Here is a 57,207-nt window from a genome sequence, read left to right on the forward strand (position 1 = left end):
TGATTTAACTGCTTTATTAGTTGATTAGGGCCTAACTTTACAAAGTCATCTTCAAATGCATTACTATTTATCTGTTTAATATCCGTGAGCTGCCTCATGCAAATAAATAATGCCCACGGTCAATGGTAATGGTCCAATGCAATCCTTTAACCCGATGTGTTCTGCTCGGACTGTGTACACTGGACAAGTTGCAACATAAAATATAGTTTGTATTAATACTACCAGTCCCAAAATTCATTATTTGTTTACTGACAAATGTTTTTTTATTTTAAGTTTTCATCCAAAAAGTGATTTTGAAAACCATGGTCGACATGTGGAAGTTTGATATGTGAGTCTTGTGGACAAGTTTCACAGGGCAGTCGTGTGCGGATCGCAGGGATTCCGGAAAATTTCAGTAACTCTTTTCAGATGTCGATGTATTTTAAAGGTATTATAGCTAATCATCGACATACACTCTACTTGCCCAAGATATTGCAAGACAAGGTTTCATATAGCAGCTGTACTTTTGTTTTGTTTTAAGCAACTGTAACCACGAAAAATACTTCTCACTTCCAAGCAATCATAACAATTAATATAAGGCTCACATAGGGTAAAGACACCGTGAAATGCAAAAAAGGAACAGTGACTCAAATTGTAGTTTGCCTCAAACAAAAAACAAGAAACAAATTTATTGATAAATCGATCAACAAATGCAAACCAGTGGTTGAAATAAATAAATTAAATTGAGCAATAAACAATGAAAATACCTTCAGACTAATGGATATTGATGGTAGAAACTGTAAATAAAGAAAATGTGGAGTGTTTCCCTTGCACTTCCAGGTTGCTATATAAACATAGTGAGTAGTTGACTTTTGCAAAACCTGTTCATTACAAAACACTTTAAACAATTTACAAACTAGGCGAGTGCTAGAAGGGTTACAGCTCGATGGCCGAAGGTTCAATAGTCTGAATGTTCGATAGTCCAAATTGACAATAAGGTCCGATAGTCCGAATTGACAATAAGGTCCGATAGTCCGAATTGACAATAAGGTTTGATCGTCGATTCGGACTATCGGACCTTATTTGGACCAGTGAACCTTCAGATCAATGAACCTTCGGACTATCGTATCAAATGTACGGGTTAATGAAACCTTATTCATTTTGGGACTAATGAACCCCCTGTTATGGGAAATTTGTGCGTTCGGACAATCAAACCTTCGGACTAACGGACCTTTGGGTGGACACCGCTAGAAGACCGTACAGAAATGTAAACAGTGGTGGATATGGGAAAACTAACTTGAATGAACATTTTAAATGGGTCTTCTACCTATTTTGCACAACCGCCTAGCCTTTATACATTATCAAACCCTCTCAGTCTGTGCTTTGGATATTTAAGTATTTGGATTGGAAAGAATAAATTTTAACTAAAATGAGCAAAATAATTGTTGGTAATTGCACAGTATAAATGTCATTCTTACATTTGGAACCATTCAGAATGCACCATCCACATCAGTCAAGAACTTTGGTGCATATTTTGATTGAATTGTCTATGACTGATCAAATAGACCTGCTTTCGTTTACACCAAACTCTTTCCAACTTGTGTCAATCTTACGACTTGAGTTGAGTCCCAGCCTTGCAACGTAACATGCAAACCCTAAGATTAACGTTTCGTGAAAACGGCTCCAGCTTTGCAAGTCTGTTCGATTTCATGTGTCACAGATTAGGAAGTATGTATCTGACGATTCATAACATCATGTGATTCGCAGCCATGTTCTTTCTCGGTTAGATTGTTGTAATGGGCTGCTTACAGAAAACCCACATGCATATTTTAAAAGAGACATCACAGTTTGCAGAACTGGGCTGCTCGTGTTATATTTAGGTTAAATCGTCGTCGTGATGCCATGCTCCTTCTAAGATCGCTTCATTGGTTACTTTTTATTTATATTTAGGTTAAATCGTCGTCGTGATGCCATGCTCCTTCTAAGATCGCTTCATTGGTTACCAATTAAACAGAGGATTGCAATTAAGATTATTTTATTTGTATGAACATTTCTTTATAAATCAGGCACCAGAGTAATTTAATGAGTGTCTAGAGTTGTATCAGTTTTTGCGTACACATCTTCACTCCAATGCAGATCCATCTCGGCTAACTTTTCCCATGACTCGCAGTAAGGCAGGAGATCAAACTTTCACAGTTTTTACAGCAGCTTAGGGGTAGGGGTGGAACGAACTTCCTTCTTAAACGAGGAGTGTTTCCCTTGCACTGTCAGGCTGCCATGTGACCCTGTGGAGAAAAGAAAGAAACACACAATGTTGACCTGAACATATGTTGATTGTGTAATACTATCCGTAGTATGATAGGCTAATACTTATTGCAAGCAAATAAGTTAACGTAAATGTCAGAAAATTGTGTTGTTAAAATCACACATGAAGATACCATTTTTCACGTCAGGTACCTCTCTGTGCAGACGTCTTACGTGAGCATGAATTAAGCCCAAAGTGGTGACGTCACCTAACAACACAATGTTTTGACCTTCACGTTCACGTGTTTGCTGGCATAACATGCAGCTCATAAAACCTACCTAATACTTACGGGCTAAAGTGAGGTTCGAGGCAACACCATCACAAATAAAGACTCTCATGTAATTTCAAATCTTATTTAAGTTTTAGTGTTTAAATTTTTTAAACATTTTGTTATTATGTTTTATTATTGTTTCTAAAAAAAACAACAATTATGTTTAATTATAAAAACCAACAACAACAAAAACAGTGAATTTGGTACTTTTTGCATTGCTTGAGACTCTACTCTCTAGATACAAAAGTTCCAACAACAATGCAAAACAAGTAACCTTGTGTAGAACTAGAACTTTAGAAGTAGGGGCTCAATTTTAATAACCTGTGTGTGTCGGTGCAACCGCCACTGACGACAGTGCTTTTTGTGGAACCATGGAGGTAGAAACTACCTCCATGGTGGAACCAGTGAGTTATATGAATAATAACACATGTTTTGTTAAGTTTTACTTCAAAACAAAACTTGTTCTTTTAAGTAAGAAGCCCCAAACCAAGTTACCGGTAACTCCATGGAGGTAGATTTTTGCAATATTATTTGTCAACGCAAATTTATGAGTAGTTTAATTAAGAAACTTAACAGCAAGCTCACCTGTTTTGATTTCATGATGCCAACACAGTATGCACCAACCATCACCACTGCCTTGAGCAAGGCTACTGATTTCATCGAATATTCGGCCGGTGCAAATCATTTGTTTACAAAAGTGTCATTGCCTTTCATCAATCAATACACGCTGTGTGCAGTGTGTGTGTGTTGGCATGATGCATATAAATGGCGGCTTCTTCTTCTTTTTCCTTGCGACCTGTCGTCGACGTGAGCAGATCTCTTGCATGTTGCATGCCTTGAGAAAACTGGCTACTTGACAGCTGCTTCTATATCTTGTTCTTCAAGTTTATCAACCAAGTCAGACCAAGTTAAGACGAAGTTATTTATTTAATATGCACGTCAAAGTTCCCGATGAAAATCCGTACTCAAAAGTACAACCATACACACACGACGTCTAGTGTGTAGGCATAATAAATACACGCTGACAGGTTTGTTGATCGTTCATTCATACATGTGACTTCCCGAACCCATCCAATACAGGGTGTACTGTTTGATAGCATATACATGTTGAATATTCATTGATTTAACGACATTGACCAATCAGATGCGTCCGTACGATTTCGGCTGAAGTGCCCATAGGCTGTGCACAAACTGATGACAACTTGTACAAGTCGTTAATGAGGAGTCAAAATCGGGGAGCCATCAGTTCGCGCGAGAGCAGTGAGTTCGCGCGAGAGCAGTGTTGTCGGGGGAGCACTATCTCAGCACGTGGGGCCGATTTAACGACTTGTCCACAAGTCTAGTCACCAACCCATGGGAAACGCAGACGAGGTTGCCCCAGGACAACATGGCAAAATGAAATCTATGAGAGGTACCTCCTCTCCAGACTTGGCACTGGGTGGTCTGTGGAGGAGGCATGCAGAAGCGGCAGTTCAACCAGTCAGGCAGCGGTTCAGAAATGAATGATGCTAACTGATGATGATGATGATGTTGATGACGAATATTTTGGTGAATTTTACGGAACGTGCCCATGCGCGCGCATACTCAAAAAACCGATTACAATGCAAGCGCAAAAAAGGAAACCCTTGTGTATAGGCCTACACCTTGCGTGACAAACACAAACAACTCCTCATTTGAAGCTACATTGAAGGTAGAAGATCATGGACAAGTATGCATCAAACCTGTCGCCCGTGGGTGGAGTGCTGTTGGGCTTCTTCATTTCTATTGCCAGTAAGTATTGTTGTTCGGTGCGTGTCATGCTACTGTTTTTCTGTTTTATTTAAATCTTAGGCCTAATCTTTGAAGAGACACATTGCCTTGGATCGGGCGAGTTGGTCTATGACAAGCGTGTGAAACCGTTTGTATAGAATACAACGAACCACAGAAGTACGCCATTTTGTGTCGTCAAGTTTTGACTTCATAAAATGGCCGACCGTGTTAGTTCGCAAAGTAAAAGGAAAACCACACAATAAGTGGCATGTTTGTGTATAGATCATTATATTCTACTTGTTGAACATCTTTCTTACCATGTAAACCTTATAAGATGCTAATACATGTAATTGGGTCTCAGAATTCGTCACTGCAATAACCTAGGTCTTTCTGAAAGCTTGTATATAAGTCACACTCAGCGCCTTGAACACTTTGTTTCGTGCGCTATAAGACTTCGATATTATGATTATTATTATTATTAATTAAAAATGCGGTAGGATATTGAGATATCGCCGTAAATCCAGCGGGCGCCTATGACTGGATACAGGAAAAATATTGGTAATACAGAGTCATGTGTACACAATCTGAAAAACGCTTCTGGTAATGTTTCGCAGATTCATTTGTTTGGGGAAAACGAATGATATGTTTTCCATTGTTCTATACTTCGAAGTAAATAATGATTAGCATAAAACCTGTCTTGATTACGAGTAATGGGGAGAGGTTGATAGTATAAAACATTGTGAGAAACAGCTCCCTCCGAGGTGACGAAGTTTTCGAGAAAGAATTAATTTTCCACGAATTTGATTTAGAGACCTCAGATTTAGAATTTGAGGTCTCGAAATCAAGCATCTGAAAGCACATAACTTCGTGTGTGACCATGGTGCGACAAAGGTATTTTTTCCCCATTAATATCTCGCAACTTCGACGCCCGATTTAATTCAAATTTTCACAGGTTTGTTATTTTATGCAAATGTTGAGATACACCAGCTGTGAAGACTAGTCTTTGACACTTACAAATAGTGTCCAGTGTCTTTAAATATTCTATCGAAATTACCAAACGTACCTTCTCTTTGAAAACTAGCTCATTACATTGGGAAAAACAACGCGTAAGCTTTCTTAGCAACAACTATTAATTTTCATCAGATGTAATGAAAGGACAGACGCAGATAGTTAAGAAAGTAATGGGTGAATAACAAAGGTAGAGTCTATGGGTTTTGAGATCAACATCATGCCTGTGTTGCCAGGTACATGTATATGTTTTTCTTAAGATAATTGTCTTAAGAGCATCTGTTCCTGGTAGTGGGACGGGAAACCATGGTCTCTATTAACCGGAGTCGGACACTTCGTACCTTTGCCACTTCGTACCTTCGGGACACTTCGTACCGTACCCAAATTGGTCACTTCGTACCGTGGGCGGGGTACGAAGTGACCATCAGATAAGTCACTTCGTACCGTCAGCCGAGTCACTTCGTACCTTCAGTAAAATTATAAAAGTATATAACTGACTACCTCATGAATTGTTATTAATGTCTAAAATGTGAAAGTCCTTGTCAGTGTGAAGTTTAAAATATCATCATTTAATTTTGTAACATTCGTGCGGATCAGCCATTCGTTCCAGTCAGCCATAGAGGGCGCCGCTCCGCTGGAAGTTTTTGAGGCCCGGTGTACATTACGTCATCCGATGTTTCCGGATATATAGGAAAAGATGGAATACCAGTTTTTAAGTTAAAAGTATTTATTTTTAAAACGTGTTTTACTGTGATTTTTATTATGATTTATTTATTTGATATGGACTGTAAAGTGAAGTTCATTAAAAATAATGATTACTGTTAAAAATATTTCACAGCTACATGTGGAAACACGTAATATTATTATTAAGTAATTAATGCACAGCGACCTCAATCGGTGCAATAAGTCTATTGGCGACACTAGCAATGTGACCCTTTTCAGTTGATGCAGAAATTCAGAAACTATGCAGAAATCCTGAAGGTACGAAGTGTCTCGTCTGAAGGTACGAAGTGTCTCGTGAGAAGGTACGAAGTGTCTCACGGGAAGGTACGAAGTGTCTCAAGGGAAAGTACGAAGTGTCAAAGGTACGAAGTGTCCAAAGACACTTCGTACCTTCAAAAGGTACGAAGTGTCCAGGGTACGAAGTGGCAAAGGTACGAAGTGTCCTGACACCTATTAGTGTCTCGTGAAAAGGTACGAAGTGTCTCACGGGAAGGTACGAAGTGTCTCAAGGGAAAGTACGAAGTGTCCAAGGTACGAAGTGTCCAAAGACACTTCGTACCTTCAAAAGGTACGAAGTGTCCAGGGTACGAAGTGGCAAAGGTACGAAGTGTCCTGACACCTATTAACCACATGATTAATACAGTTCAGGTTCGTGGGTCTTTTGTCCAGCAGCTTCCCCTTTCAGATCTGTCTCTCAGAAAACTCTGCTGAACAATGGTTACCTTGCATAAGTGCATTGGGGAATGCCCGACGCGTGTGGTGCTCAGCTACTGCTTTCTGTCCTTGTTCGTTAGCTGTCGTATGCGACAGTCATGTGTCATTGATGAGGGACAACACTAAGAGATGGCATATTGTTGGTAGGGTTACAAGTTGACCTACATGTACATATAGCCTTTGATGGCAAGTGATGAATATTGTTCGGTCCAATGATTTGTTGCTAGGGTTTATGTGGGGCAAACTAAATGTATATGGGTCTTATGGGATTTGAGGCATTGTGAGAGTAAATGGTCTCTGACAATTTGCCAAAGGATATCCAGTGCCTTTAACACAATTTGGATAACACTTTTTTTTGTTTACAAATAAATATTATTCTCTAATTACAAAGGGCGACAACCCCTTATTACAGAATCGGGCACATAAAATTCAACATTGGAACCAAAGTATTCAAGGAAGTCTAGGAGGGGCTTAAGTCCGATTTCACGAAACGCTATATGATTAATCCTTACTCGAGTTAGGACGGGTTATGGGTTCAATCCGTCCTACGTATTTGGATAAACTGAACCCGTCCTAAGTCCCAAGATTAATCCTAAGTTAGGAAAAGTTTGGTGAAATCGACTGGTGATGGAGTATTAAATATGGACCTTATAATTTTAGTCTCTATCTAAAAAAGACCAATGACTTTATATGCATTGACGTCATACAGCCGCCATCTTAGATGTAAACCGATGATGACAGTGGGAAATCGCACATTAGGCCCCTTATATTTCCGCCACAGTCAAGAGCAGCGCGTACATCAACGATGGTGGAAAATGACGTCATGTGTAATCCATCTACCACAGCACACAGGATTGGCCAACGAACTAAGTCATTTTGACCACTAGGCGAGGTCGCCCTAGACTCAAAATGACGCCATATTTATAAGGTAAAGTAGTTGCCTAGCGTTTCGACCATCTATATGTAGCAGAGTCTTTCTTGAAGGCTGTATACTGTGCAGCCTCCGAGAAAGACTGTGCCTAGAGTCGAAACGTCATGACGCGCCAGGCCTGTTGGCTGTTGGCATGACGCGCCAGGTCAACTACTAAAATTGTATACCCTTTGATGGCGTTCGTCCAAACAAGTGTCATTGAATGTTATGAACGAGTTCGAACTAATTGGCTGGCATAACCAAAATTAGTCATCCAATCAATCAATAGATCGATCGTATTTAACTTTACTAGAAATTTACCTTCCAGATATCTGTGGAAATAATTATTGGTTCGAAACACAATGGCGCTCGAACGAGGTAAAGGTGTGTGGAATCAGACTTTAAGGTCTTATGCATAAATGAAAGCTCCATCAGGCTGACTGTTAGCATAGTAACCCATTTAGCTAATTCTATGCCCGAATTCAAACGACCTCTAGCGGTTCATTACAGTCTTCTTCATTCACTAATGAGGATGGTTGTTGCTACGCACTAATTAACCGCGTTCGCCATTGTTCGCGTACTATTTTTAACTCGTTTTTACTGTGTGGAAAACAATATTGTGCTGCTGACAACCGAAAACTTCCCGTGATTATGGTTTGATTTAATGCCATTCAACCTTAGTTACGGATAGGCAAATACAAATTGTAACTAGAATAGAATATGCATATAATGAAATATTGACAAACTCCTAAGGAAACAATAATATGAAAATTCGAACTTAAAGGGTGTATGTACTTTTTGTAGAACAAAAAAAACAATGTCCAAAGATTTACACTAAACTTACATAGTTTGAAGATATTAAATGATAGTAGAAAGCTTCCCTGAAAATATTACGTGCTGAGGTGCTGTAGTTTTGGGGTAATGAGTAAAACGATGTCATGAAAATAATGTTGAAAAGCATTTACAAACGTATTTTCGTTACATTGTTTTACTCATTTAAAAAACTACAGCACCTCAGTAAATAATATTTAAAGGGAAGCTTTCCACTATCATTATCTTCAAACAATGTAAGTTTAATGTAAATCTATGGACATTTTGAAAAAGTACCCAAATCCTTTAATGCACTATTGGTAATAACTCAAAATACTTGTTAGCAGAAAATGGAGCACTGGGGAGCTGTTGATAGTATAAACATTGTGAGAAACGACTCCCATTTAACTTGTGTTCTAATTCTCTATAATTGTCAAGTTTGATATTTAATGCACATGTTGAGACTGGTCTTTGACAGTTACTTGAAGTGTACAGTGTCTTTATAATACAATTAGATGACTAGGGTGACGATTGGAGATGTACAAGAAACTATGAAGGTTTAAGTTGGTTAATTTCAACACGCCACGTATACAGTAACACACACGGGGAAGCCGCAAGATCATTAATCGGTGCATTGCCGACTATACCATAGAGCAAGGACCTTGCTATATGAATACACAAAGTAAAGATATTTATACATTAGGAAAGTTTCAAGCTCACAGTTATAAACAAGATAATGTTACTTACGGACAATGTTATAGGAGCAGAACTAAAATAAAACTCGAACTGAACTCAACGGACACAGGAACAGAAATCACCCTACGGTCCTCGCTACATGAATCTGCTAAGCAGCCAACGCCCACTACGTTGGTACCCGGTGCTTATTGGACATTCCTAAGGCACTCAATACAAAGTAAATACCGGAAATGCCATCATTGTATAAATAAAGGGGAAGGCGGGCGCGGGATAATACTGGGAATACCTTAGGATAATACAATACAATACAACAAAAACACTTATCGATGTAGATAACGCTATCCTACCACCCCCCTCCTCTCTGACCGTCCGTCACGTAGCGACGTAGTTTGTATTTTTTTTTTCAATAAAATTGGCTCAATTTAAACTTGAACACTATAAACCATGTGCCCGCAATGGTAATGATAGCTACTGGTTTGTGTATTTACACATGTACCCGGAGTCTAAAATGTATGTGTCTTCTTATGATTCCTAATAATTTGTATTTTTATCTATCTATCCCCCTCCGTTTCCTAGTAATTATTTCCTGCGTCGGGAATGGAGCTGTACTGATCACCTCACTGCGCAAGCGCAAGAATCTAAAGCCGATTGACCTGTTGACGGTGAACTTGGCTGTGTGTGATTTATTGGTGTGTCTGATTGGCTACCCATTACCAGTAGTGTCTGGCTTTGGCAATAGGGTAAGATTAACACTCTCAAGATTAGGTCCCTATTTCATAGAGCTGCTTAAGCAGAAAAAGTTGCTTATTAGCTCAACAACATTTTGCTGTTACCAAAATAAGTTTGCCAGCCAATCTACTTTGTCACGTGTTTTTCTTTTTCTTCCAACCCTCGATATGGTTACACTTTTCGGATTGGAGAAAATCAAGATTGACACGCATGGTATTGGACAGGTGTAGTTCTTTTGTCACCCTCCTTTTTTTGTGAGCTAAAATAGCCGACACGAACAAGCAAGCCATCTTAACATCGTAACGCAATACTTCGTGTGAAACAGTGGACAAAATCAATCAAACTACCAATATGCCATGTTGTGAGAAACGGCTCCCTCTGAAGTGATGTAGTTTTCGAGAAAGAAGTGATTTTCCACGAATTTGATTTCGAGACCTCAGGTTTAGAATTTTGGGTCTCGAAATTAAGCATCCGAAAGCACACAATTTCGCGTGACTAGGGTTTTCTTTCTTTCATTATTATCTTGCAACTTCGACGACCGATTGAGCTCAAATTTCCACACGTTTGTTATTTTATGCATATGTTGAGATGCACCAAATGAGAAGAATCGTCTTTGACAATTACGTGTCCACTGTCTTTAAATTTCCGTTTGATGGAGGTACAAAAACGCAAATATGCAGCGAGTAATCCTTGTGAAAGCTAAATATTTTTTTCAACTAAGGTAGTCTTATGATGCATAATCATTGTTGGCCTCGCATTTCAGGAGGTGAGCATAAACAGACGTATAGCCTTGGGAGTGTTGGAGACAATGTGCAACTGCATGTAATTATAATAATATCGAAGCCTTATCTAGCGCACGTAAAGGTACTCAAGGCGCTCATATACATTTTTACAGAAGGGTTATTGAAGTTATGAATTATGAAACCCAATATTATGTAGCACCTTATAAGGGTTTACAAGGTGCTACGGCGCACTCAGCAACCACAGTCAGGAACACCGGGGCGAACCCCTTCTCTTTTCGATAAGTGCATGCCTCTCGGCTATTTAACGTGCGATACACAACACATGGGACCAACGGCTTTACGTCCCACCCGAAGGACGAAGCAATTGTTAAATGTCTTGCTTAAGGATGCAATAACGACTGTGACTCGAACCCACACTCTGCTGATCAGAAACACCAGAGTTTGAATTCGGTGCACTTAACCGCTCGGCCGGCCATAAACACAGTTTTAAAAACACTATTCCTGGTGACTTGTCGTGGCCTAGAACAATCAACCCCATCTGTACATGGTTCTATATCAATCGAATATGAGTATAGGGTAGATGGCCTTAACTTTTAATCCAAACCGGACCTTCTTCGAATATTATTATCTGTTATTGCTGCCTCCTTCCGATAAAGCCGTTAGTCCCGTGAGTTATGTAATGTACGTAAAATAGCCCGGTGCACTTAGCGTGCCTCACCCAAGTGTTCCGGTGTCGCATGAAATTATGTCGTCTGCAATACTTTCCGGAGGACATTATTGCATAATGCAATTGTGTCCGCCCGGACACATTTGCATATACAGTTGTGTCCGCCCTCGTGCAAAACCGTCCTTACAGTAAATTAAACGCCCTTTGTCGACGGAACGTGGACGCCATTTCTTTTACAAGCTAAGTGCATGTCATGAATGACAAGGGAAATGTTCGGCCGTTGGGTATTCGCTGCAATAATAAAATACGTGAATATTCATGCTGCATTACGTAGGTTCAGTGCATGCACGCTCGCTTACGCGCGCACATACATGTGTACAGTCATGTACATGTCCGCCGGACGGTTTTTGCATAGGCCCGGACACGAGTGCATATGCCAAAGTGTCCGGAGCGGACAGTATTGCATGGCGGACACAATTGCATCTGACACCGGCAGCATTTTGCGCCATAGCACCTAAGTAAGCCATTTCATTGTGCTGTTGATATAAAGGAATACGTCTCATACTCCAATGCATTTACCAAAGTTAGCTCCACATACCTTGCAGGAAAGAATACTAAGCGCTTTGATGTGTCCCTTCTAAAGGGGTGTGAAAGAAGTAAGAACCGCGTATTGTTATTGTTACTTGTAAAACTATTTCTGTGACGTCACTCGAGTGCACTCTATTGATACAAGTACATGTAGTGGGTGTTTTTTAACGCAAAGAATTCCTATATATTCTTTGCAAAAATGTGACCAGCCGTCGTTTTGACAAAGTACACAAATGAGTACAATTAAATTGAATTGGTTACTTAATCAATGATGGGGGAATAGCTTAGGTCAGAGATTTATCATAGACTCTAAAGTGTAGATTCGTGACCACAATGTACTTGCCTTCGGCTCACGAATCTATACACATTCTTATTAGGCGTAATTGCATCTTGCTCAGTGTGCTGTGTTTCTGTGTTCGCAGTGGTCGTTTGGAGATGCTGGATGTACTTGGTACGGTTTTTGTGGTTTCTTTTTCCCGCTGAATTCCATGATGACGCAGATGGCAATGTCTATATGTCGATACCTCAAGCTCTGCAGAAAGCAATTCGGTAATTATGAAGTAAATAATAATATCATTAAAGGCAGTGGACACTATGGGAGACTTTTGAACACTTTGTGGCAGCAGACTTACCAAGGTAAATTTCCATCAAATCCTATTAAATTTCCATCGTTAATATAGTTCTGAGCCGATTACCGAGAACAATGAATTTTACCTGGTAAGTCTGCTGCCACAAAGCGTCCCAAAAGTCTCCCATTGGGAACGGCTCTTTACCAAGTACGGTTTTATGCTATAACTATTTTGAGTAATATTACCCAAAGTGTCCAGTGACTAAATCCGGTGTTCGGTGATCGTCTCTCAAAAGTCGAACTTGTCCCGCTTTTGACTCAACCTCAAGCAGCAAAATACATACAAATATTTAAAATATAAAAAATATATATATATTATAACAAAATTATGGAAGACAGATTTCTCAACCTGCCCTGTGCAATTAAAGGTTATAATCGCAGTTTCCGGCGATATGATCAAATTACGTTAAAGAAAAATGCATATGTAAAGGCTTATAAATTAGAAAAACAAAATTTCCATCCCAAATTAATTTATTTCCTCAAAAACGGATAAGTTTTTGCGGGTTTTTTTGCCAATCACTTCCGTTTGAGACTATTGCTAAAAACTACCAGGGACATCCAACATTTGAAGTAAAAATGCACATACGACCTAAATATAGTCCTGACCCGAAGATATGCGCTATAGCTTTTTTGATTAAATACAATGTTCAAACTTTCATCTCTTTTTTTCTTCTTCGTATATATATACATAGTGTCATTGATTTTGAACTTCTGGTGATTGAAGCTTGCAATGGTGATGACACACACCGCAAGAATAGAGAATCACACTGGATTCACCAACTCAAGACAGTCAAACCCTTTGGACTTAACATAAACACTGGTGTTAAATAACTTCTCATTACCCTCCACTTCACTTCTGCCTAAGAACTTATATGTTGTATATATTCTGTACATAAAGTATAAATTAATCCAGTTTAAAGTTGTTTTTATAAATTCATCACTGTAACTATAAAATCATCATACCTTTGATCTTGCTATTCTTATTAATTGACCATTTTTAGTTGCATCTTGATGCAACTTGCTCTCTAATCCTACCCTTTCATGGTCCAGTAACCCATCCTTTCATTCTAAACATCCTTTGTCCTCGCCACTTCACTCCTGTTGGTTCATAGCCACCAATATTGTCTCTGAAATAGAAACTTTGATTGGCTGTTATTTTCCCGCTTCTTTCTGGATCCTTTCCTTAATCCCTTTCCCCCTCTCTTTTTCTATCAATGGATATGTATTTGTTTGTACTTGTTTTATGCCTCTGAAGAAGGTCCGGATTGGATCGAAAGCTAAGGCCATCTACCCTATTCATTATATATACACTATATATTTTTGCGCAGATGACCGACTGCTTGGGGAACAGATGCCAAAGATAATCGTCTCGTTATGGGTTTATACGTTACTATGGACAGTTCCTCCTCTGATTGGCTGGAACAGGTTTGTTTATAACTAAATGTTCAAAAACATGTTGTTTTTTTACATTCAGATAATAATATAGTCGTTTAATGTTTGATTGAAAAATAACCTCTTTGTCAAAAATTATGTCACTTTAGAGGGAGCCGTTACTCCCAAGGTTTTTTATTATGACTATCAACAGCTCTTCATTGCTAGTTGCCAAAGTAAATTCTATGCTCTTACAACTATTTTGATGATTACCAATAGTGCCCACTGCCTTTAAAGGCACTGGGCACTATTGGTAAATTACTCATATAATTTTGTTTAGCATACAAACTACCTTGTTAGCGATCAATTGAGAGTTGTTGCTTGTATAACACATTGTGGGAGAAACGGCTCCCTCTGAAGTAACGTAGTTTTCGACAAAGAAGAAATAATTTGATTTCGAGACCTCACAATTAGATTTTGAGGTCAACTTTGTGTGACAAGGGTGGTTTTTTTTCTCCATTATCATCTCGCAAATTAAACTGTGCTTGAGATGCACAAAGTGAGAAGACTGGTCATTGATAATTACCAAAAATGTCCAGTGTCTTTAAGCAGCTCTTGGGGCCCTTCCTGGAAACAGATTATGATAAGTGCTTTGAGAGGCATAGACAAAAGCGCTATACACTGTATATTTAAATGGTGATGTTGTAGGGCTTTTGACGGTCACTGTATACTTAGAGAATCAATGTGTGGCGAAGAGGTTTTCAACTAGTGGTTAAAACCCAACGAGGCCCGGCCTGGTTCTTGATAATTTTACCGAGACGAAGTCGACGGTAAATTAGCATTAACCAGGCCTCGGCGGGTTTAAACCACTAAAGTTGAAAACCGACTCAACACACTTTGATTCCCATTCATAAATACATTTACGGTAAAAAAAAACATCAACACTTTTGGTCAAGAAGTAAGATAAATGCAAAAAATATAATTGTTCAATTATTTCTTTCAACACAACACCACTCCAGCTATGAAATGGTAAGGCCCTCGGGTAAACAACTCCTTATAACATGTATAAGGCAGATTATAGAACATAGTACCTAGATCGGCCGCGCGTACATACGCGCCATAAACCGTATACAAACATTTCTATTTCCGATAGGAATGAAGAAACTGTCTTATAAGCACAGGTGCTAGCTCGCGTGTCACGCCCATGTTTCAACACTTGTTACTTATATCATCGGTTCAACCCCCCCCCACGTAATGCCCTCTCGACCAACCAGAATGGATAAACCGACTTTTAGCTATTTATGAATGTGTGTTTGTTCCCTTTGCTGTCTTAGCTACGTCCCCGAGAGGTTTAAATTGTCGTGTACTGTCGATTGGGCAAGCCAGGATCGAGTGGACAGGAGTTACATCATTTGCATATTCGTGTTCTGTTACCTGGTACCACTGGCCGGACTTTTAGGTAGTTACATCGCCATTGCGAGAAAGATATTCAACCATCGAAGCTTGATCCTGAAACAACACACATCTCATTTTACCCATTTTTGGACGGAGGTTCGCTTAATCAAGGTGATTTTATTAGCTTTAGGGCCCATTTATGATCGAAATGAGCTTTTATTAAAAAGAAAAATTCAATTTTTACAATTTGCTCTCATTTGCAATGTTGATTTCATATTTTGTTCAAAGCTAATTACCTTTCCAGACGTTAATTGTAGAGATATAATTTGACAACACAACCAAATAAATATTAATTATTGTGAAACCACAATCTTTTCACTAAGCTTGGAAGCAGTGGGTTTTTTAAGTGGAGATTCCGAGTCCAGGATTCAAAGTGCTGTAAGGACCATACAATTGGTAGCAGGCCTGTCTGATGATAGATTTCGAAGGGTTTTAGCAGGTTTTGCAAGGCAGAGGACACTATTGATAATTACTCAAATACTTATTAGCATAAAACCTCACTTGGTAACGAGTAATGGGGTGAGGTTGATAGTTGAAACATTGTGAGAAACGGCTCCCTCTGAAGTGACGTATAGTTTTCGAGACAGAAGTTGTTTCCGCGAATTTGATTTTGAGACCTCAAGTTTTGAATTTGAGGTTTCAAAATCAAGCATCTGAAAGCACACGACTTCGTGTGACAAGGGTGTTTTTTCTGACATAGTTATCACGCAACTCCGATGACGAATCGAGCTTAAAATATCAGACTCACAGGTTTGTTATTTTATGCATATGTTGAGATACACCTAGTGAGCAGACTGGTCTCAGACAATTACCTAAGTGTCCAATGTCTTTAAAACCGATAGAATAGTAAAGTTGTGGACTAAAATGTGTTTTCGGTCTACTAACTGCAGAGAACTAATCTGAAAGCACTAACACATCTGAGGCCCTACTATATTTCATTTCAATCATTTCATTTTATTGACTTCACATGTAAAAAACACAAAGTAAAACAAAAATAACGATAAAGAAAACATACATAGTACGGGAGAGAAGAGGAAAAAAGAAACACCACTCTTAACTTTTTTTACATAAAAGTATCAAGTGAATCTCCTGATGCCACAATTTAAAAAAAAAACAAGCCATAAAAATGGCATTATGGACATGAATTACACATGGCAAACAGTATTAAAAAAAAACATGAGATCGTGCAAGTGACTAAAACTATAAAAGCGTTACGTGCATCATAAAAAACACAAACTTGGTTGAAGAGAAATTCTGGTATTTACAAAGTAAAAAGCACTATAAATATTATTTGGATGCACTGAAATGCTTCAAACATAATTTTGTTTATTCAACTTCTCTTCTTTTTCCCCTTCACTTTGATTTTAACTCATTTCAGTCTTCACTGGCCGTCACTGTAGCTTTTACAATAGCATGGACTCCATACGCCGTGGTATCTTTTTTAGCAATGATGATGGACGTGTCATATATTCCCCACTCAGTCTACGCCATTCCCACCGTCATGGCCAAATCGGCAGCTTGCTACAACCCCGTAATCTACGTTATGTTCAACAAGAAGTTCAAAGAAGAGTTGCAACGATTGTGCTGTTGTTGTGGCTGCATGTGCTTCAAGGTTTCTATAAATATAAACACCCACAAAAACATCGCTAAGTTTGGAGAAGTCGGGTGTGTTACATGGACAAACCCCTTTTCCCGCCAGTTTGTCCACTTGCCACATTCCCCCGCTATTGGGGACCAGCGACGGTTGTTTATATCCTCTAAAAAGAACAGGCAAAGCTTGGAACCCCGTCATCCTTTGGGGATGGTTATCCACGAGACGAACTGCGACCCGATGATGGTCGTAGCAGAGGAGGACGTCCCGGGGCCCTCTACCGGCAATACTGTTGTACACCCGTTCAGTAACCCCACAGGCTCTACCGCTCTGCCTCTTGTATTAAGTCTACCGCATGTACCGGTGCCGTACATTGAAGCCACCATTCAGGAATTCACGTCAACATCCAGGCAGCGCGAAAGTGTGGCTGGTTCAGCAAGTCGTGTATCTGTTGCAGTTGTCTATGCAGAGTCACAAATGTGATCAGCTTTCTGTAGACCCCTTTACAGATAGGAAAAAACAATGTATTCTGGGATAGGATGCGATGTTTTGGGATGTTCGTCACGCATAAAACGTGCATAGCTTACTCCCAAAAAGCATCATAATCTGTAAAGGGGTCTCTGGTGGCTGATCTCCGCCAACATGGAAACGTTGTAGCATCCGCTCAATTCGAGTTGCGTGCATAGAACAATGAGCGTTTTTTCATAGAAAAATTAAGTTTTCTAAAAGTTGTGTTTCTTTCCCAGTATGGGGGTGCCCGGTTTTCAATCGGGTAACCTTTCCTAAAGTATAACATAACCAAAAAAATAAAGTACCCTTTCTGTACTTTTGTCGGAAAAACCATAATAACCCAGCACAATCCATCATCTTTTGCGTTGGGGAAGAGCAAAATAGCGAGTTTCAATTGCACGTCGGCGATCCTCGCAAGCCCTCACTCGATCCATTGTGGTCAGGCTGCTTTGGGGTGAGCGGCTTATGAATATTCAGATTGTTAGCTTTCTTCTGGTATAAAACTTTTTCTGATTGGTTGTATATTGTTGTCGGAACAAAGGAAACATAAACGCTTGACCAATAACCTTCAGCGTCTGAATTGACATTTTGACCCGGAGGCCCCGGATGCACGCGCACTGTAACATGTTACAATGACATCGTTCTCGCTAAATCGGCGTATTTTATAACAAAACCCAATGATTACACATCTTTTTTAATTATTGGTAAGGTACAACTTCATTTTGTCTAATACCACTGAAGTTTTGGGTTTGATTCAATGAGTAATTTTAAATACAGAGCAATTTTAATGGTTTTTTTTTACTGGATCGTACCATTAAAGTGGCAGGGTAGAAAGATGCATTTTTCAACCGGGCCAAATTTCATGTATCTTGTCGCGTTCTGCCAGGAGTGTTCGTGTTGTTAATCGAGAATCTAATGCTTTCTGTTTCACTAAATGATCATTAAAAGGGCCAAAATATATGAGTTAAGATCACTATTTTTCTTCATTGATCGCAAATCGTCTACAAGAACGCGCTAAAACCATCATACAACCAGTTTGATCAAAACAATCAGCTTTGTATTTTTTTATTAACTTATAATGTGACCATTTGAATATTTATCGTGTGGTTTATAGTTTCATTCAGTAAGTAAGTCTATAAGTACTTGTTCTGCACATCAAAAAACAATGTTCGTCTCCGTAGTATGGTAGGTACTGTGCCTATCCCCCTCATTGTGTCTAAGTTAATGTACCCATTCAAATAATGGAACTACCCGCGCAAAGAAGTCAGTGGCCCGTGACCGCTGCACACAGCGTGGTGTGGGAGTTCGTTTGTGGTCAATTCTTTTATGAAAAAGCCCTTATTCTGTAATAGGGCGACTAGACTATGTCCTAATAGGGGGTTATACTGCTGTAATTAGGTCGTTATACTGCCGTAAACTTAGGGCGTTATAACGCCGTAAAAATAGGGCGCCGTATAACGCCGTATAAGGCCGTTATAACGCCGTATAGGGCGTTATAACACCATACTGAAAAAGTGTTCAGTTGTTGGCGGAGATCAGCCACCGTAGCTTTCAGATAGATACTTCCGCAAGAAGGACTTTTATTTTCTCAGGGCCCTATGAGTACCGTAATTCAGTGGTTCCCAGGAATTGAATTATATTGAATGAGATAATTTCAATATTTTCAATTTGTGCACAAAATCACCGGCAAGACGTTGGTCTATACTTTATGTTGTTTGACCAAGTGAGTTAAAATTGCATAAGTTGTGTTTATATAGGCGTGTTTATTGAAAACTAGAGACAGTCAATGAATAAGTTAAAACGAGTACACCATTGTCACTATATGGATAGCGCATCGTCATCGATTGCCATTTGATGATACACAAATGGAAAAGTGCACACGTGAACGCGTTGCACACACTATTACTCTCGGGCAATGAAAGCCCTTCACGTGTGTAGGTTTAATACAAAATGATTAGGCCTAGGTAATTATCTATGGCCTAGGTAAATAATGTGCGTGCACAAACAGAACGTGGTATTGCATGCAGTAAGAAACAGTATATATTTTCATATAATTTATTATACATACAAAAGGGGATTGGGACGAAAATGCACGGCGATCCGAATAGTTTACCAAACGTACATGGTTTATGACGTTAGGGCATGTAATAGCTTATTACTGTCGCGTGACATACAATCCTCCAATCAAATGACAAGGATCTAAGTGATGTTTGAAGCTTTGCGAAGTGTAAATAATACAAATAGCACTTTAAATAATTTAAAAAGTAGACTAGTGTTGGCTCTGAAACGTCAAGGCCAAAACCAACTCTTTTCAGAGCCAAAAGAATTGTTGAGCGAGAGGTTGACTTTAGATGGACGCCATCCTCAGGAACGTCTGATGGTCGCCTAGACTTGTGGACAAGCCATTTATGGTCCCACGCGGTGAGATAGTCAAAATTGCAGCGGTGCATGCTCTCCGCGCGAACTGCTGGTTGCGCGACTACGGAGTGCTGCCCGACTTCCTATTGGGAGTAGAAGTATGCAACCAGTTCGCGCGAGAGCAGTGGCAACTCGACTGCATGGACCATTAACGACTTGACCACAAGTCTATTGGTCGCCTTCCACGCATCGTATCCCAGTCCAACATCGGCGTCCATAATATCTAAGTGGTAGTTTATTGTTGTGTTGCGTCCTTCTTCAGAGCCAACTCAACACTCGATTGTACCCGCAAGTTTACTATTATTATTTTATAGTTTACTCTGAAAAGGAATTTACTTGGGTCATGACTTGGGTGCAGTATGTTATTTTTAAGAAAGTAGAGAGGTTTCGCAAGCGTACGGATACAGATACAGGTACGGATATGATAACCGATATCCGTTCATGTCAGCCGCGTACATGTATTAGATTTTGTTAAACTTGAGGTATGTTTCACTTGAGTGCGCTCGCATTCATCATGAGTGTTTTTCTGAAAGACCGAAAGAGACCCCGTGTTTTTCACTGCATTTTCTCATCGTTTGGCTTGCAAAATGACCCTAAAAAAAGTTTCTATCCATATCAAGCACGATACCAGTGAAAGCAATTCCATGGGAAATGTTATTGATCTTGGACAAAAAATACCACTAAAAGTCTGCAAAAAGTATCCGTTTTTGTACGACGTGAGCTCCCGTATCTGTTTTAAGAAGATACCGTAAAATGGACGCCTAGTTATGTACCAAGCACATTCCTTTGTTATGTGCCTGTGAAGTGCATTGATTGATATGGGTCTGGTACGGGGGAGTTGGTTCGGGCTAGATTAATAAAACAGTAAAACTCCGTCGGTGATTTTAAATTGTCTTTTTAACTTATTGCACACTGCGGGACAAAGAATTCCATGTTGTTTACCAATAAATAAACGAATGAAGGGAATGATCGAATGAATGAATGAATGAATGTTTTTCTTCTGGTCTAAAGCTCACTGCATAAGACATCGTGCTGGTGAGATAAATGTTGTCAAGTTCCCCTGTACCTGTATCTGTTATGCGATATAATGTACAGTCGGCTCTCGTTATAAAGAGCAACGTTCAAGGCACTGAGGGGTCGATTTCACTAAGAGTTAGGACTAGTTCTAACTAAGAACTAGTCCTAAGAGATATATAAAACGTGGTTAGTCCGAAGTCCTAACTCGAGATAAGACTTGACTTAACTCTTTGTGATATACTAAAAATAATTGTTAGCATTAAACCTCACTTGTATTAAACGAGCAATGGGGAGCTGTTGATAGTATAACACATTGTGAGAAACGGCTCCCTCTGAAGGGACTTAGGTATGGGATAATGCCCGATCGAGGCGCGTGCCATTCAGCTCGTGGGTTCGAATGGCCTGAGGGCCATATACGTACCCACGAATGAAGCGTTCGCCGAGTATGCGACTTAAACCACACCTGTTACGTCATTGTCTAATCGCTCCATTATTTTGCACGAAGGGCGCGATATTGTTTAAATTTTACGTAGACATGCTCACTCCAGTGAATACCACTAGTGGTGCGTGAACATGGTGCATGGACGAAGACCGACGTTAGTCCTTTGACAGTGGCATATCATGGTTCGGAGGCAAACTAATAGTGTCTTAGTATTGTGTCCGCCGTATTTCACAAGGGCTTAGAATTAAAGACAGTGGACACTATTGGTAATTGTCAAAATCCAGTCTTCTCACTTGGTGTATCTCAAATGCATAAAATAACAAACATGTGGAAATTTGAGCTCGATTGGTCGTCGGAGTTGCGAGAACTATGAAAGAAAAAACGCCCTTGTCACACGAAGTTGTGTGCTTTCAGATGCTTGATTTCGAGACCTCAAGTTCTAAACTTGAGGTCTCGAAATCAAATTCGTGGGAAAACAAGCAAGCAAACAAACAAACAAACAAACAAACAAACAAACAAACAAACAAACAAACAAACAAACAAACAAACAATCAAACAAACAAACAAACAAACAGGCAGGCAGGCAGGCAGGCAGGCAGGCAGGCAAGCAAGCAAGCAAGCAAGCAAGCAAACAAGCAAGCAAGAAAGCAAACAAACACTTATATTATGTACATGCCACGTGAATGGTCTTCACGGGGACACGCGTGATTGTTATAATATTAGTATGAAGTCTTATTAAACAGTACCAGGACACGCGTGATTGTTACGAGTAATCTTACACGAGGGCACACGTGATTGTCATTTGAATGTGCATCTACGAGGACGTAAGTGATGGTCAAATATTGGCATATGATAAAAAGCAGGAACGTGACACTGAGGTGTTTGGCCAAGGCCTATTAAAGGAACACGTTGCCTTGGATCGGTCGAGTTGGTTAGAAAAGCGTTTGTAACCGTTTGTTACAAAATGCATATGGTTATACAGATGATTTAAAAGTAGAATACAATGATCAACACAAATTTGCCTTGAAATTGCGTGGTTTTCCTTTTACTTTGCAAACTAACACGGTCGGCCATTTATGGGAGTCCAAAATTTGACTCCCATAAATGGCCGACCGTGTTAGCCGACGAGGTATAAAGGAAAACCACGCAATTTCGAGTAATACTTGTGTGGATCATTATATTCGACTTTTAAAACATCTTTCCAATCATATGCATTTTATAACAAACGGTTACAAACGCTTTTCATAGACCAACTCGACCGATCCAAGGCAGAGTGTTCCTTTAACATCTAAGCTTTTAACCCCGAGGCTCATCCGTGTGTGTGTGTGGGTGGGGGGGGGGGGGGGGACACGGACATTTGCTTATGATGTTGCTAAATGGTACGTGTCATGGCTGAGCGGATAAGAGCACCGAACTAAAAGCTCTGGTGTTTCTGTTCAGCAGAGTGTGGATTCGAATCCCGGTGGTGACACTTGTGTCCCTGAGCAAGACACTTGCTTCTCTTCGCTCTGGATGGGTATCTGTGCGGGCAGTAATGGTTCTTGTGTTTTCAGCTAGTGTGCTACATTGCCGGCACAGGTTGTATACTCCCCATAGGGAGCTGAGATGTTTTAAGGAATTCAATGGCCCAGTGATCAGAGTAATAATGCTGGAAGCGCTTTGTGACATGGTTGAGAAAGCGCTATATATGAAAACCGAATATTATTATTACTACACTATGATGGATATCGTTATTTTTAATGCATAGATGCTGGGTGAACCAGTACTAGCCGTCACAGAGGAAAAGGCAGAAACGTGACACTGTGAGGCCAAAGCCTACTTAACATCTAGGCGTGTACTATATCCCAAGGCTCACTAACAGCCAGTCGCGGGGGGGGGGGGGGGGGGGCTTTTGCTAATGATGCATAGACACTGTGTCATCCAGCCGTCGTCTAGCTGCCACAGAGGAAAAAGCGAAGACGCTGTGAGAGGTGTTTAGGCCAAGGCCTGCTTAACATCTAGGCGTGTACTAGTTTCCCAAGGCGTGTTGTCAGTAGTATGAGGGGCAATTTCTAATGATGTTGCATGGTGGATCTGGATATCATAATAATTATTATTTTAATGCATAGACGCTGGGCGATCCAACCGTCTAGCCGTCACAGCCGACAAATTGGCACTGTCCAATGGCCAGGCCTAGTCTCAGTACATGTATACCTTGGTGGTTGAATGGCGTAGGCCAAGGGCATACAACAAAGATTTGTGCCATATGGGGGTGTTAATATGAAAGTAAAACGGAACTGTTAGTGTTAACTAAAGATAAGGAAAAATTACAGGAAATCATTATCTGTCTTTTCTAAGGCATGGTATCAATTCTACGGATGACATGGCACAAAATTAGTATACATTGTGGTAGCCCTTACAGTGTTTTACTTTGTCCCGTTAAACATGCCCAGGCCCACATAATGGGGCGTTCGAATAGCTGCCCTGGTTCGACTCCGGGTCTGCCCCCCCCCCCCCCGGTCGGCACGTGCGAATAGCTTTGACGTCATTCCAGGGGCTCCCACCAGGGTCAGAACGGGGCCACTTTGAGGCTGGCCCCAGGTGCATGACATCACCACGAGAGTTGAGTGATTGATTAGCTCTTGCTTGTCAGGGGGCTCACTCGAATGAGCACCGCGGGTCCGACACAGGGAAGCTAACCAAATGCACCCAGCATTCTTCACCTCCAACTCCATAGGTATATAAAGCTCGACTACACACGCATTCACCCTCGCACTTCGTATCTCTGTTACTGGGAGCAGGCACAGCAACCTAAACGACCAGTCGTATGTGTAATGTTCTCAAGATAAACAACTATCGCTTTCAGTACAACCATCGTCGTTTAATTCGACAGTATACTTTCGAATTTACTTTTCTATAGACTCTTGGTTGCTGTGGTGTGCTATTTTGGCAGTAGAACCATTTCTACCTCCACATGATAGGCGCGCACCCGCAGCTACAACCAATAATTAATTCCTACAAAGTTATTTTTGGTGGATATGTGATAAGGCCCTACTGCCCCCTTTTTGTATACATACTAGCAGGCTTAGCAGCCAACGCTCGTAATACTTTTCGTAATTTCATTTAGTAATAATTCCAGCGAAGAACACGCTACACAAAAAAAAGCCTACACCGCACACCACACACAAAATAATGATACGCTTCTCAACTAGTGAGGGCGCCAGCGTAAGATTGAAACCTAGACGTCTCGAGATGATACTTAAACGTGTGCTGGCATTGAGTCATACTAAAAGAAGATGGCAGCTTCCATACTCGTAAAACTACAAATTAACAGCAGAATAAAGTAACACAACTGGGCTCAAATAATGTCTCGTGGTCTCATAACCCGACGAAGTGTACTGATTACTCTGGTGATATTCAGTGTGATTTCTCTTGGCATGCAAGTTTATCTGTTAGAATGGGCAGGAATAACAAGCTTCAGCAGGTTCTCGGTAAGTCACTAACTAATAGTTAAGAGTTTTAAACTAGACTAAGATTAAGAAGAATGACTAGACTAGAGTGTAAGACACTACACTAGTCTACGGTGACTAGTCAGTGTAGTGGATTCGAATTCGTGTGGATTCATGATGATGATGATGTTATGATCATATATATGATCATCATATGATGTTTGTCTTTTTAAAGCCAATGGACCCTTTCGGTACAGAAAAAAAAAAGTTCACAGATTTACAAATAACTTGCAGGGTTTACAGAAGGTAGTGGTGAAACTGAAAGACTTCTCTTGAAATATTATTCCATGACATGAAATGCTTCACTTTTTGAGAAAACAGTAAAACAATGTCAATTCTCGATAGCGAGAATTACAGATTTATTTTAAACACATGTCCTGACCACGGCGAAACGCGCGGATACAAGGGTGGGTTTTCCCATTATTTTCTCCCGACTTTGATGACCGATTGAGCCTAAATTTTCACAGGTTTGTTATTTTATATAGAAGTTGTGATACACGAAGTGTGGGCCTTGGACAATACTGTTTACCGAAAGGGTCCAATGGCTTTAAAGACACTGGATGGACACTACGTACTGGTAATAGTCAAAGAAATGTCCATTGTCACATGTCCATTGTCACACGAAACAAACTGCTAGTTGTGATAATGTTACCCTCCTGCCGACAGCGTAGGCTTCAGGCCTGAATTCTTTTATTATAGAGTAATAAATCACCTCTTTTTTCAAAGACTACGTTACTTCAGAGGCAGCTGTTTCTCATGCTAACAATTATTTTTAGTAATTAAAGTACCAATAGTGTCAAGTGCCTTTAAGCTAAAGACCCAAGGCTGTATGGGTTGTTTTGTTTTGTTTGATTGTGGTGTCTATTAATGATTATTGTCTTTACTCTACAGAGTCTGCATTCAGCAGACGATGGGAAACATAAACATCGAAGAGTGATTTCTCCATTTGTAAGTTCTCTGAGTATTTACTGAAAAGATTAAAGAAACACGTTGCCTTGGATTGGTCGAGTTGGTCTTTGAAAAGCATTTGTGTAGAAAGATGTTGTAAAAGTAGAATAATGATCTACAATCCACACAAACATGCCTCGGAATTGCACGGTTTCTCTTTAACCTCGTCGACTAACAAGGTCGGCCATTTATCGGAGTCAAATTTTCGACCCCATAAATGGCTGACCGTGTTAGTTCGCAAAGTAAACGAAAAACCATGCAATTTCGAGGCAAACTTGTGTGGATTATTGTATTCTAATTTTAAAACATCTTTCTAACAATGCATTTTATAAAAAACGGTTACAAACGATTTTTAGAGACGAACTCGACCGATCCGAGGCAATGTGTTCCTTTAAATTTACCAACTTACAATTACACCAATACTTCCTTCAGGCCTTGAATCAACCAATGGCACCCACGGCAATTGCAGTGGTGCCCTGTTCTTTTGCTTTGGTGCCCTTTGCCAAGTTCAGTTACAAATTTGAATTTACCTCATAAAAGTGAGTGCCCCTTACTAGTGAAACATTGCTGTGCCTCTTTAAGAACAACAATTTAGGCCTGCTACTTAACTACATGTAGTTCTAATACTACTATACTAGCACTAATACCACAACACTAGTACTAATACCACTACTCTAGTACTAATACTACCACACTAGTACTAATACTACACTACTACTATAAAATACAACTACACTACTGCCTCCGTAGTCCTAATATCACAACACTAGTACTAATACCACTACTCTAGTACTAATACTACCACACTAGTACTAATACTACACTACTACTATAAAATACAACTACACTACTGCCTCCGTAGTCCTAATATCACAACACTAGTACTAATACCACTACTCTAGTACTAATACTACCACACTAATACTAATACTACACTACTACTATAAAATACAACTACACTACTGCCTCCGTAGTCCTAATATCACTACACTAGTACTGGGCCCAATTTAATAGCGCTGCTTAACGGTAAGCAAATTTGTGTGCTTACTGTAGCAGAAAAATTTGCTTAAGCCTTAGCGTATTTCACAGGTTAGCAGAAAAACTGGGCGTCCATATTGCGTGTTTCTCATGGATTCGCATTGTGACGTCATTTATTTTTGTGCGGTAAGCACCGGAAAGTTAACATGCCTTTTCGTGTTAGCAGCGCTATGAAATAGAAACTGCGCAGTAAGCACAAAATTGGCTGCCAAGCAGCGCTATGAAATTGGGCCCAGATAACTAGTACTAATATTATCACACTCTCCAATACTTTGTCACTAAACACTGCTACAATAGTACTAATCAATGCTAAATTACTACTACTCAGAGATGCAAAGTCCAGAGGCCAGCTATGCGTGAGATTTTTCAAAGCTCACCACCACCCCATTACTATTTTGTGCTTTTAATGTTAAACTACCTTTTTTCTTCTTCTAGAGGGCGACCAAACTGTTTGCCAATGCTGCAGCCACGTTCGACGTTCCTGTATTCCTAATCGAGCCCGAATGTCTTGAAAACATTTCTATGTATGTTGCTCTTCACAAAAACAATCAGAACTATAGGAATTGCAACTACCTTTGTGGAAGTCGACTGGTGACATCGTTCGGGATTCTGGACGCAAGTCAGATATCTGATGTGAGTAGAGATAAGATAACATATAAGAACCTATTCAGCAATGTTAAAAAGTTAAAAACCAAACATCTGAAAAAGTGGTGCACCTCGAGCTCTCTATTAAACTAAAATGAAAAATTACATTTAAAAAAACTAACAAAGAAGACTTTTTTAAATAATACAACAATAGCAGAAAACCGACAAACTACATGTAGTTATCATTAAGTAGAATAAACTATCAGTAAACCGCTTACTACCTTTCAAATGAAACTGCTTAAGACAACAGATAGAAGAAAGGAATTGGGAATAAAAATGCTTAAAGACACTGGACACTGTTGGTAATTGTCAAAGACCAGTCTTCTCACTTGGTGTATCTCAACATATGCATAAAATAACAAACCTGTGAAAATTTGAACTCAATTGGTTGTCTGAGTTGTGAGATAACTATGAAAGAAAAAACACCCTTGTCACACAAAGTTTTGTGCTTTCAGATGCTTGATTTCGAGACCTCAAATTCTAAACTTGAGGTCTCAAAAAAAATACTTTTTTCTCGAAAACTACATTACTTCAGAGGGAGCCATTTCTCACAATTTTTATAATATCAACCTCTCCCCATTACTCGTTACCAAGGTTTTATGCTAATAAATATTTTGAGTAATTACCAGTAGTGTCCACTGCCTTTAAGTTAACACAAGAGTTTCGCTTCCCATTAAGCAGTGCTATGAAATTGACCACGTTCGTAACATGAGAGATCAATTTGCCGCGCTGCCCATGGTAGCGAGATTGATGAGGCCCTTTCTTTTTGTAAACATGTGATCAATGCATATTGCAGGTTTGACTCCTAGTCGTGACACCTGTGTCCTTAAGCCAGTTGTTCCTGGCTTGATATTGATTGCATATTGCGCCACAGCACCTAGTATACGATTACAAAGTGCTATGTTAAAGGAGTAGGTCTCATAATTCAAACGGAGTCCCACATACCTTGCAGGAAAATACTGAATGTTGAAGCGCCTTAAGTGTCACTGAGTGATGGATATGAGCACTGTATAAGACGCCATTATTTGTTACAGGTGACATTGTTTACACAGTGATGATCATGAATGCATAAGTTTAAAATAATATTAAGTGGGGTTCTGTGGCCGAGCAGATAAGAGCACCGAACTCATACTTTGGTGTTCCTGTTCAGCAGAGTGTGGGTTCAAATCCAGGTTGTGATACTTGTGTCCCTGAGCAAGACACTTAACTATAATTACTTTTCTTCACCTAGGGGTAAATGGGTACATGTGAGGGCAGACATGGTTCTTGTGATTGGGTACATGTGAGGGCAGACTTGGTTCTTGTGATTGATTTAGCTTAGTAGCGGGCATATTTATTGCAGGGGCTGTGTACTCCCTAGGAAGCTGAGATGCTTTAAAGAATGATTTAAGGCCAAGTGACCAGGGGTAATAATGTTGGAAGCGCTTTGAGACGCCCTTCAGGTGTGTAAAGTGCAATATAAAAAACGATTGTCATTATTATTATCATTTTATTGTTATTTACATTTTCTTGCAGGGTTTTCTAGACCATCTAGGCGGGATGATTGATATCAAATGGACAATTTTCTACGGACAGGACCCACGCAACGCCACAGCAGACCATTACAAACCGCCAGACATTCCACTCCATTATATTTTTGAATACTCGGGCCAGTTTATTCATCTAGTAATATTTTATGAGAGAAGCAATAGTTATCTATGGCACGGAGCAGTAGAAGACGATCCGAGTTCAAAGCGAAGACCTCCACGGTTGCCATGCATCAAAGATATTGAGCTCAAGAGGTTAAGGTTCGGCGGAGTTTATGCCGGAGCCTACAACAAGTAAGTCCCAGTTTATGTCTACTGTAGATAATATTAATAATAATATCGAAGTCTTATATAGCGCACGTATCTACCAAACAAGGTACTCAAGGCGCTGAGAATATACAAACTTACAATACAATACAAGACCCAATTATTTAGCACCTCATATACAGATTTACAAGGTGCTACAGCAGCCACAGCCAGGAACACCAGGGCGAACCCCTTCTCTTGATAAGTGCACTCTGGGTTGTTTGACGTGCGACGCACAACACATGGGACCAACGGCTTTACGTTCCATTCGAAGGACGAAGCAGTGGTCAAGTGTCTTGCTTAAGGACACAAGTGTCACGGCTGGGTGTTTGAACCCACACTCTGCTACTGATCAGAAACACCAGAGTTTGAATTCGGTGTTCTTAACTGCTCGGCTACGACACTTCCATAGGTATACTGTAAGTCAGCAATTTCATGAAGAGTCAAAGCAATGAATTTTTAGGGTGTTATGGCTGAGCAGTTACGAGCATTGGATTCAAGTTCTGCTGGCTAAATCATTAGGAATTGGAAACAGGAATTGCAATACTTCGAGTAACAAATACAATTTTGCATCTTCAAATTATAAATGAGTTTTGTCCGACCTTACTTCAGTTCCTTTTTTAATTTTTATTTATTTAAAAATAAACTTTTGTTTTATCTCCTTTCTTTGACGCTTAGAATGGAGTTTACGATCACCACAGCCGACGGTGTAAAAATACGCATTCCCAAAGACCTAAACAACTTCCTAGAACAGTATCCAGTCTCCAGATACCTCGAGTGTAATCACCAACGAGCCAGGGAATTCAAGACGACATACGGGAACGACCAATCGCCAGAGGCAGAGGAGTTCAGACAACTTGCTAAAGATCTCCTTGAAAAGGGCAAGATGGTACTGGATGAGCTAGGCATTGTGTTTTGGCTGAGCAGCGGGACATGTCTAGGTCAGTGTCCTATTATCAGGGTCTAGCGATCAGTAGCAAGAGATCAGCTCCATCAGTAATGGCCATAGTTATCTTGTCGTCATGGTAATCATGTCACCTGATCTACTATCACAACTCTGAAAGAGCAGGGCAATGATGTTATCAGACAGAAAGTTGTTTTTAGTAGCACTGTGTTGTGTATAGCCTGGAGGAATGTTAAAGTTCATTGGCGCCAGGATGCTTTTAAAAACTGTATGCAAATAGTTGTTCTTTAGACAAGTTTACAGTGACTACATGTGGCATAGCAAACTGGAAAAATTCTTCACAAGATGTAGGTTGCTAATCTAAAACATTAAAAATATATACTTGCTACTCAATATTTTCATTTAGTAGGGGTTAGTTGGTTGATACAAGTGCCATCCTAGTTGCTTGTTTGTTTGTTTGTTTTTGTTTTTTTGATTTCCATTCATACAATTATACAGATAAATAATGATTCATAAAAACCTCAGACAGTTTCGCTGTTCCTACTAGTGGAGAGCGCGTCATGTGGGTGTGTGTAAACCCCTTGTTTATGACCAGTAAAAAGTGTTGAAACATGGGCGTGACACGCGAGGTTGCACCTGTGATTATAAGGCAGTTTCTTCATTCCTATTGGTCGAGAGCAACGGCCGGGACAGTTTTGCCACATCACGTGACATGCGTGACGCGCACATCATTCCCTTATAAGGAGTTGTTTACCCGATCAGGCCGAGGGCCTTACCATTTCATAGCTGGAGGGGTGTTGTGTTGAAAGAAATCATTGACAAATTATAATTTTCGCATTTATTTTACTTTTTGACCAAAAAGGGTTGATGTTTTTTGACCGAAAAGGTATTGCTGAATGGGAATCAAAGTGTGTTGAATCGGTTTACAACTGGTTCTTGATAATTTACCTGGACTTCGTCTTGGTAAAATTATCAAGAACCAGGCCTCGTTGGGCTTAAACGACTAGTTGAAAGGCCTGGTTCTTGATAATTTACCTCGACTTCGTCTCGGTAAAATTATCAAGAACCAGGCCTCGTTGGGCTTAAACCACTAGTTGAAAAACTCTTCACCACACATTGATTCCCTTAATAGTGGTCACTACCAAATTTAGCATACATTCTATACAGTATGAATGGGGGTGACATCCAGAGAAGGACTGGTCTTCTGTAATGAAGCGCCCGAGACTGCGGTAAAACAAATTTTGCTAGGCAGTTAGAGCTACTGAAAGGCAGTGGACACTATTGGTAATTAGTCAAAATAATTATTAGCATAAAACCTTACTTGGTAGTACAAAACATTGTGAGAAACGGCTCCCTCTGCAGTAACGTAGTTTTCGAGAAAGAAGTAATTTTTGACGAATTTGATTTTGAGACCTCAAGTTTAGAATTTGAGGTCTTGAAATCAAGAATCTGAAAGCACATAACTTCGTGTGACAAGGGTATTTTTCTTTCATTACTATCTCACAACTTCGACGGCCGTTTGAGCTGAAGTTGTCGCAGGTTTGTTGTTTTATGCATTAGTTGAGATACACCAAGTGAGAAGACTTGTCTTTAACAACTACCAACAGTGTCCAACACTTTTACGGCCGATTACTGCCTGATTTTCGTTTCATATTGCTGCTTTACCGTAAACACACAAAAATGCTTGCTAACTAATGTCAGAAGCACTTTTATACGCCGTTCGGGTGTATTTAGCACTATATAAAAAGTTATATTATTATTATACTATCTATGTTTTGCTCAAGGTTGGTTTAGGGAGTGTGACATCATACCGCACAGTAAAGATGTAGACTTTGGGATACGGATTTGGGACTACAAGAGCAACTTTATACAAGAGTTTGACAACGGAGGGCTCACTCTCAAACATCAGTTTGGAAAGGTACCTCTTCCTGATTTCTGTGTTTGTCATCACTTAAAGCAAAGTTTTTGGAACCATTCAAATATTTCAATCCTCTTTAAAGGCACTGGACACTTTTGGTAGTTACTCAAAATAGTTGTTAGCATACAGGTATAGATACTTACTTGGTAACAAGCAATGGAGAGCTGTTAGTATAAAACATTTTGAGAAACAGCTCCCTCTGAAGTAACAGAGTTTTTGAGAAAGAGGTAATCTTGCTAAAATATTTGAATTGAATTTGAGACCTCGGTCAAATTCAAGGGATAGAAAGCACACACTCTGTGTGACAAGGGTGTTTTTTCTTCCATGATTCTCTTGCAACTTCGATGACCAATCTAGTCCAAATTTTCAAAGGTTTGTTATTTTATGCATATGTTGAGATACACAAATCGAAAACACTGATCTTTGACACAGGTGTCCAGTGCTTTTAAGGCCAGCTGGAGAGAAGAGCCTCTTGACAGGAACTTTGTTTTAGGCAATCCTTCTGGCTCCAGCTGTTTTCCTTTCCGTGAGAGGGCACTCTCAAAAATATTATTATTGCTTCTGGGGTTATATTCATAACCAATACAATTATAAAGACTGGAACACATTACAACAAACAGTCATCATAGCCATCACAGACAATAAGACCTTTAAAGGCACTGGACACTATAGGTAATTCCTCAAAATAATTATTAGCATAGAAACTTACTTGGTAACGAGTAATGGAGAGCTGGTGATAGTACAAAACATTGTGAGAAACGGCTGCCTATGAAGTAAAGTAGTTTTCAAGAAAGTATAATTTTCCATACTAAGTTAATTTCAAGACCTCCGAATTGGATTTTTTGTTCTCAAAATCAAGCATCTGATCGCACGCAACTTCGTGTGACAAGGGTGTTTATTCTTCCATTAATATCTCGCAACTTTGATGACCAATTGAGCTCAAATTTTCACAGGTTTGATATTTTGTTCATATGATTGAGAACCATCAAGTGAGAATACTGGTCTTTGACAATTACCAATAGTGTCCAGTGTCTTTATTTGGATAACCCAAATCAAAAGCAACTAAAAACTTTGGCGCACATAAGTGACAGAATGACAGTGATGAAACCCTGCCGACAAATCGTTGAGCATTGTCGTAAGAGGAGGCCTACATGTACCATCAAAGACTATTTGAGCAAACCGTTGATTTAGGCGCTAAACCAATTGATTATGATTGATTAACCAATTGATTATGATTGATTGATTGTCACTTTAATGTGCCCTATAAATAAAATAAATAGCAATATCAAATATTCTTTAAATGTTTCCTACATTCCCACAGGTGTCTGACAGCTTTGAGTTATCCTTCCTTCATGATTACGTCAAACTCGATGTATTTTTCTTCTATGAAGAAACAGATCACATGTGGAATGGGGGCACAGAAGCACGGTCAGGAAATAAATTCAAGTAAGTTCAATGTAATTTTTTTCCCTATCAAATATTTATTTAAAATATTTTTAGGTTGAACATAGACAAAAATTACTAGATCAGAGTTCGAACCAACGACTTCCTGATTACCGTGTCCGCGCTAAATATCACTGTAACTCGCTAAATATAATGTACCGACATCCATATGAAGAAATACCTTGCTAGCTACAAAGTCTTTGAAAAATTTAGAAATAACATTTATGCACTGATGCGAGGAACTGCTTCTGTATTATTTGTTATGTATCGCCAAATACAGTGAGTCTGTGCGTCAGAGATCTTACAAGAGGTAAAAGACACAGGTTATGCTCAGTTCAGTGCAGGATTCAGACTTCTGACCTTGTACTTGTACCCAGCCGGCAGCTGATTTCACAAAACTTTACGCAACTACGTAAGTCCACTTGTGCACTTTTGCGCAGTTGAAAAACGCTGTGTGAAATCGGCTGCAGGTCAGGCCTGACTGCCTAAGTTATTGCGCCATGCGCAGATTTTAATAACACAACACTTCTCATAAACCAAAAGAAGTTTGAGTACATGCAAGGGTAGAGACTATTCAAGTTCAAGCTCACAAATCATCTCTTGTGTCTTTGGCTTGTTTTTAATTTTAACCTAGACACGTCTTTCCCAAGTTCACTTAATGTTGGGTGGAGAATATGGCGCTGAAAGTGCGTGTACCTTGCAACACAATACAATACATAGAGGCAAATTCAAACTCACAAATCACTTTTTATTTATTTATTTAGATACGTCTTTCCCAAGTTCACTCTCTGCTGGGCGGAGATTCTTGGGTTGAAAGTGCGAGTACCTTGCAACACAAGACAATATATTGAGGCAAATTATGGCACAGAGTGGAACCAGAAAGTCACCACTTGGGACTGGAAGAGTAGTCCGCCCAACGTCAGACCAAACGGTCAATGGGATCGGGACGAATGGCCTGAGGTCATTCAGGTATTTTAGAGTGTTTTACTTGCTGCCTTTCATGCCAAACAGTACTTGATTTTTTTTAAAGATTCCAATTCAGTGAAGCCCTTTTTGCTACCGACAGGGCCCAATCTCATAGAGATTGGGGTGGGTTGGCTGGGCGGATAAGAGCACCGAACTCAAACATAGGTGTTTCTGTTTACCAAAGTGTGGGTTCAAGTCTTGGTCCTGGCACTTAACAATAATTGCTTGTCTCCACCCCGGGTGAATGGGTACCTGTAAGGGCAGAGATGGTTTTTGTAATTGATTTAGCTTATAGTAGCACATATTTGTTGCACAAGCTGTATATACTCCCTAGGGAGCTATACAATTTCACCCTCCTACTGCTGACACAATTCGTCATTGAGTTGACTGACCATCCAAAACCATTGTCTGAATAGTTTGTAGTGGTGAGCTGACTGTGTAGAGAGTACACCCCCTGAATGTCGGCTTATCTATAGCCAAGTTTGGATACTTTCAAATGGTAGTAAATGTATCCGTAAACTTTGTTTGGAAACTTTAGAAGGTGGAATGGTTTATCCTTGGAGTGGTGAGTGGTGTTTTGATTGGCAAGACTGCTGAACTCAGAGAGTCTGGAGGAGGAGGAGGGGTTGGGAAGTGATGAAGATGACAGCGAGGAAGACTTTCTGTGTGAGCTACCTGATGGGGTAGGGTCATCCTCGGATGAAGACGCATCACTTTCAGATGACAGTGTATCTGATCTGACACATCAACTGATCCACACATCATCTGGTTCAAAGAGGAAGGCGACCTCAAACTCAGCCCCCAGAGTTGGATGCAGATAGAGAAAAGTTTGACATCACTAAACAGATCCCCAACAAACCGGACCTGCATGGGTGGACCAGGGATCTAACTAAACTAAAAACAAAAACATTTACGTAAGGGCCCAAGACCATCTTGGCCCATATTCTTTGATCGACTGAGGATAGTCCTCTAGACTATTTCTTATCTTTTTTTTCTGTTAATTCTTTTTCATAAAATTGTAAAGTGTACAAACAAAACAGTGAACCCAAAGTTCAGGGCAAAAACCACCATGCAAGAGATTAAGGCCTGGTTTGGCATTAGAATGATGCAGGGTGTCCACCCACCACCAAAGCTGAGAACGACTGGTCCACGCACCCAGGCCTCAGACACAATCTCACGTCCTCCACCATGACACGTGGGAGATTTATTTCCTCTGGTGAGGTTCTGGCATGCACCACTCCAAAGAGCATAGGAGGCAAGAGAGACCGCTACATGTGGATGAAATCCCACCCTTTGTACCCGTTGCAGATTGTTTTGGACATGGTCAGCGACAACTGCCTCAGGAACAACAATCCACAGAGGGACGAAGCTGGACGAAGCAATGTTTAAGAACGATGGTACCAAGGCAAACGTCTAGCGGGTTTTCATGTCCTTAAGCTTACCAAGATGGGATTCAAAATCTACGCTGTACATGTATGTGAGGCATAGAGCTCTATGATGTGAGGCCAGATCTGGATATCTTCTCCACATGAAAATCCACTCAAAGGAGTGCACTAAAGATGAAACATCTGTCCTTTCAGATAACGGAACCTTTCTTTGGTTGGTATCATTGACTGCACTGTGACAAGCTGTACATGTCATTTGCACTTGCCAAACAGTGTAAATCCTCAGATCATTCCAACGATTCCCTCAGCTCATCGGCGGTGTAGACAGTGCTGATCAGTTAAGGCCAAGTCACGAAAAACGACAACGATCATGACGCAAAGAGAACGCATTCTATTGGTTGAATTGCTCCATGTAGAATATGCACACGCTCATTCAACCAATGGAATGCGTTCTCTTTGCGTCGTTATCGTTCTCGTTATCGCTGCAGCGGGACCGGGCCTTTAGTCGTATCAATCTTGCAGCAGACAATCAATAAAATGCTGTATTTCCTGGTTGATGTTGCGCGGGTACACGTCTAGACCTAATACAAACACAACACTGAAGCAGACTCGGGCATTACCCCAAAGTCTCGCAGGCAGTTCACTGTTGAGATAGCAACACGCCTCATCGCTGGCTTTGCGGAGGGTACCCCTGCTCACCAGGCACACACCCTGCCGCCGGTACCTAAAGTCAACGGTCCCAACCATGTGCTCATTCGAATGGCATCCCAAAATCCCAAGATGTGCATCCAGTGTGGTAGGCAGTAGAACAAGACTTGGTTATCTTGTGGTAACCCAGACTGGATTACAAAATCAGGGTGGTAAAAGTTATCGATTTTCGAATGGGTTTGGATGGTGTATCAGTAGGAGGGTTAAATGGTCCAGTGACGAAGGGTAATGTTGTTGGATAAGCTTTGAGATGCTTTTAGGTTTGTAAAGTGCTATATAATATGGTACCATACGAAATGGTAGTTTGGTTGGGGACCTTAATCTGGTAATCAATATTGTTTTGTGCTAAGCTGCAGGCCTGATACTTCACGGAGGCAACGGAGGCGATTGCCTCCGTTGCCCCTTGCCATTGCCTTGGTGCCCTTGAAATGCTCTAGTAGAAATTTACAATTTCCTCATAGGGTGCCCTTTGCCAAAGAGAAAATGCCTTGGTGCCCTTGTCCTTTCAAAAAGCTACTTGTTGAGCTTATTCTCATGGCCATCAGCAGAGTACGAACAATTTTGTGTGTATTGTTTTTAGCAAACACAAAATTTGTGTAAATCTTTTTTGAAACAAATTGGCTGTCTAATTTCTTTCAGGGAAAACGCATTCCAAGGGATTTTGTTTTTGGCAACTAGCAAAAATCAGACCATGCATCAACCCATTTGTATTATTTGTAACATTTTCACAAATTTACCAAAAATATTATTAATTTATGTACCAAATGAAATCAATGCAATCTATTAATTAATTGTTATTTATTACTAATGTTCTTGTAAAATGTCTTTTAACTGGTTCCATCGAATGATATGCAGAAAACATGTAATGAGCCATAGCAGTGCAAGTAGAATGTCATGTCATGGCCGAGTCATGGCCGAGCGCTTAAGAGCACTGGATTCAAGCTCTGGTGTTTGATCAGCAGACTGTGGGTACGAATCCCGGTCGTGACACTTGCTTTAAAATTGGGGAGGTAGTGCTTTCTGCTCTACCGACCAGGCTTCGGACTGATGATACCCAAGCCTACATTCGTATGGACTGTAAAAGGGGTAACCCTGTTTCAGCCCTAGGAGTACATGTAGGTGGCAACGGCCTCTGGACAATTTATTGCAGCCCACACCTTGAAGTGGCCTTCAGGCCTTGTGTGTCTGGCAACTTGCTTTAAAAAAAAAAGAAACAAAAAATGCATCAATCGCAAAATATAAACAAAATGGACTACCAAGTCTTTGACTGGAAGTGCATCTTGATCTTGCTTATTAGGCTGAACATTTACATTGGCTCGGCTCATGACAAGATAGATATCTGGAACATCAGTGCTCCAAACGACTGCAACAGTTGATCTTTCGACTTCCAGCGAGTCCAGTCACTCTTAAATGTTTCAGACGACAAACTTTTCACAATTTGGTTTGGCGCGACTTTGGCCCTTCTGTCTGAAACGGGTGTTTGTTAGTATTATTTTTGTTTTAAATAATGAAGGTTTATGTGTACACTGTCATCTAAGGTTCACAGAGCCACTGTCCACCGAATTCTGCGCTTACGATCACAATTCCCCGCTTACGTGCAAGTGCCGAACTTCGCCGCTAACCCGTGAAATACGCTTGCCGTTAGCACAGAATTCCCTGCTTCCGTAAGCGCCGATTCTGTACTTACGGTAAGCAGAGCCATGAAATTGGGCCCTGTTCTCAAGTAGTTTGAGGTAATGCACTGTATTTTTTTAACTAGTGAGGGCGCTCTCAAATATACTTCCAGGGGTACATGCATTCACACCCGAAACAGTTATTAAAGACCGGAACACAGTACAACCACAGACATTTAATCCACCACGGTCAATAAGACCTCTGAAGGAGCCATTACAACCCACCTCTAAAGCAACTTGAAACTACAGCGCAACAAAAGTGACAGAACGTTGATTATAACTGTGTAGGATGAATCGTGTATATCTCCCGAAGTGATAAATTACTATTGAGAGCGCCCCGACGCGGTCAACAATCATTGACAATAAGGCACATTCCTTGAAAGCCTAGCCCACTTCTTACAACCAGGGTCCAAAGGTTTACCAGAAGCAATGGTCTTTTTGAGATATGGTGCACCGTTCAGTTGAGCGAGTCCTGCTGTGATGATTTATGCAACAAAGTTTATTATTGGAATTGGCTTTTACATGCTTCAAATAATTTGAGCGTGCAGCAAATATACCTTGGTGTTCAGGTGTTCAGGTGTTCCTTTTTATTTTCGATGGTAAACTGTATCTAATGGTTAATTCATGTCCAACTTGTGTACTCAGAGTCAAGTCTCAGTCCTTAGTGTTGAGTCGTGTCCTCGGTGTTCAGTCCGAGTCCTCAGTGATGAGTCCAAGTCATCACTGTTGAGTCCGAGCCCTCGGTCATAAGTTTGAGTCATCATTGTTGAGTCTAGGTCCTCCGTGTTGATTCTAGATACTCAGTGTTGAGTCTGGGTCCTCAGTGTTGAGTCTAGGTCATCAGTGTATGTAGAGTCTGAGCCGAGAGTGTTGAGTGCAAGCCCTCAGTGTTAAGTCTGAGCCCTCAGTGTTAGGTCTGAGTCCTCGGTGTTGAGTCTTGGCCCTCCGTGTTAAGTCTGAGCCCTCAGTGTTGAGTCTGAGTCCTCAGTGTTGAGTCTGGGCACTCGGTGTTGAGTAGGAGTCCTTGGTGTTAAGTGATGATTCAGGGTCCTAAGTGTTGAGTCACATTCCAAATGGTCATTGGTCAAGTCCAAGTCCAGTTCATCGACCATCATCACTTAACTTGTCGAGTTACCAAAACTATGACTCGTGCCAGACTCATTTATACTTGTAAGTAATTCTATGAATACGGTGTTCAAATTCCCCAAAAGGGGGTTTTACAGACAACATGGCAACCCAACAACTACAACTATTACCATGTCAGGTCTCTTGACACATTGCACAGTTGGTGGTCTATGCTGTGTGGGTTGTGGGTTTGAATCCTGGCTCCTGAATCCTGGGAAAGCGCGAGTATTTAGTGCTTATCACTCAGTTGAGTAAAATCAAAATCATATTTACCACACTTTTGACGTATTGACTGTGGGTATTCATAAAGGCAAGTTTGCTTCCTTCAAGCATTAAGGCAATGTTTCCTTCAAACACAATGTACTTAAAAGCAATGTACGTTGGACCAAAGTGGTAAACAAAATGTTGGACACTTATACGTAAGAGACTTGCACAGTCTATTTGGCAGATATAGAGGGAAAAAAGCTTATGATGTATCAAATATTTTCAATAAGTCATGCTTAATGCATCCATTGTTATCAAAAGAAGAACTCAATAATAACTGATGAAATAAACATGTTTATTAATTTTTTAATAGAAGCCTGTTTATTGTACAATTTGTTCCTCTTTCTAATTGTTGTGAATTGTTTAACAGTATGATAATTGTTTTAACAATAACATTATTGTTGAACACTTATTTATAAGGCTGGACATATTGGTTCCATACCCGTGGGCATTTATTCAAATTATATGCTACTTTAAACACTAATGAATATGCAAATTGTCTGTCTGCTCCATACATATCAGGCACACATCTTTTACATAAACTTCTTCATTGTGCTGAATAATTGTATCAGGTAGATTTGTTGGACACCTTTCTCACCAGCAATTTTGTTCTATTTTAAAAATACCCACTATAATAATCTAGTAAAGTTTGCGTTAACACCACCACATGAAATCTCTCTCATGAGCTGTGGTGGTTCGGTATAAGACCAATGCTGTAACAACGTGATGTTTCGATTAGTATGATATGATGGTCTTCAAGAGAACACAGAACATGGTGATCATAATGTTAAATTCTTTCACCATACAGTCTTTCCAGAGCAACCACAACTCATGAAAGAGATTTCATTAGATGGCGTCACCACAAACTCTACTATTTTCCACCATGATGCACATTTAAATTCATGCTTATGTCCATGGTGTTACTGCAAACCATACAAAGTTTCACATCCTACTAAACTGTTCATCCACACATTATAAATGTATTCCCCACCATAATGCTAATAAGTTCCTACAGACCACCGAAAAATGCCCCAAGTGGACATCGTCATGTAAAAATAAGATTGCAGATTTATACATGTAGTGTACACGTATGTACATAAAACATAAATTCAAAGTTTTAAAATATCAATGAATTTGTCTGTTGGAATGTTTCCCGGGTATTAAAAAAAACTACGTCTGCAGCCGATATACTAAAACAGGAACCAATTTCATAAAGCTGTCAAACAGAAAGTTCTGCTAAGCATCACTTTGATAAGCGAGAAATGATTGGGGTACTACTCCTAGCATAACTAGTTGCAGCATTGGTCACTGTGTGGTATTCTTGTTGGTAACCTATTTTGCTAAGCAAGAGTTTTCCGTGCTAAGCAAGCTTTTGTGCTTACATGCTTTACAAATTGCGATAGCGTAACCCCCCCTGCCGACTGCGAAAAGAGGGTTACGTTATCGCAACTAGCCCAATGTCTACTTTTTGAATGCTAAATATAAATTCAATGTCATGAGAAAATTTTCAAGGACTCTTTGTTAAACAAAAAACACATCCAAAATATTCAATTCTCATCATTTGGTGCCACAATAGAGCTATAAAAAAGAGCTGCAAGTTTCCACTGAACACGGAGGTAGTATTCCTCGAAACATCTTGACCGGGGAGGAGTAGTCCAGCGCAAGAAGGGTTAACAAGTCTTAAAGTGATGACACCACCATGAAATCAAGATAGATGTTCCTCATCGTCATCAGATATCGAAAAGTTCCTCGCCATGTTGTGTTGAGGTGTGCTCTCAATCCTCGGTGAACTGTGCCCAAATCCAGTCGGGCGAACGTCCGGTGAAGCAGACTGTCTGCCGTGCTCAGCAGTAGCGTTTGTCATTTGCTTAACACCTTGCTCAAAATCTGAAGCATGTCGACTCCGGGATGACGGGGTCCTCCGCAACGTATCCACAAGAATCTCTAAAGATGGCAGCTCCTGACAAACATCGTCTAGAATTTTACTCCTCTGTTTCAGGAACGATATCTGAGAGTCTTTTTCCCGACAGGAGCCCAAGAGGTGCTGAACGTGCATCTCCGACGACTCCAAGGACCTCCGTAGTTCAGCGATCTCGCGGTCTTTAGATCGGCCGAGCTCACGCAGCGTTGACTCGGCCTCCTCGTCCCGTCTCATCATCGCTTCTGCTTGCTCCTGTACCGTACTTTCCAAGTCCTGGACTCGCTGGTAAAGCTTTTGAAGGTGTTCATTTGCCTCCTTTATATTAGACTTGTTCATCGTTATTGTTGTTACCCCCTAAATTGTGTTCCTTTTGTAGAGCTTTTGTTTACATTTTCATTTTCTGCTTGTGACAAGAAAGCCACGTTGCTGTATAATTGGAATTTCGTACAGACGTGTTTACTTCCGGTTTGGAGCCCTTTAAACTCACTTGGTACTCTGCGCTGGCACGTGACATGCGAATGAATTTGTCACGTTAGACACCAGCGATTAGGTTAAAACTTACCTTGAGGGCGCTGTTTACTAGGTTAAACAAAATTAATAACTGGACATAAATCACAACGGAAGGGAAGGCAATAAACAATTGTTTATCTTTGGAACTATTGATTTTCAACAAGAAGGAACTTGAATTGAACATTCTTCTACCTCCATGGTTGAGCTACGTGTGCCTCAAATCGAAGGATAGATACAGTGTAAGAACAGCTTATTTTTTAAAATAATATCTGACGTCCTTTTTTTTAAGTAATTTTTTATCTTGCTTGTTTCTTATTTGTATATGTATGGCATGTTTAGTGTTTTACTCTATCCACCCCACGTGCAATTTTCTCGTAATTTGTATCCTTTTTCACTGTTTCTATTTTATGTCTTCTTTAATTTTGAATGATTTTTTTATACAGAGGACCACAATGAAAATAAGCTCTTAAAATCCATTTTTTTGCTCTTCTTACTCTATTCTTTTTTAAATATTTGTATTAGTCTTTTAAATTAAAATGACATTCAATTCCTCAGAATCAGATTCCATTTTACAAGTTTATAAATGTAATGGAATTTGACAAGCTTTCTTTTAATTCTAAAATGTCATGTATTTAACTTGTTTTTGTCCACTTACTCTCTGTCCTTACTCTATGCTGTCACTTTTAAAGAACTGCAAGAATTCTGTGGGATTGTCTAATATTACTCATTAGTAATAAAAACAATCAAACAGACAGACATCTCATTCAATCACAGCAGACAGACGCAACGGCAACACAACGGATGCTTTCTCTCTACTCTACCTAGCCAGAAGCTGCGACGTAACCCTCCTGCCGACGACGGAGCCTCTGGCTCGCCTCCCGCTCCGCCGCCGGCAGGAGGGTTACGTACGTATCGCAACTACCTAGCCAGCTACTTCTAGAAACATGAGGCTCCCCCGTGAGCCGGGGGAGCCTTATATATATTGTTATTCGATGAGGTAAAAGAAAAACCATGCAATTTCGAGGCATATTAGTGTGGATCATTGTATTATTTTTTTTTAGACCTCTTTCTAACCATACAATGGTTACACACGCTTTGTATACCAACTCGTCCGATCCAGAGGCATCGTGTTCCTTTAAAATGTTGAGTTGTACTGTAGCCTAGGTGGTCTCTATTGCTATGATTGGCAAATAAAGGTGAAATTTATGTAAGCTCTGTGAACAAATCCACAGGCAAATCACAAGGGTGCTACCCGAACCCTCAACCTTTGCATTGCTAGCGCAGATATGTCCAACTGATAGACCAGCAAGCTAGCCCAGTGGCAAGACAGTTCCAATCATCGATAGTAAATGTGTTTCACAGAGCCCAGGAAAGTTCTGAGTAACCCCCCCCCCCCACCTGGCTCAAACTCTGGTGTTTCTGATCAGCAGAGTGAGGATTTGAGTCCCAGTCGTGACACTTGTATCCTTAAGCAAGATACTTCTTCCTTAGGATGGGATGTAAAGCCATTTGCCCTGTGTTTTATATTTAACATTTATAAAAAAATGTAAGAGAACCCAGTGCACTTATCGAAAATTGTTCCCTGTTGAATTTGTTGCATATTGCACCAGTAGCAACTTGTAAACCCTTGCATGGTGCTACGGAATTGTGAAAAGGAGTTTATCTTATAATTCAAATAGTAGTTCCACATACAACATGTACCTCGTTGCAGGAAAATACTGAAATTGAAGCGCCTTGAGCAGTGAGCACCAAGTGTGACGAGTATGAACACTATATGAAAGCCACTATTATTATTCGGCCTATTAATGTTGTTTCTGTTTCCATTTTAGTTGCCATGGTTTATGCTGACTGGATCCATGTCCCGACGTAATCAAAGCCCACTATTGTTGACCATGTGTCCTACATTAAAGCAGTATCACTGAGCAAGCATGTTACGTCGGTCACCAAGGCTGAAGGCCAAAGCCTCTTTGGTCCCATCAGAGTCCGGTGTTTGCTGTCTGCCCGATGAGAGCCTTATTCATATTTTTTCTTTCCTGTCAATCAAGAGCAGGTGCCGATCAGCACGGTAAGGAAATAATAACGTCCGCACAGTAAAAGAGCCTTTGCTTTCAGCACACCCACCCTTTGGAACTCTCTTCCTGCTATCCTCCATTCTCAGATAAACCCATTCTCAGATAAACCCGAACCTCTTCAAATCACATCTCAAAACCCACCTGTTCACTCAATCTTTTTTGTAATCTTATACTCTTTAGTTTATTTGTTGCTTTCTCTTGTATAAATTTGTTTATTTGTTATGTAAAGCGCAGTGAGAGTACGCCAGTAGTACTGAATTGCGCTATAAAGTATTTCTTATGATATTATTATAATTGTTTTAAAGACAGTGGGCCGCGCCATCTTGAATTACCAACAGCAAAGTTTATAAAGCGTTAACCAAACTGTTTTAGCATAAATGGCAGATTCTATAGACATCAATTTCTATTACTTTGTGATATGCTCCAGCTGTATTAACCCGTATTATGTAAATTCACAGCTGTAAATTCCCATTAAAAACAAATGTCTGTGGTAAAAACCCTTGGTGCGGGGTATATATGGGGTATTATAAAACAAATATTGACTGCCTTTTACTTGTGCTAAGGTGAAAACTATGAAACATAGGTGATCCCCTGAGCACGTTTTTCCCCTCGACTCCCACCGGGGGAAAAAAGAATGCTCAGGGATCACCTGGGGTGTCATAGTTTTAACCATAGCACTTGAAGCCGTCAATATTTGTATAAAACATGTGTGTATCACACTCTTTATTGCAATGGAACGACCTGTCAGAATCGAATTTACTCATGACTGCCTGATATAACTTTAATCATTAGTTATTTGACTCAAATTCTTGTTTCTGCGGTGTATTTTCAGTGTTTGTAGGAGATGGAGCTCCCTCATGAAGGACAAACATCTGTGGAAGGATGCTCACATACCTGCCAGCAGGAAGAGCAGCCTGACCAAGATACTGTTGTTCATGCAGACATACTTCACCGACGCACTGGAAACATTGACTCTCTACCGCGCCAGCAACAAAATGTTGCAGCTACTCAACAAACAATGTCCACGCCTGACAAAACTGTCCATTAAGGGGAAGGATTTAAAGACAACAGACCTTTCTTTTCTTCCCTCGTATCTGATGGAGCTGCATTTGGGCTCGTACCAGTTTGCCGCAAACTGGTACTGCCCGTTGACGCAGGGGTTGCTCTTCCAAATAGAGAAGCTGGAAGTGTTTTGCCCGAACATCACCAACAACACCCTGGGTCATCTGGCGACGTTGCGGACTTTAAAGTCCCTGCAGCTTGTCTCTTGTCGCAGTAGCGTTGTGGACGAGAGCGAAGGGACCTACACGGAGCGCGGATTCACTTGCCTCGTTCAGCAGCTGACAGAGTTGAGAGTACTACGCTTCCAGCAGTGCTCACAAATCAGCGACACAGCCTTCTTCAAGATTGGGAACAGCCTGACCAAGCTGGAAGACCTTACTCTGCACTACTGCTGCAACATCACTGATGTGGGTCTGAAGCACTTGAAGAACCTCCAAGCTCTGAAGATCTTAGACCTCGGAGGCGGGACGCCTGTTTCTCCCGAAGCTCTGATAGAGGTCCTTGGCTGCCTCAAGAGCCTCCTGGAGCTGTGGATATTCGACACGGAGTACATTCGGCAGCAGCATATTGCGCAAATTGAGGAAATGTTTCCGAGACTGACGGTGTGTGTACAAGATAGATGGGAGTGTATGGAAGTTTAAAAAGAATGTCTGGGATTCAAGGGGAAAAAAACACAAACCAGAAATTTTACGAGTCACTAAACTTTGAGGTCTTTTCACAAGGCCTGCAGCAGTGCTGTTGAAAATTATAATTTGAAATTGCTTTCCTCAAAGTTCTCATGCTATCAAGAAAGCCTTAATTTTTTAATTTTTTACTTGCAATTCCCGACAAAATGCTCTCAGACACAATCATCTTTGGAGTCAGAATGCTGAGAACAAATGGTGCATTGAGAAAGCGATCAGTGGTGTTCTACTGCACTATATACACAAAACAGGATTAAGACAGAACACCAGCAAACTGATAAATAAACAACAGTGCAATCTTGCATATAAACAAGGGTTGGTAGGAACTGGTGTATGTGATTGTGTAAATGGTATCACATGCAACCATTGGGACCGACAACCTGCGCCCAAATGAATGGTCGATAGTTTGTAGTTCGCGTGTGAAAGGCCCACTTTGAAAACAGCGCTCACACATTGTTTGTGAAAAACCTTTGCTTTCTCGGAATGGAGTTTCAATAAGCGGATGGAGCCAATAGCCGAACGTGGATTTCAAAACAAAGATGTGTTTTACGAAAGAGCACTGTCTATAGACAGGCCTGTATTATATGCTTTGTTTTTGAAAGGGCAAGGGCACCAAGGCATTTTCTCCTTGATAAAGGGTATCCTATGAGGAAATTGTAAAATCTATTGTTAGCATTTCAAGGGCATCAATGCAACCATGGAGAAAATCTTCCCTCGTGAAGTATCAGGCCTGTATCCTAGAGGGCCTGTGTAAGCAAGAAATAACTTGCTAATTTCGTTTTGGGTGATTTGCTGTGCGAGTATATTGTGTACAAAACGTGTGGATGCTCCTGTCTGTGATTTTTTTGGTAAAGTTTCTTGCCCAGTAGTTTCAAATGCGTATGATATACAGTATGAAGTGATACAAAATTGTAATTGGCTGTTGCAAACTGCTTACAAACCTAAAAGGGTTTTTGGCCTCGCGTTTCGATCTTAGCAGAGTCTTTATCAATGGCTAGCCTTTTCACCTTCAAAATGAAAAGAACTCTGCTAGGGTCAAAAAGTGAAGCCATTCACATGTTACATTTATAACAAAAGCAAAGTTTTATCACCGAAGCTTATTTAATTACATGTCTTCCTTTTCAATGATTTTAGTTGTATTTTGTAAACCTAAAAATATGCCCTATGAGAAGAGTTCAGAACTCAAACAATTTTACGAAATTTTTTAATTATTTATTACTCTATTAGCCCCCAATGCTTTGGCATAGAGTAATGTGTGTCATCCATCGGAGCTGTCACACAACATGATTAATTTGTTCCAGTATAAATTCTTCATTTGAGAATGAGGCGAAAAGCCTTTTAAAGGCAAACCTTTCCAATTTTGAAAAAGAATGGTTCAACCATTTTATATCTTAATCTGAAAATATTTATTTTTATTTAATCTGAAGTTTGATTTCTCAGAGATATTTTCTAATTGTCTGCAAGAATCTGCTTGTCTGACAATATAACCTTGCGCTCAAGTGTGTATCAAAAGCGATGGCTCTGACAAAGTTAATGATAAGTCTTAATCCCCATAAGACACTTCCCAGGTTGTATCGTACCCTTTGGTGTGATTCATGGCAACTTGTAACATTTGGTGTGACCCCTGGCTACTCGTTACCTTTGTTGTGACCCCTGGCTACTTGTTTTCTTTGGTGTGACCCCTGGCTACTTGTAACCTTTGGTGTGACCCCTGGCTACTCGTTACCGTTGGTGTGACCCCTGGCTACTTGTTTTCTTTGATGTGACCCCTGGCTACTTGTTACCTTTGGTGTGACCCCTGGCTAGTTGTAACCTTTGTTGTGACCCCTGGCTACTTGTTGTAACCTTTGGGTGACCCCTGTCTACTGTAACCTTTTTGTGACCCCTGGCTGCACGTAACCTTTGGTTTGACCCTTGGCTACTTGTAACCTTTGTTGTGACCCCTGGCTACTCATGACCATTGGTGTGACCCCTTGCTACTTGTAACCTTTGGTGTGACCCCTGGCTACTTGTAACCTTTGGTGTGACCCCTGGCTACTTGTAACCTTTGGTGTGACCCCTGGCTACTCGTTACCTTTGGTGTGACCCCTGGCTACTTGTAACCTTTGGTGTGACCCCTGGCTACTCGTTACCTTTGGTGTTATCCCTGGCTACTGATAACCTTGGTGTAATCCCTGGAAACTCACCAAACGAAGAAACTGCCATGAAAGTGGACCGCTTGCGCAACATAGGGCTAGATAGCTCAGTTGGTTGAGCAAGTTAATCCAGAGGTTGTTGGTGCAAATCCCGCTGTTCTTTTTCCTTTGTTCAACCCAAAATTTTACCCATTCAATTTCCCTTTGAGTGGTTTCTTACATGACAATGTTAATGACTTAGTTGCCCCAAAAATCATGTAGATTGTTACAAAATCTGTAATTGTATCAAAAAACTGTTGTAAATTATAATGTGTAAGTTTCATATGCACTTATGTTTTGTTCATAAAGAAAGTGAGACTACTCTTTTAAGTTTTGCGCACCAAATAATTTATTGCTGTGCCAATTTGGAGAGAAAAAAAATCAAATTGTATATTTTTTATCATTTAAATTGTGTGCTTGTAACACTAAGAGATAACTCTATGGTCTTTGTGGATTCAACTGTAGTGGTTATAAAATTACAATTGTATTGTGGTATGTAGAACACACTGTAAGTGGCTTGCTTTCTGCATTTTAACTAAGGTATTATATCATAAATGTTCAATTGAAAAAAAAAAATTAAGCGGTGGACAATAAGTAACTTGCCATATACATGTAATATGTTACCGTTCACCATGTCATTTCTTGTTTTCAAAATGTTTTTGTTAATGCATTACATGTGTGGCCTAAAAATAGAAATGATGTCATCACTGGTAATCCTTATTCTAAAGACAATTAGTACCCAGTGACCCGTTGCCATTGAGCAAAGCAACTAGCTGGTATTCATGGTATAGTTGATATAAAACAACTATTTAGTAACGCTAAGGGCTGCTACATTTTATTCAAATGTGATATCGAATTAAATATCAGTATTATTATCATTTTGGACCACGTGATCCACCAACCCAAGACCTCACTCCTATATGGTTTAGAATATCTTTATTTAAAAAAATAAGTTCATATAATAAGAGCTAGTAACCAAACAGTTCCAGTTGCCAGTATTTATCTAGAAAGCAAGTTTATTTGTGTCATGTAATAAACAAGCATCCTTGATAAAACAAGGTCTAACCCTTATAATACATTTGGTTTAGGTGTGTTATTCGTTCTAGGAAATGCAACTCCATGGCCTATAATGAGTATATATACCTTAGATAACTACATACAGTAAATCTAGCGTGTGAGAATTTAATTTCAAAAGGTGGGAGCGTTTTGGGGATATGTCCACGCAGGAATAATGATCCATAATTGAAAAAGACAATCTGATACTCAAATCAAAAAATTGTGGAAAAACATAACAGATTTTCCATTACTACTTTACTTCGAAACGAAATGATTCTTAAAATGCTTTATACTATTGAGAGCTGCTACATAATATGTAACCAAATAAGTTTGTCTTGCCATGAATTTTAGGAGTAATTACCAAACGTACATACATTCCCTTGAAAACCTATAAACATTGTTACAAACTTGTAATGAAACTAATAATAAATGCTTCCTTATGTGTGAAGATTTACTCTCGGTCATATTACTTTATGCTTGGATTCTTTAAAAGAGAAATTACTTTTCGTATTTTCAAATTTAAAATGTTTTTTACGTTTAGTAAAAAATAAGGAGAAAAACATCTCACTCGGCGCCGCCCTAATCATCCCTTCCTTTATCAAGGAAAGAGAAACTTCAGTTATTTCTTGATTTTATTGCTCACCCGTCTTTCCAAAAGTCTTTAAACCAATCCAAAAATGCTTATTCGAAACGATTTTTTATAACAAAGTGGCAAATGTTATCTTCCGTTTGCTTGCGCGAGCACCCGGTGCATTGTGGGCCTCAAAATTAAAGACAAAATGGCTGACATCTGAAGACTTCGTGTTCTCCCTCCACACTCCACATTCTTTCTAGCCAATTCGGCCGACAAAACAACCGCAATAATATGAGCGAGGTGAGTAGAATATTACTTATAGCTTATATTAAGGACATCTTTACGGTGATTTTGAGGTTTCAAAACGGTCAAAATTAGGCAAACAGAACGCTTTCCGGCCAGGCAGCTATTTTAAATACACGTTTCCTGACTGGCACTAGTCTGGTACTTTGTGGATTTTGTTGTATATGGTGACTAGTCGTAGTCGGGCAGACACACTTGAAAACGCAAATGTCGAGTCAAATTGTTAAATAATTCCTATGAATTTATAACTTTAAATTAACGGATTAACAAAAATTATTATGATAACCTTTTTATGCAAAGGGATATCTCATTGAGGTATTAGATACTATAATATTTCATATCGAATGAAAAAGTGGTGGCGCCATACGGAAACTTTTCCATAAAAGACTTCAGGCTTGAATCCTTTTATATAAAAATTAGCACACAATATTTTGTGCAACAATCGTGTTTTTTCTTTCATTAGTGTTCAAAAATTGTGTTTTTTTCTTTCATTTTTCTCTTGCAACTTCGATGACCAATTAATTTATACGCTAAGTGAGAATACAGGTCTTTGACAGTTACCAAAGGTGTCCAGATAGGCTTGGGCGACTAGTGAAATTTACTTTATACTCGACTCTTTGCGTCTCAAATTAAGGCATATTTGCACTAGCCGCGACTATTTTAATTCTCAAGATGCAGTGTGGCAAATGCAATATAGAAAAATTCAAGATAAAAGGATTGAAGGATTGTGTCTGATGCCTGATTGTGTTTTGTAAGTGAAAACTATGTTGTCGCGAGCAACACAATATTGGTTCACCAAACAGCTAGTCGCGACTATTTTTGTAGTAGTCGCAACTATTTTGGTAGTAGTCGCAACTTTTTGTTGTAGTAGGCTCAACTATTTTTGTAGTAGTTGCAACTATTTTTGTAGTAGGCTCAACTATTTTTGTAGTATAGGCTCAACTATTTTTGTAATAGTTGCAACTAATTTTGTAGAAGGCTCAACTATTTTTTGTAGTAGTCTAGTAGTCATGGCCGAGTAGATGAAGAATGGTAGTCGCAACTCGACTACGACACTAGTCGCCCAGGCCTTTAGTGTCCAGTGCCTTTAAAGTAGAATTGTACTAATGCATGGTTTGCTGTGATCTTTAAGGGACTTGCCAGCAGCACCAGTTAACTTGTTATTTCACTAGTCTGTCAGCTTTTTCACTTGTCCATATTTCATATGAAATGGGGATGCTTTTCAACACTGAACTAGCTAGCTGAAAAACTATTTGGGGTGAATTTTGACTGATCGGTAGCATTTATATATCATTTGGCATGTGGACCACTGTTAAAGGCACTGGACACTTTTGGTAATTGTCAAAGACCAGTATTCTCACTTGGTGTATCCCAACATATGCATAAAATAATGTAGGTAAGCCAAGTGCGCCCTCAGTGTTCATATTGTGAAAAGTTAACTTTCGGGTCGCGACCTGTGGATTCATTCTCTTTTTCTTTTGTAGCTTTGTGCACGAGACAGCTTTTATGCTAACAATTTATTTTTGAGTAATCATCAAAAGAGTCAACTGAAGGCACACAACTTACGCGACAAGAGCAGTTGTTTTTTTTCCATTATTCTCTCACCACTTTAACACCAATTGAGTCAAAATTTTCACAGGTTTGTTATTTTATGCTTAATGTTGTTGAGATATAGACCAAGTGAGAAAACTGGTCTTTGACAATTACCAAACGTGTCCAGTGTCTTTAAGAGCAAACATTACTATACGTCAACTTTGTTAAAGCTCACTTGATAGCTGTTGATAGTATAAAACATTTGTTAGAAACAACCCCCGCAGTAGTAATGTAGTTTCAGTGAAAGAGTTTGTTTCACCAAATAAATTGAATATGAGGAATAGGAAGGCTTCAGGCTTGAAGTCTTTCTCAACAGTGAAAACTCACAATTCTATGCAATTAGTGAGTTTTTAAATCCATTCCATGTGCACCTTCACTTGTCACATAAACTTGTACAGGAAAATCTTCTTTAAAATTAATTTATTTGTCAACATAAAGCAAGCAGGTGTTTAACTAAAATGTCAATTTCTGGGCTAAAATTGCATAAAATCAAAAGGGGTGGGCATAAGTCTTGAATTTTTGTTGAAAATTGGCAAAATTTGCATAAAATCACAAGGGTAATAAGCCTTGCATTTTTGTTGAAACAGGGTTAAAATTGCATAAAAACAGAAGGGATAGGCCTTGCATTTTTTTTTACTCGGCTAAATCTGAAAAAGGGGTAAGTCTTGCTTTATTGTTGATAATGAGCTAAAGTTTTATAAATCACAAGGGGTAAAATCGCATAAAGTCACAAGTGTCTTGCTGTATTATCACGTGTTTCTAAAAAACAAGATTGTCACTAATTGAGTATTTTTTCTTTGAAAAACAACAACTTTTATAAACAACATTCTGGCTATAATTTTATAGCTCTAAATAATGCAAATAATTTACTGACAATATTTATAATTTGATTAATATAGAGTGATTTGCTTGAGCTTCATTGAGATCCCCAATCAACCAGGTTGAGTTTCATCATCTCCAAGTAGAGTAACCTTTTTTGAAAGGTAAGCACAAACAAATTTATTTTAAAGATGAGGAACAGTTTTTGGTCTTGTTTCGAGAAGCTGTTGCATAAACATGTCATTGGTCATTGCGTCCATACCCCTGGTCATTGCCTCCGTGCCCTTGGTCATTGCCTCCATGCTCCTGGTCATTGCCCTGGGCATTGCCTCCAATGCCCCTGGTCTTTGCCTCCATGCTCCTGGTCATTGCCTCCATGCCCCTGGTCATTGCCTCCCCCCTGGTCAATGCTTCCAAACCCCTGGTCATTGCCTCCATGCCCCTGTTCATTGCCCTCATGCCCCTGGTCATTGCCTCCATGCCCCTGGTCATTGCCTCCATGCCCCTGGTCATTGCCTCCCCCCTGGTCAATGCTTCCAAACCCCTGGTCATTGCCTCCATGCCCCTGGTCATTGCCTCAATGACCCTGGTCATTGTCTCCATGCCCCTGGTCATTGCCTCCATACCCCTGGTCATTGCCTCCATGCCCCTGGTCATTGCCTCCATGCTCCTAGTCATTGCCTCCATACCCCTGGTCATTGCCTCCATGCCCCTGGTCATTGCCTCCATGCCCCTGCTCATTGCCTCAATGCCCCTGGTCATTGTCTCCATGCCCCTGGTCATTGCCTCCATACCCCTGGTCATTGCCTCCATGCCCCTGGTCATTGCCTCCATGCTCCTGGTCATTGCCTCCATACCCCTGGTCATTGCCTCCATGCCCCTGGTCATTGCCTTCATGCCCCTGGTCATTGCCACTATGCCCCTGGTCATTGCCTCAATACCCTGATCATTGCCTCCATGCCCCTGGTCAGTGCCTGCCTCATTGCCCCTGGTCATTGCAATCATGCCCCTGGTCATTGCCTCCATGCCCCTGGTCATTGCCTCCATGCCCCTGGACATTGCCTCCCTGCCCCTGGTCATTGCCTCCATGCCCCTGGTCATTGCCTTCATGCCCCTGGTCATTGCACCCATGCCCCTGGTCATTGCCTCCATGCTCCTGGTCATTGCCTCCATACCCCTGGTCATTGCCTCCATGCCCCTGTCATTGCCTCCATGCCCCCGGTCATTGCCTCCAAACCCCGGTCATTGCCTCCAGGCCCCTGGTCAATGCTTCCAAACCCCTGGTCATTGCCTCTATGCCCCTGGTCATTGCCTCAATACCCTGATCATTGCCTCCATGCCCCTGGACATTGCCTCCATGCCCCTGGACATTGCCTCCCTGCCCCTGGTCATTGCCTCCATGCCCCTGGTCATGGCCTTCATGCCCCTGGTCATTGCATCCATGCCCCTGGTCATTGCCTCCATGCTCCTGGTCATTGCCTCCATACCCCTGGTTATTGCCTCCATGCCCCTGTCATTGCCTCCATGCCCCCGGTCATTGCCTCCAAACCCCTGGTCATTGCCTCCATGCCCCTGGTCACTGCCTCCAGGCCCCTGGTCAATGCTTCCAAACCCCTGGTCATTGCCTCTATGCCCCTGGTCATTGCCTCAATACCCTGATCATTGCCTCAATACCCTGATCATTGCCTCCATGCACCTGGTCAGTGCCTGCCTCATTGCCCCTGGTCATTGCAATCATGCCCCTGGTCATTGCCTCCATGCTCCTGGTCATTGCCTCCATGCCCCTGGTCATTGCCTCCATGCCCATGTCATTGCCTCCATGCTCCTGGTCATTGCCTCCATACCCCTGGTCATTGCCTCCATACCCCTGGGCATTGCCTCCAATGCCCCATGTCATTGCCTCCATGCTCCTGGTCATTGCCTCAATGCCCCTGGTCATTGCCTCCATGCCCCTGGTCATTGCCTCCATGCCCCTGGTCATTGCCTCCATACCCCTGGTCATTGCCTCCAGGCCCCTGGTCATTGCCTCCATGCCCATGTCATTGCCTCCATGCCCCTGGTCATTGCCTCCATACCCCTGGTCATTGCCTCCATACCCCTGGGCATTGCCTCCAATGCCCCATGTCATTGCCTCCAGGCCCCTGGTCATTGCCTCCATGCCCCTGGTCATTGCCTCCATGCCCCTGGTCATTGCCTCCATGCCCCTGGTCTATGAATCCATACCCCTGGTCATTGCCTCCAATGCACCATGTCATTGCCTCCAATGCCCCATGTCATTGCCTCCATGCTCCTGGTCATTGCCTCCATGCCCCTGGTCATTGTCTCCATGCCCCTGGTAATTGAATCCATATACCCCTGGTCATTGCCTCTATACCTAAGCTCCTATCCATACCCCTGTACCTTGACTTGATGTGCCTAGACATAATTGCCCTCATGCCCCAGGTCATTGCCTCAATGCCCTTGGTTATTGTTGCATGTCCCTGGTAATTGGTTTCATGCCCCTGGGCATTGCGCCCTGGTCATTGCAAAATGCCCCTGGGATTGCACCCTGGTCATTGTGAAATGCCCCTAGTCATTGCGCAATGCCCCTGCCGGTAAATGCATCCATGCCCACAGTCATTGCATCTATCCCTATAGCCTGTAATTGGTTTCCTGGGCATTGCCTTCAAACCCTGCTTATATTGCCTCCATGCCCCTGGTCATTGCCTCTATGCCCCTGGTCATTTCCTCAATACCCTGATCATTGCCTCCATACCCCTGGTCATTGCCTCCAGGCCCCTGGTCATTGCCTCCATGCCCATGTCATTGCCTCCATGCCCCTGGTCATTGCCTCCATACCCCTGGTCATTGCCTCCATACCCCTGGGCATTGCCTCCAATGCCCCATGTCATTGCCTCCAGGCCCCTGGTCATTGCCTCCATGCCCCTGGTCATTGCCTCCATGCCCCTGGTCATTGCCTCCATGCCCCTGGTCATTGAATCCATACCCCTGGTCATTGCCTCCAATGCACCATGTCATTGCCTCCAATGCCCCATGTCATTGCCTCCATGCTCCTGGTCATTGCCTCCATGCCCCTGGTCATTGTCTCCATGCCCCTGGTAATTGAATCCATATACCCCTGGTCATTGCCTCTATACCTAAGCTCCTATCCATACCCCTGTACCTTGACTTGATGTGCCTAGACATAATTGCCCTCATGCCCCAGGTCATTGCCTCAATGCCCTTGGTTATTGTTGCATGTCCCTGGTAATTGGTTTCATGCCCCTGGGCATTGCGCCCTGGTCATTGCAAAATGCCCCTGGGATTGCACCCTGGTCATTGTGAAATGCCCCTAGTCATTGCGCAATGCCCCTGCCGGTAAATGCATCCATGCCCACAGTCATTGCATCTATCCCTATAGCCTGTAATTGGTTTCCTGGGCATTGCCTTCAAACCCTGCTTATATTGCCTCCATGCCCCTGGTCATTGCCTCTATGCCCCTGGTCATTTCCTCAATACCCTGATCATTGCCTCCATGCCCCTGGTCAGTGCCTGCCTCATTGCCCCTGGTCATTGCAATCATGGCCCTGGTCATTGCCTCCATGCTCCTGGTCATTGCCTCCATGCCCCTGGTCATTGCCTCCATGCCCATGTCATTGCCTCCATGCTCCTGGTCATTGCCTCCATACCCCTGGTCATTGCCTCCATACCCCTGGTCATTGCCTCCCTGGACCTGGTCATTGCCTCCATGCTCCTGGTCATTGCCTCCATACCCCTGGTCATTGCCTCCATACCCCTGGGCATTGCCTCCAATGCCCCATGTCATTGCCTCCATGCTCCTGGTCTTTGCCTCCATGCCCCTGGTCATTGCCTCCATGCCCCTGGTCATTGCCTGCATGCCCCTGGTCATTGCCTCCAGGCCCCTGGTCATTGCCTCCATGCCCATGTCATTGCCTCCATGCTCCTGGTCATTGCCTCCATACCCCTGGTCATTGCCTCCATACCCCTGGGCATTGCCTCCAATGCCCCATGTCATTGCCTCCATGCTCCTGGTCATTGCCTCCATGCCCCTGATCATTGCCTCCATGCCCCTGGTCATTGCCTCCATGCCCCTGGTCATTGCCTCCATGCCCCTGGTCATTGCCTCCATGCCCCTGGTAATTTAATCCATACCCCTGGTCATTGCCTCCAATGCACCATGTCATTGCCTCCAATGCCCCATGTCATTGCCTCCATGCTCCTGGTCATTGCCTCCATGCCCCTGATCATTGCCTCCATGCCCCTGGTCATTGCGTACATGCCCCTGGTCATTGCCTCCATACCCCTGGTCATTGCCTCCAGGCCCCTGGTCATTGCCTCCATGCCCATGTCATTGCCTCCATGCTCCTGGTCATTGCCTCCATACCCCTGGTCATTGCCTCCATACCCCTGGGCATTGCCTGCCTCATTGCCCCTAGTCATTGCAATCATGCCCCTGGTCATTGCCTCCATGCCCCTGGTCATTGCCTCCATGCCCCTGGACATTGCCTCCCTGCCCCTGGTCATTGCCTCCATGCCCCTGGTCATTGCCTTCATGACCCTGGTCATTGCACCCATGCCCCTGGTCATTGCCTCCATGCTTCTGGTCATTGCCTCCATACCCCTGGTTATTGCCTCCATGCCCCTGTCATTGCCTCCATGCCCCCGGTCATTGCCTTCAAACCCCTGGTCATTGCCTCCATGCCCCTGGTCATTGCCTCCAGGCCCCTGGTCAATGCTTCCAAACCCCTGGTCATTGCCTCTATGCCCCTGGTCATTGCC

At 41.2% G+C, this 57,207-nt stretch overlaps 4 protein-coding genes and 1 long non-coding RNA gene across 5 annotated transcripts; 3 read left to right on the forward strand and 2 right to left on the reverse strand.

The window, feature by feature from the left end:
• Positions 1-1,689: 1,689 nt before the first annotated feature.
• LOC117297449 lies at positions 1,690-3,641 on the reverse strand. Its single transcript, XR_004519887.1, has 2 exons — positions 3,141-3,641; positions 1,690-2,264 (listed from the first exon to the last, which is right to left on the reverse strand). It is a non-coding gene; the product is annotated as an uncharacterized LOC117297449 (long non-coding RNA).
• Positions 3,642-4,255: 614 nt separating this feature from the next.
• On the forward strand, positions 4,256-17,546 carry LOC117297679 (opsin-5-like). The gene is made up of 6 exons (XM_033780827.1): positions 4,256-4,325; positions 9,742-9,905; positions 12,315-12,441; positions 13,849-13,945; positions 15,226-15,457; positions 16,725-17,546. Exons 1-6 carry the CDS (start codon positions 4,256-4,258, stop codon positions 17,418-17,420), a joined length of 1,386 nt encoding a protein of 461 aa, XP_033636718.1. The 3' UTR covers positions 17,421-17,546.
• Positions 17,547-24,576: 7,030 nt separating this feature from the next.
• Positions 24,577-44,112, forward strand: LOC117297391 (fukutin-like). The gene is made up of 9 exons (XM_033780392.1): positions 24,577-24,794; positions 25,704-25,760; positions 27,234-27,431; positions 28,959-29,263; positions 29,954-30,216; positions 31,964-32,097; positions 33,419-33,543; positions 34,305-34,509; positions 43,922-44,112. The coding sequence occupies exons 1-9, from the start codon at positions 24,669-24,671 to the stop codon at positions 44,012-44,014; spliced, it is 1,506 nt and encodes a 501-aa protein (XP_033636283.1). The 5' UTR covers positions 24,577-24,668; the 3' UTR covers positions 44,015-44,112.
• LOC117297393 (vimentin-type intermediate filament-associated coiled-coil protein-like) lies at positions 39,948-42,041 on the reverse strand. Its single transcript, XM_033780393.1, has one exon. It carries the CDS (start codon positions 41,916-41,918, stop codon positions 41,367-41,369), a length of 552 nt encoding a protein of 183 aa, XP_033636284.1. The 5' UTR covers positions 41,919-42,041; the 3' UTR covers positions 39,948-41,366.
• A 909-nt stretch (positions 44,113-45,021) lies between the features above and the next one.
• Positions 45,022-45,867, forward strand: LOC117297680 (F-box/LRR-repeat protein 16-like). The gene has a single exon (XM_033780828.1). The coding sequence runs from the start codon at positions 45,022-45,024 to the stop codon at positions 45,865-45,867; it is 846 nt and encodes a 281-aa protein (XP_033636719.1).
• The last annotated feature ends 11,340 nt before the right edge of the window (positions 45,868-57,207 follow it).

The sequence above is a fragment of the Asterias rubens genome, chromosome 12 (assembly GCF_902459465.1).
Source record: "Asterias rubens chromosome 12, eAstRub1.3, whole genome shotgun sequence".
Classification (NCBI taxonomy): domain Eukaryota; kingdom Metazoa; phylum Echinodermata; class Asteroidea; order Forcipulatida; family Asteriidae; genus Asterias; species Asterias rubens.

Bases quoted from the DNA above. Each gene is read 5' to 3' on its own strand.
- LOC117297679 (XM_033780827.1), top strand. From the start codon at position 4,256: ATGGACAAGTATGCATCAAACCTGTCGCCCGTGGGTGGAGTGCTGTTG. The intron at 12,442-13,848 runs GTAATTATGAAG...ATTTTTGCGCAG, and splicing joins GCTCTGCAGAAAGCAATTCG to ATGACCGACTGCTTGGGGAA. The intron at 15,458-16,724 runs GTGATTTTATTA...AACTCATTTCAG, and splicing joins CGGAGGTTCGCTTAATCAAG to TCTTCACTGGCCGTCACTGT.
- LOC117297391 (XM_033780392.1), top strand. From the start codon at position 24,669: ATGTCTCGTGGTCTCATAACCCGACGAAGTGTACTGATTACTCTGGTG. The intron at 24,795-25,703 runs GTAAGTCACTAA...TTTACTCTACAG, and splicing joins CAAGCTTCAGCAGGTTCTCG to AGTCTGCATTCAGCAGACGA. The intron at 25,761-27,233 runs GTAAGTTCTCTG...TTCTTCTTCTAG, and splicing joins GAAGAGTGATTTCTCCATTT to AGGGCGACCAAACTGTTTGC.
- LOC117297393 (XM_033780393.1), bottom strand. From the start codon at position 41,918: ATGAACAAGTCTAATATAAAGGAGGCAAATGAACACCTTCAAAAGCTT.
- LOC117297680 (XM_033780828.1), top strand. From the start codon at position 45,022: ATGAAGGACAAACATCTGTGGAAGGATGCTCACATACCTGCCAGCAGG.